This window comes from Vitis riparia, chromosome 12, assembly GCF_004353265.1.
Source record: "Vitis riparia cultivar Riparia Gloire de Montpellier isolate 1030 chromosome 12, EGFV_Vit.rip_1.0, whole genome shotgun sequence".
In the NCBI taxonomy this organism is placed as follows: domain Eukaryota; kingdom Viridiplantae; phylum Streptophyta; class Magnoliopsida; order Vitales; family Vitaceae; genus Vitis; species Vitis riparia.
In genome coordinates this window covers 3,928,437-3,995,223 of record NC_048442.1, presented here as the reverse complement: position 1 = coordinate 3,995,223, position 66,787 = coordinate 3,928,437, and the positions used below count along the sequence as shown (strand labels likewise).

General features: G+C 35.8%; 8 protein-coding genes across 12 annotated transcripts; 3 read left to right on the top strand and 5 right to left on the bottom strand.

Moving 5' to 3' along the window:
* Positions 1 to 7,585: 7,585 nt before the first annotated feature.
* LOC117926612 lies at positions 7,586 to 10,757 on the bottom strand. Of its 2 annotated transcripts, none has more exons than XM_034845768.1 (2): positions 10,585 to 10,757; positions 7,586 to 8,966 (listed from the first exon to the last, which is right to left on the bottom strand). In XM_034845768.1, the coding sequence occupies exon 2, from the start codon at positions 8,947 to 8,949 to the stop codon at positions 7,885 to 7,887; it is 1,065 nt and encodes a 354-aa protein (XP_034701659.1). In that variant the 5' UTR covers positions 8,950 to 8,966; positions 10,585 to 10,757; the 3' UTR covers positions 7,586 to 7,884. The 2 variants fall into 2 exon arrangements, 1 of the variants encoding a protein (XP_034701659.1); XR_004653196.1 differs by lacking the exon at positions 7,586 to 8,966 and adding an exon at positions 9,558 to 9,597.
* A 791-nt stretch (positions 10,758 to 11,548) lies between these two features.
* LOC117926857 (mitogen-activated protein kinase kinase kinase 17-like) lies at positions 11,549 to 12,022 on the bottom strand. Its single transcript, XM_034846149.1, has one exon. The coding sequence runs from the start codon at positions 12,020 to 12,022 to the stop codon at positions 11,549 to 11,551; it is 474 nt and encodes a 157-aa protein (XP_034702040.1).
* A 4,026-nt stretch (positions 12,023 to 16,048) lies between these two features.
* Positions 16,049 to 16,612, top strand: LOC117926856 (extensin-like). The gene has a single exon (XM_034846148.1). It carries the CDS (start codon positions 16,049 to 16,051, stop codon positions 16,610 to 16,612), a length of 564 nt encoding a protein of 187 aa, XP_034702039.1.
* Positions 16,613 to 18,606: 1,994 nt separating this feature from the next.
* On the bottom strand, positions 18,607 to 22,378 carry LOC117927200 (multiple organellar RNA editing factor 1, mitochondrial). Its single transcript, XM_034846639.1, has 5 exons — positions 21,927 to 22,378; positions 20,532 to 20,629; positions 20,381 to 20,446; positions 19,524 to 20,179; positions 18,607 to 18,989 (listed from the first exon to the last, which is right to left on the bottom strand). Exons 1-5 carry the CDS (start codon positions 22,283 to 22,285, stop codon positions 18,978 to 18,980), a joined length of 1,191 nt encoding a protein of 396 aa, XP_034702530.1. The 5' UTR covers positions 22,286 to 22,378; the 3' UTR covers positions 18,607 to 18,977.
* A 3,330-nt stretch (positions 22,379 to 25,708) lies between these two features.
* On the top strand, positions 25,709 to 30,525 carry LOC117926819 (pentatricopeptide repeat-containing protein At2g01510, mitochondrial-like). 4 transcript variants are annotated; one of them, XM_034846109.1, is made up of 4 exons: positions 25,709 to 28,017; positions 28,404 to 28,501; positions 29,426 to 29,924; positions 30,088 to 30,525. In XM_034846109.1, the coding sequence occupies exon 1, from the start codon at positions 25,804 to 25,806 to the stop codon at positions 27,925 to 27,927; it is 2,124 nt and encodes a 707-aa protein (XP_034702000.1). In that variant the 5' UTR covers positions 25,709 to 25,803; the 3' UTR covers positions 27,928 to 28,017; positions 28,404 to 28,501; positions 29,426 to 29,924; positions 30,088 to 30,525. The 4 variants fall into 4 exon arrangements, with proteins under 4 accessions (XP_034702000.1, XP_034702001.1, XP_034702002.1 ...); XM_034846110.1 differs by having other exon boundaries at positions 28,905 to 29,924; XM_034846111.1 differs by lacking the exon at positions 28,404 to 28,501.
* A 1,689-nt stretch (positions 30,526 to 32,214) lies between these two features.
* LOC117926821 (MLO-like protein 4) lies at positions 32,215 to 40,749 on the top strand. The gene is made up of 15 exons (XM_034846113.1): positions 32,215 to 32,414; positions 32,704 to 32,761; positions 32,873 to 33,099; positions 33,190 to 33,306; positions 33,664 to 33,724; positions 35,735 to 35,826; positions 37,191 to 37,265; positions 38,199 to 38,284; positions 38,619 to 38,668; positions 38,760 to 38,800; positions 38,891 to 39,061; positions 39,159 to 39,194; positions 39,605 to 39,672; positions 39,886 to 39,946; positions 40,226 to 40,749. The coding sequence occupies exons 1-15, from the start codon at positions 32,301 to 32,303 to the stop codon at positions 40,640 to 40,642; spliced, it is 1,674 nt and encodes a 557-aa protein (XP_034702004.1). The 5' UTR covers positions 32,215 to 32,300; the 3' UTR covers positions 40,643 to 40,749.
* A 364-nt stretch (positions 40,750 to 41,113) lies between these two features.
* LOC117926823 (ferredoxin-like) lies at positions 41,114 to 41,789 on the bottom strand. Its single transcript, XM_034846114.1, has one exon. It carries the CDS (start codon positions 41,715 to 41,717, stop codon positions 41,289 to 41,291), a length of 429 nt encoding a protein of 142 aa, XP_034702005.1. The 5' UTR covers positions 41,718 to 41,789; the 3' UTR covers positions 41,114 to 41,288.
* Positions 41,790 to 42,355: 566 nt separating this feature from the next.
* LOC117926820 (transmembrane 9 superfamily member 1) lies at positions 42,356 to 58,621 on the bottom strand. The gene is made up of 12 exons (XM_034846112.1): positions 58,453 to 58,621; positions 54,503 to 54,695; positions 54,292 to 54,396; positions 49,621 to 49,638; positions 49,430 to 49,524; positions 49,189 to 49,341; positions 48,758 to 48,892; positions 48,493 to 48,659; positions 45,109 to 45,203; positions 44,555 to 44,928; positions 43,627 to 43,900; positions 42,356 to 43,014 (listed from the first exon to the last, which is right to left on the bottom strand). The coding sequence occupies exons 1-12, from the start codon at positions 58,552 to 58,554 to the stop codon at positions 42,947 to 42,949; spliced, it is 1,779 nt and encodes a 592-aa protein (XP_034702003.1). The 5' UTR covers positions 58,555 to 58,621; the 3' UTR covers positions 42,356 to 42,946.
* Positions 58,622 to 66,787: the final 8,166 nt, after the last annotated feature.

Sequence of the window (66,787 nt, the reverse complement as noted above, 5' to 3'; positions counted from 1 at the left end):
CCCTTACCCAACAATTCATCTAACTGAGTTTTCAATTCTTTCAACTCAAGAGGGGCCATCCTATAAGGGGATACTGAAATAGGATCAGTTCCTGGGTATACTTCAATAGAGAAATCAAACTCTCTATGTGGTGGTAAACCTGGTAACTCATCTGGGAATACATCCTGAAACTTCCTCACCACTGGAATTTCTGTAATGTCCTTCTGGGCTTTCTCTTTACCACGAAGGCAAGCTAAGAAATTTATTGATCCCTTCCTCAACACATACTGATAACACGGATCGACTGCGAAAAAGGCAAACTAACACACTTCCCTCCAACAAAGCAAACCTCAAATCCCTCTGGCAGACAAAATATTATCCTGCGGCGATGACAATCAATAATCGCTCTATACACTGTCAACCAATCCATTCCCAAGATAACATCATACCCAGTCATATCCAAAATCCTCAAATCCACATTTAGTGCTCTATCTGCCAAGGTAATAACACACCCCTTGCATATTCTATCAACTCTAGAGTTCATACCCATAGGGGACTCAATAAGTAACAAATTCTCTACCCTTTCCGATTTCAACCCCAATGCATTAGCACAAGATGCAGAAATGAAAGAATGAGTTGCACCAGTATCAAACAAAACACGCACCCAAGTACTATATACCAAAATCATACCTTCCACCAAAAGGGCGTCCTCCTCTGGCTCTGTTGGGGTCAAGGCAAAAACTCTCCCAGCTGTCTGCCTTCCCCTACCTCTAGCATTCGACCCCTGAGAAGAGCGAGTCTGACTCGTGGTAGTTGTCCTGGTTCCCTGCGCTGCTGGGGGTAATTGTGGCATCTGATAGTAAGGCAACTGAAACTGAGGGGGCCGGAAAGGCACTACTGACTGTTGCTGAGAACTTCCCTGAGACTGAGGTCGAGCCTGCTGTGTGCCTCGCAATGGGCAAGCCCTCCATAAATGGTCTCCTGCTCCACAACCATAACATACTCTATCAGCAGCCGCCCTCTGAGTAATCTGCCCCCCTCCTGCATAGGACGAGGGACGCCTCTCAAACTGCTGAGTCCTCTGCCTCTGCTGTGGCCCCTGGGAACTTTCCCCATTCTCTGTTTCCCTTTTCTGTCCCCCTTTTGCTCTCGAATTTGGTTGGTTTCGTCAATGTCCTGCTCCACCAACAAAGCCCTCTTAACCAACTCAGAATAATCCCTTATTGCCAGTGGGACTAATCTGTTCCTAATAGCAGGCCTCAACCCCTGCTGGAACCTCCTAGCCTTTTCTCCTTCCTCACTGATCATCCCCAAAGCAAAACGAGACAACTCTGAGAAACGTGACTCATACTCCAGCACCGACATGGTTCCTTGGATGAGGTGCTCAAACTCCATCCTCTTGGCATGCTTAGCCACTTCCCCAAAATACTTGCCTAGGAAGATTCTCTCAAATTCTTCCCAGGTCATAACCTCAGTGTCATACACCCTTTTCATTGATTCCCACCAGAAATCAGCTTTGCCCACAAGCATATATGTTGCCAAACCTACCCTTCTTTCCTCAGGTATGTCCAGTCCCACCAGAATTCTTCTCATCCTCCTCAACCAATGCTCAGCTGCTTCAGCACTGGGCTCTCCATTAAAAGATGGAGGCTGCATCACCATGAACCTCTTCATTGCTTCCATTTGGTTCATTACTGGCCTCTCAGTGCGGCTCCTCCTATGTGAGTGGCCTGAATCCTCTGGCCCTGGGTACCTCCTGCTCTCCTGGAACCCTGGCCTCTCATCAATTCAACAGTTTCTCTCACTCTCTTCTTACTTCTCGGAGTTCTTCTCTTACTGTCTCCAACTCCTCATTCCTCTCTGATCTTCCTCCTCTGGTCCTTCCCGCCATTTCAAGTTTAACAAACCCTAATTCAATCACATTACTAAGGTGAGCAAAAATAAATTTCACATATACACACTTAGCAACTTCAACAATTATCAAAACTTTCACTGTCATACACTCACAATACATAATTCAATTAATCATCAACTTGTTAATTAACACATACAAAAATCATAACATTACAACACACATAAACACCCACAAACATTGACCCCAAGGTATTATTGCAACCTTGGCTCTGATACCACGCTGTCACGACCCAAATTCCGGGCAACCCAAAATTTGACCCGTGACCCCAGGTCAAAGGTTTGACCCTAAGGGTTTCTCCTATTCCACGTTGGCAGTCAACCAAAACACTCTGGATTTTTTTTTTTTTTTATACATCCCACTAGAATTCTCATAAACTATAATATCCCAAAACTACTCAAAACAACAAGATTAAATAAATATTCATTATAATCCAAAATAAAAGTTCCCAATTAACAAATTAATCAAAATAAAGCTTCATAACAAATCCATGAGTCATAATTACTAAAACAAATCCCAAAATCCAAAAAGAAACACAATAACAAAAAATGCCACGCTCCACTAGGCCGCTCCAGGAGCATCCTGAAGTCCTCCCTGCCCCACCTGTGGATCCTCATGAGAGATATCTGCATCTAAAAAGGTATAACAAGGAAGGGGTGAGCATTTCCACATTGCTCAGTAGGGTGCCTAACACCCAAGGGGTTAAGGGGATTACTAAGTTTCAAAGAATACGAAAAGGACACTTCAACACAAAAGGAACAATTCAACAGTATCAATCAATCACATAGTGTAATATATAATATTATACACAATCTCATAATATTCAACAATTACATGAATGCACATGAACGTGTGACACACAGTCATACAATGCACTATTGTTTTCGGGCTTTCACCGAAGGATACGCGTCCGCACCCAAATACACTCCCCATTCGGAGTCTTCCCGGGGTAACTTTTGGGTCTTTCACCCTAGGGATCTCTCTCCCTTCTTAATTCGCCCCACACGGGCTTCCACTTCTCATCTCTATTTCATTTTTTTTTCCATTTCATACACTTTTCACAATCTTCATAATTTTATTTATTTATTTCACATAACCATGATGCACATGAATGCCATAATTCCAATGTTCCTCAATAATTCAACAATCTCAACATTCCCAATAATCCAATAAAATAATTTCACACATTAAAGTTTCCGATAATATCTCAAACAAATATTCAAAAATTCTCATATCAAAAATCTTGAAATTTTACCACACTTACAAAATTTTTCAACCATTATAATAATTTCTAACATCCAAAATTAACTAACTTTTTACCCTAAAATTTTCGAAAATATTCTAACCAATGCCTAAAAATTCACAAATCATTATATTTGAAATCTAACCCAAATTTTGGAATTTTCCAACCCATCTAATAATTTTTAACATTTCAAAACAATTAATTATCAATCAAAATCAATTTCCCGAAATTCTAAAAATTCCAAACAAATTCCAAATATTCTAGAAAAATTCATACAACACCTATAATTCCTAATTAACTCATAATGACAATATTTACAATTTTTTTCTCAAGGGAAAACATAAAAATTTAAGTTTTAGGGTTAGGGTCCCCTACCACAAATCTGAGAATCTGGCCGTTAAAAACGAAATCAGCCACCGTAGGCTTGTTCCTCTAATCGAATAGAGTACTTCCTCCGAATTTGGGCCAAAACGGAGATCGTTTGGCCGTCCAAACGGCCGGTCAAAGATCCGGCGAGTGCCCTAATTCCACAGCCGCCGCTCCTTCTTCTCCCCGCGTTCTGCCGTTTTCAAAACTCCTTTCCCTTTTTTTTTTTCAGCCACTTCTTTTAAACAGCCCACTTCACATGGCTTTTAAAAGCCACCAGCCACTTAAGCCCACATCCAAGCCCAACTCAAAATCTAAGCCCAATCCATTATTATTATTATTATTTTCTTTACAACCCATTACTTACAACCAATATTCAAAGCCCATTGCATATATTTATTTTATTTCTTTTATTTTCTTTTCTTTTGTTTATTCTAATTGTTTTATTTTATTTCCAATTCATTTTTTTTTTAACACACAAATTTATTTATTACTACCAATCTAAAACTAGTTTTTCTCAATTTTATTATTCATCAATTTAATTTAATTGATTTATTTATTTTTCTTAATTAATTCTAATTAATCTTAATTTATTTATTTTTCATTTTCGTTTTCGTTTTTCGTTCCCGGAAATTTCCAATTTCTAAAATCCTAAGAAATTTTCTATCCTAAGGCTGACATGGCATAAAATTTTCAACTCGTTTAATTGACCGACACAATAAAACGAAATTCACCAATCCGAAATTGACACGTGTTCTCCAAACACTTTTCTTTTTGACTTTTCAACCATTACACAAATAAGACTTTTCAAACTAAAATGCTAACGTGGCATAAAATACCCGGTCATTACATCCTACCCCCCTAAAAGAAATTTCGTCCCGAAATTTAAACTAGCTTACCTTAAAATTCGTAGAAGAGTTGCGGATAGTGTCGTCTCATTTCTTCCTCAGGTTCCCAAGTGGCTTCTTCTATCCCATGGTGTTGCCACCACACTTTGACTGCAGGAATCACCTTGTTCCTGAACTTATGCTCTCCAACTTCCAGGATTCGTAAAGGTTCCTCCACATAAGAAGTATTTTCACTAATCTGAACATCTTGCAAGTCCACTACCCAAGTTGGATCTGGAGTACACTTCCTTAGCATTGACACATGGAAAACATCATGCACAAGGGACAACTGTTGAGGCAAAATTAACTTGTATGCCACTGGGCCAACTCTCTTATCAATCTGAAATGGTCCCACAAACCTAGGGGCTAACTTCCCCTTCTTCCAAATCGAAATATGCCTCTTCGAGGGGACACTTTTACAAACACCCAATCCCCTTCCTCAAACTCCAAGGGCCTTCTCCTTTTGTCTGCATAACTTTTCTGTCTATCTTGGCAGTCTTAAGTTTTTCCTTGATGAGTTGTATCTTCTCTGTAGTCTCTTGGACAATCTCAAGTCCCAACAAACGACTCTCACCCATCTCTATCCAACACAAGGGCGATCTACAAGGTCTCCCATAGAGTGCTTCATAAGGTGCCATGCCAATACTAGATTGGTAATATTGTTATAAGCAAACTCTGCCAAAGGTAAGTAATCTGCCCAATTTCCCCAAAATCCAAAACACAAGCCCTTAACATGTCTTCTAAGATCTGGATCACTCTCTCTGATTGACCATCTGTCTGAGGGTGAAAAGCGGTGCTAAAATTCAGTTGGGTGCCCAAAGCCCTTTGTAAACTCTGCCAAAATTGAGAAGTAAACTTAGGATCCATGTCAGACACTATAGATACAGGTATCCCATGCAATCTCACAATCTCCTGTATATACAACTTAGCCAAAGAGTTCATGGAATCAGTAGTTTTCATGGCTAGAAAATGGTGACTTAGTAAGACGATCCACAATCACCCAAACCCATTTTTCTTGCTTCTAGTTCTTGGCAACCCTATCACAAAGTCCATAGTGATATTATCCCACTTCCACTCAGGTATAGGTAAAGGTTGCAACAACCCTGCAGGTCCTCTGGTGTTCAGCCTTCACTTGCTGACAAATGACATCTCTCTTCATCCCACTCCACCAAAATGTCTCTTTAAGTCTTGATACATCTTGGTATTCCCAGGGTGATGGTATACTTCGCCCTATGAGCATCTGCTAGAAGTTCATTTCTCAACTCCACATCTTTTGGCACACACAATCTTCCTTTGAACCTCACACTCCCATCTTCATACATAGACCAATTTTCATCTATTTCACCTGCTACCAATGGGCTTTAACCTTTTCTAAAAACTCATCATGAACTTGGCCTCCACTATTCTCTGGATAACCATTGGTCTAGCTAATATACTGTACAAGCATGGACCATGCCCTTCCAAACCAGACATAATTCAAAATCCTCAATAACTGCATGCATCTCAAACTCTCTCAACTCCAAGCTAGACAACTGGCCAACACTCTTCCTACTCAAGGCATCTGCTACAACATTCGCCTTTCCTGGATGATAATGAAGAGCAAAATCATAATCTTCCAATGTCTCCATCCATCTCCTTTGCCTAGAGTTAGATCCTTTGAGTGAAAATATATTTCAAACTCTTGTGATCTGAGTACACCTCAAACTTCTCTCCATACAAATAGTGTCTCCAAGTCTTAAGGGCAAACACCACTGCTGCAAGCTCCAAATCATGTGTTGGATAATTCCGCTCATGTTGCTTTAACTGTCTTGAGGCATAAGCTACCACCTTGCCTTGCTGCATTAGCACACACCCTAGCCCCACTGTGGAAGCATCACAATAAATTGTAAACAACTCTCCACTAATAGGAGCAGTTAACACTGGAGCAGTGGTCAATTCCGCTTCAACTCCTGGAAAGCATTCTCACACTCCTCATTCCAATCAAACTTCACCCCTTTTCTAGTCAACCGAGTCATTGGTGCTGCAATTCTAGAGAAGTCTTCCACAAACCTCCTATAATATCCAGCCAACCCCAAGAAACTTCTAACCTCAAATACATTAGTAGGTCTTTGCCACTCCTGTACAGCTTCCACCTTTGAATGGTCTACTGCTATTCCTGCCTCAGAAACCACATGGCCTAAGAAGTTCACTTCAGTAAGCCAAAACTCACTTTTGTCCAACTTCCCATACAACTGATGCCTTTTCAAAGTTCCAAGAGTGGTCACCAAATGCTGCTTATGCTCCTCCAAACTCTTGGAGTAGATCAAGATGTCATCCACAAAGACAATCACAAACTGATCCAAGTAAGCACGAAATACCCTGTTCATTAAATCCATGAAAGCAGCGGGGGCATTAGTTAACCCAAAAGGCATGACTAAGAACTCATAATGCCCATATCTTGTTCTAAAAGCAGTTTTAGAAACATCTTCTTCCTAACCCTCAATTGATGATACCCAGTTCTCAAGTCAATCTTACTAAAATACTTTGCACCCTTCAACTGATCAAACAAGTCATCTATCCTTGGAAGAGGATACTTGTTCTTCACAGTAACTCTATTCAACTTCCTATAGTCAATACATAACCTTAGTGTGCCATCCTTCTTCTTCACAAACAACACTGGGGCTCCCCATGGCGATGTACTTGGACGAATAAAACCCTTACTCAACAATTCATCTAACTGAGTTTCAATTCTTTCAACTCAAGAGGGGCCATCCTATAAGGGGATACTGAAATAGGATCAGTTCCTGGGTATACTTCAATAGAGAAATCAAACTCTCTATGCGGTGGTAAACCTGGTAACTCATCTGGGAATACATCCTGAAACTTCCTCACCACTGGAATTTCTGTAATGTCCTTCTGGGCTTTCTCCTTACCACGAAGGCAAGCTAAGAAATTTATTGATCCCTTCCTCAACACATACTGATAACACGGATCAGACTGCGAAAAAGGCAAACTAACACACTTTCCTCCAACAAAGCAAACCTCAAATCCCTCTGGTAGACAAAATATTATCCTGCGGCGATGACAATCAATAACGCTCTATACACTGTCAACCAATCCATTCCCAAGATAACATCATGCCCAGTCATATCTAAAATCCTCAAATCCACATTTAGTGCTCTATCTGCCAAGGTAATAACGCACCCTTTGCATATTCTATCAACTCTAGAGTTCATACCCATAGGGGATTCAATAAGTAACAAATTATCTACCCTTTCCGATTTCAACCCCAATGCATTAGCACAAGATGCAGACATGAAAGAATGAGTTGCACCAGTATCAAACAAAACACGCACCCAAGTACTATATACCAAAATCATACCTTCCACCAAGAGGGCGTCCTCCTCTGGCTCTGTTGGGGTCAAGGCAAAAACTCTCCCAGCTGTCTGCCTTCCCCTACCTCTAGCATTCGACCCCTGAGAAGAGCGGGTCTGACTCGTGGTAGCTGTCTTGGTTCCCTATGCTGCTGGGGGTAATTGTGGCATCTGATAGTAAGACAATTGAAACTGAGGAGGCCGGAAAGGCACTACTGACTGTTGCTGAGAACTTCCCTGAGACTGAGGTCGAGCCTGCTGTGTGCCTCGCAATGGGCAAGCCCTCCATAAATGGTCTCCTGCTCCACAACCATAACATACTCTATCAGCCGCCCTCTGAGCAATCTGCCCCCCTCCTGCATAGGACGAGGGACGCCTCTCAAACTGCTGAGTCCTCTGCCTCTGCTGTGGCCCCTGGGAACTTTCCCCCATTCTCTGTTTCCCTTTTCTGTCCCCCTTTTGCTCTCGAATTTGGTTGGTTTCGTCAATGTCCTGCTCCACCAACAAAGCCCTCTTAACCAACTCAGAATAATCCCTTATAGCCAGTGGGACTAATCTGTTCCTAATAGTAGGCCTCAACCCCTGCTGGAACCTCCTAGCCTTTTCTCCTTCCTCACTGATCATTCCCAAAGCAAAACGAGACAACTCTGAGAAACGTGACTCATACTCCAGTACCGACATGGTTCCTTGGATGAGGTGCTCAAACTCCATCCTCTTGGCATGCTTAGCCACTTCCCCAAAATACTTGCCTAGGAAGATTCTCTCAAATTCTTCCCAGGTCATAACCTCAGTGTCATACACCCTTTTCATTGATTCCCACCAGAAATCAGCTTTGCCCACAAGCATATATGTTGCCAAACCTACCCTTCTTTCCTCAGGTATGTCCAGTCCCACCAGAATTCTTCTCATCCTCCTCAACCAATGCTCAGCTGCTTCAGCACTGGGCTCTCCATTAAAAGATGGAGGCTGCATCACCATGAACCTCTTCATTGCTTCCATTTGGTTCATTACTGGCCTCTCAGTGCGGCTCCTCCTATGTGAGTGGCCTGAATCCTCATGGCCCTGGGTACCTCCTGCTCTCCTGGAACCCTGGCCTCTCATCAATTCAACAGTTTCTCTCAACTCTCTTCTGACTTCTCGGAGTTCTTCTCTTACTGTCTCCAACTCCTCATTCCTCTCTGATCTTCCTCCTCTGGTCCTTCCCGCCATTTCAAGTTTAACAAACCCTAATTCAATCACATTACTAAGGTGAGCAAAAATAAATTTCACATATACACACTTAGCAACTTCAACAATTATCAAAACTTTCATTGTCATACACTCACAATACATAATTCAATTAATCATCAACTTGTTAATTAACACATACAAAAATCATAACATTACAACACACATAAACACCCACAAACATTGACCCCAAGGTATTATTGCAACCTTGGCTCTGATACCACGCTGTCACGACCCAAATTCCGGTGGCCCAAAATTTGACCCGTGACCCCAGGTCAAAGGTTTGACCCTAAGGGTTTCTCCTATTCCACGTTGGCAGTCAACCAAAACACTCTGGATTTTTTTTTTTTCATACATCCCACTAGAATTCTCATAGACTACAATATCCCAAAACTACTCAAACAACAAGATTAAATAAATGTTCATTATAGTCCAAAATAAAAGTTCACCATGAACAACTTAATCAAATAAAGCTTCATAACAAATCCATGAGTCATAAATACTAAAACAAATCCCAAAATCCAAAAAGAAACACAATAACAAAAAATGCCACGCTCCACTAGGCCGCTCCAGGAGCATCCTGAAGTCCTCCCTGCCCCACCTGTGGATCCTCATGAGAGATATCTGCATCTAAAAAGGTATAACAAGGAAGGGGTGAGCATTTCCACATTGCTCAGTAGGGTGCCTAACACCCAAGGGGTTAAGGGGATTACTAAGTTTCAAAGAATACGAAAAGGACACTTCAACACAAAAGGAACAATTCAACAGTATCAATCAATCACATAGTGTAATATATAATATTATACACAATCTCATAATATTCAACAATTACATGAATGCACATGAACGTGTGACACACAGTCATACAATGCACTATTGTTCTCGGGCTTTCACCGAAGGATACGCGTCCGCACCCAAATACACTCCCCATTCGGAGTCTTCTCGAGGTAAACTTTTGGGTCTTTCACCCTAGGGATCTCTCTCCCTTCTTAATTCGCCCCACACGGGCTTCCACTTCTCATCTCTATTTCATTTTTTTCCATTTCATACACTTTTCACAATCTTCATAATTTTATTTATTTATTTCACCTAACCATGATGCACATGAATGCCATAATTCCAATGTTCCTCAATAATTCAACAATCTCAACACTTCCCAATAATCCAATAAAATAATTTCACACATTAAAGTTTCCGATAATATCTCAAACAAATATTCAAAAATTTGCATATCAAAAATCTTGAAATTTTACCACACTTACAAAAATTTTCAACCATTATAATAATTTCTAACATCCGAAATTAACTAACTTTTTACCCTAAAATTTTCGAAAATATTCTAACCAATGCCTAAAAATTCACAAATCATTATATTTGAAATCTAACCCAAATTTTGGAATTTTCCAACCCATCTAATAATTTTTAACATTTCAAAACAATTAATTATCAATCAAAATCAATTTCCCGAAATTCTAAAAATTCCAAACAAACTCCAAATATTCTAGAAAAATTCATACAACACCTATAATTCCTAATTAACTCATAATGACAATATTTACAATTTTTTTTTCAAGGGAAAAACATAAAAATTTAAGTTTTAGGGTTAGGGTCCCCTACCACAAATCTGAGAATCTGGCCGTTAAAAACGAAATCAGCCACCGTAGGCTTGTTCCTCTAATCGAATAGAGTACTTCCTCCGAATTTGGGCCAAAACGGAGATCGTTTGGCCGTCCAAACGGCCGGTCAAAGATCCGGCGAGTGCCCTAATTCCACAGCCACTATTCCTTTCCTTCTCCCCGCGTTCTGGCCGTTTCAAAACTCCACCTTTTCCCTTTTTTTTTAAACAGCCCACTTGGCTTTTAAAAGCCACCAGCCCATTTCACATGGCTTTCAAAAGCCACCAGCCACTTAAGCCCACATCCAAGCCCAACTCAAAATCTAAGCCCAATCCATTATTATTATTATTATTATTTTCTTTTACAACCCATCATCTTACAACCAATATTCAAAGCCCATTGCATATAGAAAATTTTATTTCTTTTATTTTCTTTTCTTTTCTTTATTCTAATTGTTTTATTTTATTTCCAATCCATTTTTTTTTTAACACACAAATTTATTTATTACTACCAATCTAAAACTAGTTTTTCTCAATTTTATTATTCATCAATTTAATTTAATTGATTTATTTATTTTTCTTAATTAATTCTAATTAATCTTTATTTATTTATTTTTTTTCATTTTCGTTTTCGTTTTTCATTCCCGGAAATTTCCAATTTCTAAAATCCTAAGAAATTTTCTATCCTAAGGCTGACATGGCATAAAATTTTCAACTCGTCTATTTGACCGACACAATAAAACGAAATTCACCAATCCGAAATTGACACGTGTTCTCCAAACACTTTTCTTTTTGACTTTTCAACCATCACACAACATAAGACTTTTCAAACTAAAAATGCTAACGTGGCATAAAATACCCGGTCATTACATTACCCCACACCCGTTCTCCGGTCACCATCTCGATCATGGTGCACCCTAGTGACCATATATCCATGGGCGCCTCATATTCCTCCCAAGCTAACGCCTATGGCGACATGTAAGGTGGGGAGCCCCGGTGCTGCACCCAAATCTGTTCCTCGACATTAATCCTTCTAGCCAGTCCAAAATCAGCAAGCTTCACCACATTCCCACCATCTTCGCCGGGAAATACAAGTACATTATCCAGCTTCACATCGCAGTGAACCACTCCCCTCTCATGCATGTAGCGTAAACCTCTGATTATCATCCTCGCATAATGCCGAGCTTCAAACTCCCATAATTTGCCTCTGCGCTTCTTCATCAACCCCGTCAGACTTCCTCCGGGTGCGTATTCCAACACCAGATTATATAGCGAACTGCCATCATCTTCCATGCTTGAATAGCCACCCAAGCACTTAACGATATCAGGGCAAGCCCCCAGATACTGGAAAATCGCTTCCTCTCTTCTGAGGGAAGAAGACTGCGAAGAAACAGATGATTTCACATCTAGCTTCTGATCGCTGTCTCTGTAGACGGCCATCTGGATACCTACGTATGGTCTATAGGGAACAAGATATGAATTAATTTATAGAGGAGTTGTTGAATTTACGTGGAATTTTATTTCATCGCGGCCTTTTATTCAATTCAAAGATAAAATAGAAACTTTTGATAATAACATAAAAATATATAATAAAAAAAACAAAACAAAAAACTTGTAAGATTAAATAACTCAAAAATTAAAATTAAAATAATCACTCAAAAATAAAATATTCTTCTTAACCTTAAAAGTAAATCTAATTATAATATTTAGAAAGTTTCTATTCAAGTTTACTTTCCAACAAAATTTTGTAATCTTTTTACTTATTTTATTAGAATTTGTTTAAAAAATAATTGCACAAATATAAAAGAAAAATGATTGAAAAAAAAGTACTATAAATAAAAATTACTTTTAAAAAATATTTAGAAATATAGAAAACATATTATTTTGTTCTAGAAAACATCACGACATTTTTCAAAAACTTTGAAAATATTTTCTAATGGGTTCTAAATAATTTTCTAACTTAAAAATGCATTTTTTAAGTTAAAATAAATAAGGAAGATTGTTTTTCATATTTGATTTTTAAAATAGAATTTTTTTTTCTTTAAAATATTTGAAAACCAACCAGAACTACTTTTTGTCATAATTTTTAAAATAAAAATAAGAGTAGAAAATAAAATAAAAACAGTAAAAATTAATAAATTAAGAATATCCTCCGGGCAATGAAAATTAGAAACACAAATTATTGGAGTTTGCAACCAAAGTAGTGTTTACTTAAAAAAAAAAAAAAAAAAAAAAAAAAACCAAACTAATACATCTTTTAAATTATTTGTCAAACTAGTCTTTTGAATCCACATCAGCAATCCACATTAGCAGACTTTTACTCTGAAGAACCAATTTTTCATCCGAAATCATTCAACAAAGAAACCCTAACTATTATTTTTTTCTTCTCTACGGCTCCCACCATCTGCGGCTCTCACTAGCAGCTCCACTAGCAACGTCTTGCAGTGGCTAGGTAAGTTTTTGAAGCATTTTAATAGAGTGGTTCATGAGTTTTTTTCCCTCATTTTCCTTAGCTTTCTTACTAACCAAACAGAGGAAAATGAAAAATTAAAAACAACCTTTGAAAATTTTAAAAATGTCAAGTTGTTTTTTGTGGTTTCTACTTGTGAACAGAAGAAAAAAAAAACACAAAAAAATCATGGAGAAGAAAAAAAGAAAGATTGACAGAAAGAGATAAGAGCACTGAAGGAAATTGGTTTCTGTACTTTGGGGGTTTGGGTAGATTTCGAATTTGGGCGATGGTGGGTTAGGGTTCGAAGTGGACTGATCCAATTGGATGATTTGATGGAATAGTTCGGGTTCAAAGTGGATTGATCCAATTGGACGATTTGATAAAGCATTGAAAGAGGAAGAGAGGAGTGTGGAACGAGAGGGAGAGATTGTGAGAAGAGAAACGAATGAGAGATTTGAAGAGGAAGAAGAAGTGCAGGTCAATATGCAAAAATAACAAAAATTTTACCCAACTGCAAATTTTTTTGATTTTGCCCAGTTTTAAAAAAATAAAAATCTTCTAGCTCCGTCTAGTTGCTGAGAAAAAACAGGAAAAAGATAAGAATCTCATATTTTTCTCACTTGAATCTAATATTTTAAAATAAAGAAAAAGAAAAAGAAAAAATGCACCTGATCAACCCAAACACAAGCACTCAACCGACTGGAGACAACCTTCTCCATTCTCCAACTTAAAACATAACACTCAAGATTCCAAGATTTTCCACCCTTTTTTCCGCAACCAAACGCAGGGTCTCAAGAAAATTTTGAGTTCTGATGATAGAGAGAGGACAAGAAGGAGGGTAGATCCCGAAGGGCTGCCAGAAAGGATGGTTGTACATGGAGAGCACAAAAACCCTACCTGTGTTTAGCTCCTAATAGAGTAGATGCCTTTCTCAAGCAAAAACTATGTTTGGGAACTGGGAATCCGAAAGAAGAAGGACAACAGCTTCAACTTTGAGGGATATTTGATAATCATTTTTCAATTAATTTTTATAATTTTAAAATTTTGAAAATTGTATGCATTTTTTAATATAAAAATTATTTGTTTAATCATTTTTTATTTTCCTTTTTTTAATAAAAAATTAAAAATTAATCATAATCCACTTGTTTAAAAATCGAGTGGGAACAAAAAGAAATAAAAAATAGAAGAAAATTAAAATAAAATAAAAAAAACCACAAAGGAATATATATATTTTTTTCACTTATTATTATTATTATTATGAAAACTAAAAAATATCAAATTGTGTATAGTTATTAATTGTTTTCAAACACAAGTTTTTGATAGATAAAATATTAGAAATAAAATATATTTTTAATAAATATTTGAAAAACAAGAAAACATGTCCAAAATCATCCTATATGTATTTTTATTCTAAAAAAATATTACAAATAGAATCAAATTTAAAACTATTTTCAATTTATGGACATTCATGCGAGAGTGGGATATGGACCCTCGTATTCGACGATATGTGATGCGGTCTGGATTTTATGGTGTATATCGTGTCAGACACATTTCACTAGATTGGCCATTGATCACGAGTCTTGTTGGGTGATGGCGGCCCGAGACACACACATTTCATTTACCTATTGGAGATATGACTGTTACTTTATAGGATGTAGCCATGATTCTAGGATTACATATTCATGGGCCTCCTATCATTGGCACATATGACATAGATTGGTCACTACTATGTTCTGAGCTTTTAGGTGTCGTCCCACCTCCATCTCAAATTAGACGGTCATCTATATCGGCACGATGGTTGCGTGAGCAGTTCTCATATCCACCAACAGGGGTCGATGATGTTATTTTACAGCGTTATGCGCATGCTTTCATATTAACACTATTGGGTGGAGCATTGTTCGCAGATAAGACTGACACACATGTACAGTTATGTTACCTTCCATTATTGAGAGACTTCACTAAGATTTCTCACCATAGTTGGGGCAGTGCAGTGTTGGCATACCTATATAGAGAGCTATGTCGTGCGAGTTTGGATAGTGCCACAGAGATTACTGGACCTATCACACTATTACAGGTATTTTGACATAACCATTTATTCTAATTAATTGACTCACATTATTGTTGTAAGTTGTCTAATTTTGATAATGCTATCTGATTTTGTAGTTGTGGTCATGGGAGAGACTTCATGTGGGTCGACCTGATTTCGGTCATCCTCCAGTGCCTATAGTAGTCCCACATGTACATGATGATGTAGTATCATCTATTGCCAGATGAGGCACTCCCAATCGATCCATTGGGCCACAGGTGGAGAGTACCCCTGTCTTGGTCTCATAACCCATCACCACATGTGTTGACATTCTATCGAGATGAATTGGATGCCCAAACACAGGATTAGGTAAAGTGTAGATGCGTAAGATTACCTTTGCAACATTTTCCACCAATGTGACTAATTAATTTTTTTTTAAATTACAGGTATTATGGGAACCATATACAGTAGATTTGATTGCACATCTTCCGGCTATATGCCAGGCTGATGAAGAAATTTGGCAAACTATGTCTCCTCTAATTTGCTTTGATATTATCGAGTGGCATAGACCAGAGCGAGTTTTACGCCAGTTTCGTATGCAACAACGGATACATCCACCTTGTTTGATAGATATGGAGCTACATTTAGTGGATAGGCGAGGACGACATCAGTATGATTGGGTGACATTTCATGCTCAGTATATTTCTCTTTGGGCTACTCGTTCTGAGTGTATTGCGACAACACCACTTGCGATTACTACCATGGCTTTTTATGATCCATATATGCAGTGGTATGGACGTATCACGCGACGCCTGATTACACTTGTTTTGCATAGAGATCATATGAGGTTCCATAGTACAGCTTCTGCCACTGAGTTATTGGTGAGAGGATCTGAGATACAAAACCATTTTTTAATGAATGTTAAACTTAAATTATGTGCAAATGCCTCATGTTTCATTTTCTTATACAGATCACCGTCATATCGTAGATGCCTATTTCAAATGATTTTGAAGAAACTCATCAAATTGCTATTGATGTTTTACGTGCTATAGGAGAAGACCATCGCGTACACTCGACACATGAGCCATCCACATCTTCAAGGCCATCCATGAGACCACCATCATTTATTACACCTGTTAGGGTACCACCCATTAGAGGTCGGGGGAGAGGTGGTCGTCGAGCTGGTCACCGACATGTACCTTTGGCATCTACTTTGGTACAACCCTCACATCCACCAGTCACATCTACCTTTCCTCTATTTCAGCCATCTACATCATTAGAGTTGCCACTCTCTCCCCCTGATGTATCCATACCAGCCCATTCATCTCGACCCGAGACTACCATACCATCTACCATTACCCCTGTTACCATTACCCCTGTTCAGTCATCTATATCATTGGATGCACCCCCACCTATTACAGAGTCTATTGCACCCCCACCTATTACAGAGTCTATTGCACCCTCACCTGTTACAGAGTTTATTGCACCTCCACCTGTTACAGAGTCCATTGCACCTCTACCTTTTTTTCAGGGGACAACTCATGCCGCATAATTACATGTACAGGTACCTAGAGGACATCGAGTTCCACGTGTACGTCGAGTTCTACCTCCATCAGTTCCATCTAACTCGACAGCTCATGTAGATGACGTGTCACAGTCTATAGAGATGGAGACTTTTCAGATAGCACAGATGGATACAACAAATATGGCCATCTACCATAGATGTTCACAACGAAAGAGAAAGATTCCATCATGTGGGACACATTGAGATCTTTTTTCATGTTTGTAGAACTATAATACTTTGGTTTATACATTTAAGGTTATATAAAGTGTTAATTCAAATTAGTGATGTCATGTTATTCACTTGTTTCCTTAATAATTTAAACAAATAAAACTCAAATACATCCTAAAGTCTAAATGAAAGAAATTCTAACTAAACAAATTATTACAACCATTAACTATTTTTCTTTCATATAATTAAAAAATTATACATTTTAACCAAAACATAAGTTCAAATCATACTTAATAAGAAATAACCTAAAATCATAATCATTGGCATTAATTTTCATATGAAAATATAAAATTTTAAAATAATATAAACAATTTCTTTAATTATTTTAAAATTTAAAAATAATATGAATAAATAATTTTCTTTAGTTCATATGTGAAAATATTCATAAAACAAATAAATATTTTATTTACCATAAATATATAAATTTTTATGAGAATGCATGTAGACCAAATTATTTTCTCAAAATTTCAAGGAAAATATGAAAAAATAAAGATAATATATGTGAAAAGCAAAATTCCAAAATCTCATACTTTTTTTAGTTACACATGAGTTCCCCTTAAAAATATTTGTGAAAATTGTAAAACCATTGTTCTTGACTGTGGTTTTAAAGAAAATTGTAAAATCACAGTCCGTGACTGTGGTTTTAAAGAAAATTATAAAACCACCATCTATGACTGTGGTTTTTATAATATTTTTAAAATCACAATTATTAACTGTGGTATTATGGTTATTTTGATAAAAAAAAATATTTTAAAAATAATATTAAAATCACAACAGCATTAAAATAGACGTGGATTAAAAATAATTGTAAAACCACAGTTACTAACTGTGTTTTTAAGGGAAATTGTAAAACCACAATTTGTAACTGTGATTTTAAGAGAAATTGTAAAATCACAGTTTGTAACTGTGGTTTTAAGGATATTTTTGTAATTTTTAAAACCACAGTTACCAACAGTGATTTTTTACACTTAAAAAATAAAAATTCATGTGGATGCTTGCGTAGATAAAGAAGATTACTTTGACAAATATTTTGAAATTGGTACTATTCTTACCATTTTTTTTTTTACAAATGAATTATTTTGGTCTTAAACTCCAAATTATTGAATGTTAAGGCCGTTTGTTAGTGTTTTTAAAAATCATTTTCAAAATAGAGAAAAAAAAAAACGATCTTTTAAAAAAAATTTAAAACAAAAGTGTTTGATAAGATGTTTTAAAAAATGGTTTCTTAAAACAAAAAACAAAAAGCTTGTTTGAATGAAAAAATTTGTATTGTTTTTAAAAAACGTCTTACTTTTTTTTAATAAAAATTTATAATAATATGAAATCAAATTCAAGTTAAATCTTATTAAAAAATAAAAATTAAATCTACAATTATACATGATTTAAAGATAAACATTTTTTCTTAATTATGAAAAAAAATATTCCAATAAAACAAAATTTACTATAAGATAAAAATAATTTTAATATTCATTTTTAATACAATTCAAATAATTACTTTAATTAATTTTACTTTTTTTTTTAATTTCTTGTTTGACCATGATTTTTTATGCTTTTTTTAGAAATTATTTTTAGGTTAAAGAACCAAAAATTTAAAATAAGGATATTTTAATCAAACATTATATTATTATTATTATTATTCTTCGTATGTATTTAACATGATTATTAATTTAGTGCACTCGCCAAATCAGGACCAATAGATTGAATTATTTAAGCAGGGACATTAATTTATTATATAGAGGTTATTAATTTATCGATTATTCAAACAAGATTATTAATTTATCTACCATTTATTTATCCCAGAACAAAGAGCTACTGTGAATCAGAGGTTCACAGAGGGCAGAAGCAACACAACTGCTGTCCGCCAAAACTACCCTTAGGATTTGTCAAGAGGATAAAGATGGATCCATACATCAGTAGGTAGCAGCATAAATCTGAGTTCTACCTCTTACACACCCGGAAAAAAGCCAGCAGAAGTCCCAGTAGTAGTTATTGGAAGATAAGCACAGAAACAAATTGGACGACCACTATTTACCGTGACAGATCTTGACTAGTTTGAAGCAGACTAGAGAATGGATTTCCTCGTAGGCCGCTTTCCCCTCATCAGCTTACTAAAGATTGTTTTACCTCAATATCTACCCTGCAAAAATGCCATTCGAATGCATCAAGGAAATAGCAAGAGCTTGCAATAACATGGATGGCATGATGTAGAATTGACTTGCTTATGATCAGAGTTATCAATTCTTGAATGAGGTCTATTACCAACAATTCCAAATGAAATGGATATTCCGAATTTGGGGGCTGTCTTTCTACATATTCCAATATTTCTTTCTCTGATCAAGCCCTTCCGCAAATATTTGGGTAGTATGCAAAATTATCTGAAGCTAATTAATTGAAATGTGGGGAGTAAAACCCCAGAAGTGTGCATCAAGAATACAAACTAGAATTTCAAGAGCAATAAAAGGGGAGTTCAGGTTATCCAATCCCTCGGATTCTCAGTCAGAAAAGTTCTCAACCAGATTGATTCAGGCAATATGTTATTCAACCATGCGATTGTTTCATTACACTTCAAATTTCTATGTTAAGGGCTTTAGCATCAAGTTCAATCTTAAGCTGTAGTCTCAATTTTGTTTGTCGAAGGCTCTAATTAGTAATTAAAAGAGGAATGCCTTACTTGGTTCGTATTTCCTGTAGGTGGATAGTTCCTTTGCTCTTCTTGCATGTCGTTTCTCTGATCAACTTGTGAGAACCTCTGACCTTCTCCATGCCCTTGGTGAGCCTGCCCATACCCGGAAGGCCCAGAACCCATTCCCTGCCCATAAGATCCACCTGTTCCTTGGCCATAATTACCACTGTGTTGAGGATTATAATTCCTATTATCTCCTCTAACATCCCTCTGATCAGGAGGAGCATAATTCCTCTGTGCTCCTTGTGAGAAGTCTCTTCGTTCCTGGGGATGATAATTTCCTTGCTGACCTTGGTTGTAATTGCCCTGATATGGAGGCATTGTGTCTCTTCTCTCCCCCTGATAAGTGTCCCTTCCTCCATGGGCATAATCCCTGTTGCTCATCGGCATGGGACCTTGTCCTGCTGGCCCATAATTCTGTTGTGGTGGATAATTTTGTGGAGCCCCATAGTTCCCTCCATCTCCTTGCATAGATCCTCGGTTATCATATGGGGGATTCCCTTGTCGATTTGGCATCGGACCACCTTGCCGGTCATATCTTGGCCTTTCAGTATTTCGATTTCGGTCACCATATCTTCCACCTGTCCTCCCATACTGAACTGGGGGAGGTCTCGGTATGATTGTCCCATTAATGTATTTGTCTCCTGATAATATTACACCATAACAGAGTAAATAGTAAATGAACAACAAAATATGATAAGTCAAACTTATTACTAGCAAAGCTCAAAGTTAACTTAAATAACATAACAGGTCTAATCCTAGCTTATGGACAGCATTAAAAAAGAAGTAAAATAAACTAAAATCTACAAGAAGGAAGAAGCATTTAACGTAGATGAAAATCCCACCTCCATACTCCTTTGTTGCAGGATTAATATAAGAATCTGGCAATATGAATACAACTCCGGGCAAACCTGATCAAAGAAAACTTAGGAAAAAAATTAGCAAATAAAATAAGTATCTTTCTTTGCAATAACATTAAATACTAAAAACACTTACCTCTAAACTTTTCTGACTCTTCTTCTGTCATCACAGCTTGAAAGCCTGTATAAGTTGTTGTGCTACAAGCATACATTTTCAATTTTGCCTCTTCCACACTGAATCCATGAACATTTATCTATAATCAGCATCATTCTTTCCAACAACTAGGCTCTGAACATCAAGAGTATTCTAGATACCAGACAGACAATGCATCCAAAACTTACAATAAATATTCCATTTGTTAACAAAAAAGCAAATTTTATGGAACTATAATATGCATAATTAAGACCAGTAAAGATAATGCAACAGAAAATTGATGCAATCCACAAGAGATATACTTATCTTTTATGCAAATGATGCATCCTATGTGGCCCAATTGATTGGCCTTTCTAGGGCATGGTTTTTTTTCTTTTGGATGGTTGAACCCTTCGGACTCTCCATGGGACCCAAACCAGGTAGTCCAAGTCATTCAACGGATGGCAGAAATCAAACCTGAGACCATGCACCCCTACTACACACTTGAGACCATACACCTCTACAACACATCAAAGCATTCGACCCAACTAACTGTTTTTTAGGAGCAGTTTTATATCATAATCTGCGAAACTGAGCCTAACTGGTTTCTAGGGGCGGTTTTATGTCATAATCTGCTAAACTGAGCCTAACTGGTTCCTAGGAGTGGTTTTATGTCATAATCTGCTAAACTGAGCCTAATACGATTATTTGTTGAGGTGGATATTCACTGCAACAAAACAAATTATAAGTTTACTGTTCTTCCCCAAATTTTCTCAGGAAACACACAGAGAATAAAGGAAAATCAAATCCTATCACCGACAAGCAGCTTAATGAAGCTATTCTTTCATTTATTAGAAAGGAAACATAACATATACTCAAGATTTTATTTTATTCCCTTTCTTGTTAAATGAGTTGAGGCCAGGGCAATGAAAACAAGAGACAAAAGCAGAGCCTAAAGGTAGTGCAAATTTTCTCAGGAAACACAACAGCCATTCCATAGACTGTTCCTCACTTAATAAGTCAGCGTTACAAACAAATTTGACAACAAAAAATACATAGGCAGAAAACAGAACATTAATCCACAGGAAGGTGAAAGGAGGCTAAGCCCATATACCCCAGTCAATTTCTTTCATAGAACGAAGAGCTTTCACATGTACATGTGTGCTATTATTCATGTTTCAACTCAGTACGCGTACTATTAGACTTGCTTCCCTCAAAAATTAATCCACGGAGATATGCTCCATTTCTTCCCTTTCAGCTTTCCCAGCAGCCAAACAGAGTAATAAGAAAACAACAAAAATTACTCCGCAATCAAACAGGGGGCAAACCTTTCCTTCCCCATTTCTCACCAACAAAACAAAGCAACAACAAATCAGATCAAATCAAACCAAACCATACCTAATATTCAAGCCCTTAGCTAGGGTTTGCACATAGGTCTCCACCATCTCCTCCGGAGTGGGCTTGGGATCCTTGGGGAAGTCCATGGTGATGAGCCAGTGATTGTAATCGCACCCCTCGAACAGAATCGTGTCGGGCCCAATCTCCTCGTTCTGATTGTTGAACGACCTCGATGAGGAGAGCCAGATCGGAGATGACCTGAATGGCCGCGACTGGAGGTTGGTCGCCGGCAATAGGCGGATGACGCCGCACGACTCCACAGCTGGCGGAGCGCAGACTTGCGGGAGAGGTGTGCGGTGGCCCAGAAGAGGGGTTAGGGTTCTGAGAGCTTGGCGGAGTCGAAGTGAATAGAGAGCCATTGTTGTCGAGAGAGAAACTAGGGTTTTAGAGATTTCAAGAGAAAGACACTAGGGTTTTAGAGATTTTTAGAGAGAGAAACTGGGGTTTTAGGAACTCTGAAACTCTGGATTAATATGTATACTGTACCGAGGGATTCCTTGCATGCATATAAGTGTAGCGACTGGAGTTTCCTCTGATGGAAAAATAGCCGTCTGATCTTGGGAATTTCATCACTTAGATCACATTCTCGCTTGTGAACGGTGGATGATGGATCATTCATTAATTAATAAAGAGATCAAACAAAATGTTTTTGAGCTAAGCTTAGCGCATTGGAGTACATGCCTCATATACAATAAGCGCCAAAAGGTTAAACAAAAATGTAGAGAAACAAAAATAAATAAATAAAAACTCTGAGCGCACAAGAATGCATAGGTCAGATATAATAAGCATCAAAATGCTAAACAAAAATGTGAGAAAACAAATTAAAAAAAAAACTCACTCCCTCAATAAAGACTCAACCAAAATCAACACAAAGCATGAAGCTTCCATCCATATACACCTTAATCAACGAAATAGATTATTAAGTAAATAGCATTTGAGTCTTTGATTCGACATTTCCTCACTTCCAAGATATTTTCGATTTCTTTCCTTACATATATATATTTGTAAATTGTATTGTGGGATTCTTTGCATGTACATAAGTGTAGCAATTGGAGTTCCCTTTGATGAAAAACAGTCATTTGATCTTGGGAATTTCATTAGTAAAGAGATCAAACAAAATGTTTTTAAGTTAAGCTTAAGGTACAAGAGTATATAGGTCATATCATATGCAATAAGCACCAAAAAAGCTAAAAGGAAATGTGGGGAAGCAAAAAAGCTCTTAGTACACAAGAGCACATAGGTCTTATACAATAAGCGCAATAAGACTAACCAAAAACACGAGGAAAAATAAAAATAAAAATACTCTCCCTCAATAAAGACTCAACCAATCAATAAAATCAGCCCAAGGGATACTGCCTCCATCTATATATACCTTAACAAATGAAATAGATTATTAAGGAAATTGCATTCAAATATTTGTTCTAACATTTCCTCACTTTCAAAATATCTTCAATTTGTTTCCTTTCATATAATAAAAAATAAAAACATATATAATTGGCTCTCCAAGCCTTAATGCATCATCTATCTATGAAAGAGTCATACCACCCTAGTAGAATGTCCCTAATTGTTGTAGTGATAACCCACTAAATATCAAAAATAAAAAACGCTCATGTGAAACCAAGGTTTGGTTAATCTTAATTTTGATGATAACAAAACAAAGTTTAGAACTAATGATTATATTTCAAATATGATTAGGTAAGACGATTTCCAAAGTGGCAATCATAAAGACAAATCAAGCCAAGGAGAAATTATGAAAAAGAAGACCACCTCAAAGAGAAGTGTTTTCAAGACCCAAGTTTCATAAGATCTCTTTGTAAGGTTGTTGGTGCACTAGAATTTTCATGCATTACATTCTTTACTTATGCACCAAAATCATCCAAGAGTTATTTTGTTTTTAAATATTTTAAGAATGTGATGATTTCATGTTTTCAACTAAAACCTTGTGTTATATGTCTTTCAAACTTGTTTTAAAAGGTTTTAAGTTGAAAAAGTTGGTTGTTGAGCCAAAAAACGGCTCAACCGGTTGAACCAGATGAGGAACCGGTCGAGGTCCAGGTTGACCCACAACTCAACCGGTCTAGGCCCGGGTAGACCCCCAACTCAATCGGTCGAGGGTGCAAAAAACTTTCTCTTTCTTCTAGAAGGGTTGTTCAACCGGTCAAGGTTGAACCTCAATTGATTAAGGTCCGATCGAGGTTCCGTTGAGGCCCAACGGTCACCTGCCAAGCATTAAATGCTAACGGCTATTCAACCAGTCGACCCCTAGCTCTATCGGTCAAACCCCCAACGGCTAGTTTGACTTTTTTCTTCTATAAAAAGGCTCCAATCTTCATTGTTTCAATAGCTTAACCTTTCCAAACCTTTCTTGATTATATTTGAGCCTTGAAAGAGTGTTTTTGAGTGCACCATTGTTCTACAACTTGCATATCCTTAGTGCACCTTTCAATCCTAGTTTTCTTGTATCATTTGAGCTTAAAGTTCTTGTGCTAAGATTTTTGTGAGATCTTTTATTTGTAAATCTTTGAGATGAAGTTTCTCAAGTGTGGGTATCACTTGAGGGGTTGTTCAAGAGTGGGATATCTCTTGAGAAGTGTAAAGGGTGCTTGGAGCCAAAAGTCCAAGAGGGTGAATTGGAACCATAATCCAATTATATAGCTTGAAGGCTTGGTTTGGAAACTTTGAATCAGTAGAACCTCAAGCTCGGGATTGAAGCTAGAGGAGAGTGGATGTAGGCCGAGTTGCGTCGAACCACTATAAACTCTTGTGTTTACATTCTCTCTTCCCTACTCTTTAATTTATATGCAATTGTTTATATATTGCTTATTATATACTTGCATATAATTGTCTCTTGCATTCACTTATTTAAATTTACAAAAAGAGACCATCACCCTATTCACCCCCCCTATAGGTTCATTACCATAGGTTGGATTAACCTAATATTTCTAACAACCCACTACCACAATATGTTTGCCTTATTACAATGAAAGAGAATGTGGTCAATGGATTCTCACCCCTCTATTGACTAACGTCCACCCTTTTTTCTAGAATTGATCTAAAATCAGCACCTTACTCCAACATGTCCCCAAGTGAAAAAAAAAAACTCATCTTAGTAAATCTCTAATAGGAAAAGGATGACACAATTGATTCTAGAAGGGAACAAAGCCCTATTATATAGAACTTCCTTTTGTTATCCCTCTTTCAAACTACTCTATCTTCCTCGTCTTTATTCATTAATTAACCTTGGAGTTTATAATTCAAATTCCTAACAAAATTGAAACTCAAATTTCCTCCTCTCTTTGCTCCCAAAAATCAACTATCGACAATTTTCTTGAATCTGAGAAGACAAACAAGGATAGGAAGTTTCACATATAAAGATTCATCATTACACTAACAATCTTTATAAAACTTTACTCTGTTATCATTGCCTACTGCAAAATAAACTTTTCAATTGTAGAAATCTCGCTAGTTTATGGATAACTATAATAATATCTATTAATAAAATATCGAAGGCTTAATCTAATTTTTAGGGTTTTATTTTTATCTAATGCATATTGATTATATTTTTTTATATTTTAAATTAGGATTACAATTTAGAGGACTTGAGTTAGGCTTATGAACCAAGCCCTACTTAAATTAATTAACACTTAGCTTAAACTCAAACCTAATATAATCTCTTTCTTTTAAAACTTAAATCATGTTTATATTAAATTTGGTTGATCGGGTTAGACTCAAATTAAGCATGTTGTAGATGCTATTTGACTTTCAAATGGGATCGGATCTTGTTCCGAATCCAACAATTGAACCGGTCCGCAATTCAACTGGTCGGACCGGATGATTGGATCCAGTTTCTGAAACTGCACACCGAACCTATAGAGTAATGGAGGGACTGAAGAGCAGAGCTCTCCACCACCTCTCGCACACCCACAAGGTTCTCGCCCTCTCCTCCTTACACCATTTCTACGACCACCTCCTCCAATGCTGCACCAGTCTCACCACCCTCAAACTCATCCACTCTTCCCTCTCCACTCGTGGCTTCCTCCTCCACACCCCTCATTTTCTTGCTCGCCTCATCATCCTATACTCCAAACTCGGCGACCTCCATAGCGCTCGCACCCTTTTCGACCACCGTCATCACCACCACCATGGCCACACCCAGGCACCCAATTCCTTCCTCTGTAACACCATGCTTCGCGCTTATGCGAATGCCGGCCGATCTTACGAAGCTATAGACTTGTATATTTATATGCAGAGAATGGGGGTTGGAGTTAATAATTTTACGTACCCGTTTGTGCTGAAAGTCTGTGCTTCTGAACTGGGTGCTGTTTTTGGAGAAGTGGTCCATGGGCAGGTTGTGAGAACTGGGTTTGGGTCGGATCTCTTTGTGGAGGCGGCTTTGGTGGACATGTATGCGAAATGTGGGGAGATTGGGGACGCCCACGAAGTGTTCGATCGAATGTTGATAAGGGATGTTGTGTGCTGGACAGCGATGATCACGCTGTATGAGCAGGCTGATCGGCCCCTGAAGGCCCTAATGTTGTTTCGGAAGATGCAGGAGGAAGGGTTTTTAGGAGATGAGATTACGGCTATTTCTGTTGCGTCTGCTGTTGGGCAACTGGGAGATGGCAGGATGGCGATATCAGTTCATGGCTTTGCAGTGCTTAATGGGTTCATTGGAGATGTTAGTGTTGGGAATTCAATAGTAGGGATGTATGCGAAATGTGGGAATGTGGAAAGGGCGAGATTGGTCTTTGACAGGATGGAAGAAAGAAATGGCATTTCGTGGAATTCTATGCTTTCGGGGTATACACAAAATGGACGACCAACTGATGCTCTGTCACTTTTTAATCAAATGCAAGCTTCTGAATGTGATCCTAATCCAGTGACAGCCTTGATTATGGTTTCGGCATGTTCTTATCTCGGTTCTAAGCATCTTGGAAGGAAGCTTCACAATTTTGTAATAAGTAGCAAAATGGATATCGATACTACTCTTAGGAATGCGATAATGGACATGTATATGAAATGTGGAGATTTAGACACTGCTGTTGAAATGTTCAACAATTGTGAGCCGGGCGAACGAGACGTTAGTTCTTGGAATGTTTTGATATCAGGATATGGAGTGCATGGGCATGGGAAGGAAGCTCTTGAGCTCTTCTCAAGAATGCAAGTGGAGGGTGTTGAACCAAATGATATCACTTTCACATCCATTCTTTCCGCTTGTAGTCATGCAGGTCTTATTGATGAAGGTAGGAAGTGTTTTGCCGATATGACCAAGCTGTCTGTCAGACCTGAGATGAAACATTATGCTTGCATGGTTGATATGCTTGGTCGAGCTGGGTTCTTGAATGAAGCTTTTAGATTGATCAAAAAGATTCCATCACGACCAAGTGATGAGGTATGGGGTGCATTACTTTTGGCTTGCAGAATCCATGGGAATACTGAGTTGGGGGAAATTGCAGCCAATAATCTCTTTCAGCTTGAGCCAGAACATACTGGTTACTATGTGCTAATGTCAAATATCTATGCCGCATCAAACAAATGGAAGGAAGTTGAGATGGTGAGACAAAATATGAAAAGTAGGGGATTGAAGAAGCCTGCAGCCTTCAGTGTGATTGAGTTTGGAACAGAAGTTCATGGGTTCCACACAGCAGACCAGTCAAGTCCATACTACAGAGAGGTTTACAGAAAGGTAGAGAGCTTGGCAATTGAGATGAAGATGGTAGGCTATGTGCCAGACCTGTCTTGTGTTCTCCATGATGTGGAACAGGAAGACAAGGAGCACTTACTCAACTATCACAGTGAGAAGTTGGCTGTGGCATTTGGGATAATGAAAATGAACCAAGGAATGCCAATTCAGGTCACCAAGAACCTAAGGGTTTGTAGTGATTGTCACTGGGCCTTCAAGTTTATTTCGTCTATTTATGGCCGGAAGATTATTGTAAGAGATGGCAATCGATTCCATCACTTTCAAGGTGGTAGATGCTCATGCGGGGACTATTGGTAAGCCGCCCAATGCCCAAGATTTTTGGATCAGAGATTTACAGGAGATCTCTCTCTCTCTTTTGGGAGGTTATCTTTACACCTGATGCTTCATGTAAGTATGAATATATATAACTTACAGTTGATTGAAACCCTCATAGATTCTTAGTCAATAGGGTGAATTCTTTTATACACAACACACAGACATAATCCTGTCATAAAATTACTAAAGATTTTCCTTCTACAAGTATTGCACAATACTTTGTTATGTTGAAGGTTGCGTGTTTATCACAAAATGTATTGCCAGTCCACATGTTCGTAAAGGCTTCAAATGCAAAACTAGGCAATACATGTTTGAAACTGTGCTACAGTTTTGAGTGGGCAATAGATGTTTGTAAACTCTGTTGCTGTTTTCCTTTGTGAATTATTTGTATTGCTTAGAACTCTCCACTACATGTATTATGCATTGACAAACACTTCAATCAACTCACATATCTCCAGGCACCCATTTTCAATTACTTCATCCTCCAGAGATTCCTGAGTTTACACATTCAAACTCTTGCTGAATGACATAGCAACTCGAAATGGTATTCTTAGAGGTGCGTCTCGTCTTGAGATATGGTCACTGCAACTGTTGCTTTCATAGGGGATAATGTTATATCAAGAAATAATCCAGACAAACTGATTTGGGATTGTACTTCTTGCCTTAACTCTGGAACCAAAAATGGTTGAATTTATCACATTAATTTTCAAATATCTCTGCATTGTTAGTCTATATTTCCGTACACATCATTCCTAGGTACAACAGAAAGTGAGGATGAAAGATAGTTAGGAGAATGGAGGGACGGTAAAAGAAAACACCCATGGAACAATCAGTTTTCACATTAATTAACCTCATTGTCTTCCTTGTATCTAACTTAATGCAGGGAATCCTACTTCAAATGTCTGTACCACCTCAGGGCCACTTCTTGCAGTTAACCTCCACATGCATTGATTTTTCAGATGCATCAGCCACTGGCGGATTTAGCTTAGGCCCAGGAGGGGCACAGCCCACCCCCCCTGGAAAATAAAATTAAATAGTGGGATAGATCCTTTCACCTCATGTACAAAGGAAAAGCAAGGTTTTCATTGAACTATATACAACAGCCTCCCCACTTCTTGACCCCCCTCAAATACTTCTTTTATTTATGCCCCCCCTAGACTCCATTTCTGGCTCCGCCACTGGCATCAGCTATTACAAAGATGTAGGGTCATGACACTGATATGCCATCTGAAAGTTGGTGTTTGTGTCACCATCAAAGCAGCTAGGTTACTTTGTAGCTCAACCTGAACATGTTTATTCTGAATCATCAATTGCTTGAGACTCTGTTATCTGCACAACAGGAAATTCAGTATAGCTTTCCTTTCAAATAACACTGGCTTCAACAGTGTGATATGGATAAAAGGCTAGTGTTCTTTTTCAATCCTACACTTAAGCTATGGTCAATTAATTGAGGAGATATATTCTTATGCATGATTATCAGGTGACATAGGTTGACCTTAAAGGACAAATTATCTTCACATCTGAAAGGAGGGCCACCATCCAACAACCATTGAGTAATGGAGAGGTAATTCAGAGAATGCAGCACTAGTTTAATTTCAGGTGATTTTGCAGCTGGGCTTAGCAGTCAGAGTGACTCCAATGATCAGCATTTTGAAGGACATCATGAACAATATGAAGGTGATGGAGGAAGAGAAAAATGTTGATTTGGAGGGAGAATGGAACGTATCAAAAGAAGAGACGGAGGAGGTGTGTAAAAACTTGATGGCTGGAAGGAGTACTTCCTCTGGATGAGGAGGGAGGACTTCTGTTGGCTGATGAGGAACATTACTTCTTCATCTGGTTTAAAGGGGCCAAAAAAATGAGATGGCTTAAAGTGATAGACCTGCACAAGTACTGCATTGGTGTACATAAAAAGGGGATGTGCTCTTGGTCTCATTGCTCTCATTGCTACCAAACTGCATGATTATTGGCACTGAAAGGTATAGATTTTTACAGCAACAGTAAGACCTTTTACATGTATTTATGTTGAAATGATTAGTTTGTTCAGTTGTATACATCATTTGTTCATGACTTCTCGTTATTGTTTTGGGAAAACAACTCGGCCTGTCATTGAATAATTTGTATCCTTTTCTTCATTTTCAGCCTCAACGATCCAATGTTTCATTGTGATCACTCTGGCACGTGCATGGTCTGTGGATAAAATAATTCATGACAGTGTAAGAATTCTGGGAACGGCAAAAATAAACAAATAGAAGGTGAAGAGGCAGACAAACCCCATAAGCCTTCCATACAAGAATACCCTGCTCAGGCTTCTGAAAGTTGGGCTTTATTGGCTGGCTTCCAACAGAGACTTCACCTGACTGCTGCTGCCACACAGATAGGAAGGCTGGAATGAGCTCCCAGCAGGCTTCTTCATCACATTCATCAATCACAATGCTGCTTCTTGCCATGGGCAAACTGTTGTTGCCTTCAACTCTTATCAGGAAAAGTTTAGCCTATATATCAGATATCATATTTATGCTGACAATCATGATTACAATATTGTGTTGGACAAACTCAATCTGAACTTGTATGGAATCAGAGAATCAGCTCATTCTGTATAAATTGAAAGCAGAAACCATGAAATCAAAAGAAGTAACTGGGGTTTTTGATATCATCTTCTTCTGGTGAGCTCATCATCACAGGCACACAAGCATCCTCTAGACAGGAGTCACTGCTGAACATGGAGCCCTAACCATGACTGAGAGCAAAAGACCTAAAAGGAAATAAAATTGAAGTAAAACTGAACCCTGTAAAATATACTTAATGAGACTAGATCACAATGTAAAAAAGGGCAAATTCCTAAGAAAATGTCATAGGATAGACAGCATTTCAATGCAGTAAACATCACCTCTGTGCCGGCAAAACTTGAATTCCAGATCTTTGCCAGTTAATGCCATGTAAATTACTTATTTAAGCTAAAAACTCAAATAATTAGACAACCTACCAATAAAATATGTGTGAATTTTTGGTATGGAAAATCATTTTTCTTGAATTTTTTCACCAACCACGTGTATGTGAAGTAAAAAAAAAATCTCATTTGATAATAAAAAAATATGAAAAAATTAAAAAGAAAAATCAATTCTTCTAGTAACATTAACACCTTTTGGTAACTATTTTCAAAAAAAATTCCAAAAAAAATTTATAGAATTTGTAAACCTTAATTATTTTTAATATTTTTAAACATATTTTAAAAATAATTTTAATATTTAATGTTTTATTTTTAATCATTCTAAAAAAATGAAAATAACTTAAAATAACTAAAAAATATTTTCTAAAAACACTATTTTTTATTCTTAAAAATTGAAAACAAAAAAGAGGCCCATGTTTGATAAATGTTTTAAAAAATAATTTCGAATAACAGTTTTTATAATAATTTTTGAAAATTGTTCTTTAATGTGTTGTAAAATAAAACTTTGTTTTTAACCTATTTTTAATATTTTTAAATATGTTTTAAAAATAATTTTTTTATATGATACTTTATTTTTAATAATTCTATATATTCGTACAATTATTTTTTAAAACATGTTTAGAAAATAGGTGAAAATAACAAAAACGTAATATTTTTCTTTGTTTTGGAAACAGAAAACTTTCTTATTCACAAACCTGTGGATTTTGATGCAAAGTATTAGGAAAAACAGAGAAAAAAAAAACCTTAAAGATGATTTAAATTTCATACATTTTGATACTATCATCTTCATCTTTGACATAAAAATGTATAAAATAATAAATAATAAATAATAACCATGATTTGAACGATGAAAAAGACTGTTTCGGTTGGCATGTATTTTCAGCAAGGACATGGGAACTCACTTTTCCCAATCATTTTCCTCGTTGAAAACAACTGTTATGGGATGGGAAAGTTGTGGTTGGCAGCTGGGGCTTTCACAAAGATGGCCGTTGAATATCGATATTTCAAAATATGAGTGAAGAAAATGATGAAAATCTAGTGGGATAGGGATACCTACTCCTGATATGCATCCCATGTGGGATCGTAGACAGTGAGATCTGCAGCAATATCAATGCATTTGAGGTGATGTGTAGGCTTCCAGCTCTCCAATTGCAGACAAAAAACTCAAACAATACAATAAAGAGTTGATGTTGAAGTTTCTATGATGGATCCATGCATATGCAACACGCATGTGCACACATTAAAATAATTGAAATAATGTTTCACTTTAATACTGTCCCAGTTCCATATTTCTCGGATGTTCCCCTTCCCTCCATTTTCATTCACTCTTCTCTGAGTTTTCCCAAGAGTGTGTTGAGTTTATGTGGGAAAGTTGGTGGGTTGTTGCTGAGAAATCGAGGGGTTGATGGAGGTAGGAAGGTCTCTGGCGGAGACTCCAACCTGGGCAGTTGCATCGGTTGTCACTGTTATGGTTTTTGTTTGCTTTCTGGTCGAAAGATCCATTTACAGATTCGGGAAGGTGAGAAGAAGAAGATGAAGCAGTTGTTTAGTCAAGTGTTCTGTTTGGCCGCTGAGAAAAAAATGTGGGAAAAATGAAAGAAGTTGAAAATAGTGGGACTCCGGATGTTCAGTTCAATGAGTTTGTTGTTTTCTTGAGTTCCAAAAAATTGGAATTTTGTGATCCAAAATTCTCTTTTCTTTTCTATTCCTTTCCCACATTTTTTGTTGGCAAATAATGAAGCACAGCCCACACTTTCCTTTCAATCTTTGAATAGGGTCTGATCTTTTCAATGTGGTTTGTTGTTCAGTGGCTGAAGAAGACTAGGAGGAAGGCTCTGTTTTCTTCTCTAGAGAAGATTAAGGAAGGTCAGTGTGTGAGCCAGCAATACACTGTAGAGTGAGAGTTGAAGCATTTTGACAGCCCTATTGATATGGGTTTTTCCCTTTGATTTGTGCTTATTTCATTTATGTATGCAGAGCTGATGCTTCTTGGGCTTATATCTCTGATGTTGGGACAATGGGCAAGGTGGATTTCCGAGATTTGTGTAGATTCATCTCTTTTCAACAGCAAATTCTATCTTTGTTCCGAGCAAGATTTTAACATCAATGAGAATGTATGGTTTATGAATTCATTCTCATTTTCAAATGACACTAACATTCCCCCAAATGGAGCCAATGCCGTTCCATCTCATGAATGTGGTGAGGTAAATCCTTCTATTCCTGTTACATTATGTTGGGGTTTTGATTTGGTGAAGGAACTAGTAGTACTAAAAGTCGTAGATAATGGATTGCAGGGCCGCGTACCGTTTGTTTCCCAAGAAGGTCTAGAGCAGCTTCACCGGTTTCTGTTTGTTCTTGGCATTACGCATGTCGTGTATAGTTGTATGGCGGTTGGTCTTTCCATGAGCAAGGTGTAGTCTCCATTTCCTTGACTCATCTTCAGGTTTACATTTGGAGCTTCTACTAGCTTTGAAACTCCATAGTTCTGTAAAATTCAAGTTGGACCTATTACTAGAAGTAAAAAAAAAAAAGGAAAAACTGATTCAAATGATATAACCTAACTAGCACACAATGGATCCTTAATCTAACTATCTGGGGCTGGCTACTTGAATGCTTTCTGTGTCTGTGTCGTTCTGTCCAAGCCCTTAACTTTTTAACTAATTTCAATTTAATTTAGAACAAAATGGTACAATTTTTATCTTCCATTAAGAGTAATAGTCCTAGATTGGTCTGAAGGTTTGTTTGTTTCTCATTGCATGTCTTTGCAGATTTACAGTTGGAGAAAGTGGGAAAATCAGGCAACCCTAGTTGCTGATGGGAGCTTGCAAGGTACATAGTGAAAATACAGTGATTAATATACTCTTTGACTGTTTGATGATTGTGGTGGTCTCGCTTTATATTGCTAAGAACTTAAAAGGGAGTCATGTTCCAGATAGAGTTGAATTGTGAAAGATGGATTCGCATCATCAAACCAAAGTAGTCGGGTTTAAGGCTCTATTGAGTTGGTATTATATCAAGGGATGAACAATAGTTTAACCAATCAAATTTTCCGTTAAATTGCATCATATTGATGCAATAGCTTATTGACCTGATGTGCCATGCAGCAGCATGTGCTCATCCATTTTGTCATCCGTGTGGGACACCCACATGGAATCGACCTTATCAGTGGTCATCGTAGGATAATTTGGCTGTTTTTCACTATTTGGCAAAGAAAAAAAGGTTGGGCTACTGGAAGTGCTGGAATTTGGCATTTGTTGGGATTGGCAGAGCTCAGCATTACGCAGTCTGAAAGCACACCTAGCTGAAAGTTTATCAACTAAAAAAAAAATTCTAAAAGAAAAACTCTACTGGTCATTCTATAAGAATGAAATGGCAAAATACATATCTGTACCAAATAAGAGCTTGCCAAGAAGTAATGGGATAGGGTGGTTTGCCACACTACACTTGAAAACCTTGCCATGGACATCTGTCAAAGAGAAAACTGATTGATTATATTGGCATCTAAATGAAGAATGCTATAAGATCCTTGTGAGGAAAGAAGATAAACATCCAAACCGCACAAATTTAAACAATTCCTTATATGACCTTTAGGGGAAAAGGGTAAATATTTGGAAATACATCTAAACTTTTGGTTACTTAAAGAACCTGATCAAGTGCCAAAATGCTTCAACTAAGGTGATTTTTGGTATGGGGAATGATAAATTCTGCCAAAAAAAGGATCATCTACAAATACTGTGCAGCTCTCTCTGGCAAAAATGTATAAACTTGCCTGAGCATCGAGCACAAGCAATCTTTTTGTTATATCATCCAGGGTTGTATTCAGGTTGGATTTGTTTACCTGATCTATAGAGAGAATCATCCAACCAATTATATGAATCCTATCCATAATTTGCAGTGTCGTTCCAAACATTTATTATGCTTATGCACTTCGGCTTGATTTGACCCAAGTTATACCCCCACTGAGCTTTTCTAAACTCTGGCTCCCCATGACTTGTGTGTACTGTCCTTTGAAGAGTCGTATTGCTATGCGACTTGGCCACTTAAGCTCTGGTGTCCGGGAAGGATATGAGGTGTCTATATAGGGGAAAGAGAGAAAATAGGATTTTCCTTGTAATATAGCTTATAACTAATCAATTATGATCAGAATTAGGACTATGTCAAACAAGGCTTAAGAGATAACAATACATTCTGGGATATGATTACATGATATCTGAGCCTGAGAGCATTTTCAAGTAATCTAAACTTTTAAGATTCCTGAAAAAAGAAGAGGAAAAATATACTAAAAACCTCATTGAATAATAAAATTTCAATCCATATGATTGACCCTTGAAACAACAGACCAAATTGTAGTTAATCAAATCTACAGTAAAGCTGCACAACCACCAGCTGCTCTCAATCCATGATCCAGCATTTGAAAAACTCTGATCCTGCTAATCCCCACTACCAATGCAAAAATACTGAGAAGATACTGCATGGTTTAAGAATTTGTTGTTTGGTTTACTGGTTGTTAGCACTCGGATAACAAGTGAAAAAAGACGAGCCATATAGCATATGTATGAATATGAGATGAATAACCCTTTAGAGGCATTTCCTGCCTCTTGAAGCGGAGAGGTTAGCTAATAAAGGCCATCAGGTTTGAGCAGCCGTCCTCTTTTATGCTACCCTTTGTTTCTTTAAACTGTCAATCATTTATAATGCCTTTCTTTTTATGGACATATTCTCATATCGATATTGGTTTAGGATTTATGTTTGTAGCATAATTGGTTTTCAATAACTTTCTCTACTTCTCTCTAATTTGTTCATGATATTAGCTTCTCCAATACCGGTTTTATTTTGTAGCAAAGGTAAACAAAGAGATGAGGAGACAATCCACCTTTGTTTTCCATCACACATCACACCCATGGAGCAGGAGCCGCGTTCTCATTTGGATGGTGATTTTTCATGCCTCAGTGCATTTTTTTTCTTCTTACCAGATTTCACAACTATTTCTTAGTTACTTCAGTATCGAAATTTCATTCTAAAGCATTGTGAAGGAGTGAGGCTGTGATAAAAAATTCCATTTGATTTTGTCTCCTAAAATCTTACAAAAGTACATTGGTATACTCTCAAAATTGAAAGAGGCTAAGGCAATCACTAAATGGCAGTTTCTGCACCTGTTGGAGAGTTAACAAAAGCACTGGCCCTTAACGATGGGGAGTAGATGTCCTTGTGGATCATGAATCTGATAATAAATCATATCAGGTTTCCGAGGTTCACCTTAGGAAATGTAGGAGAAGAGTTCTTCTCAACTCCTTTGAAATATTGTGTGTGTCTTATTACAGCCAAGGAGATCTACCTTTCATGAAATGAATCACTTGAATCTGCAAGAGAAGTCCTAGAAGCACAATTTATCATTTACAAAACTGAAACTCTGCAAAATCCAAGAAATCTTGTGGCCAAGAATTGGAAGGTTAATGTGACCATCTTGCAGAAACCAGATTGCAGGAGACTGATAAATAAGAATTTGGAAAATTTAGTACAAATTTGACTGGTCCTTCTGTCAACAGCAGATCTTGCAATGTATTGTTTTCATTGTCATTTTTTCTTAACATTCTTAGGAGGTTCTCATGGGAGTTTCTAGCAAAAGGAATTTCATTGGTCATTAAAGGCCTGGCCAATCACCAAATGCTTTAGAACTCATTTGCACTGAATTTTTGCATTGGGGAGCTGCCATTTTCCCATGAAGGAAAGCCCTTCTTTCACTGTTTAAAAAAAAAAATCATTTATCTTCTTACCATCTCATTTGTTTTTCCAATAAGAGTAACCCAGTTAAACTAGTGTCACAGATCTCTGTGATGATCATTGCCTCAAAGATCATCACAGCAGCACAAAGTTGATCCAGGCCATCTTGAGTGGGACTAAATTAATATGGTTTCTTTCTTCAAAACTGTACTGTTGGTGGATTCATTTGTGATGATAGATTATCTCTGGTGTCTGATAGTTGCTACAGTCCAAAAAAAGTAATTTCCCATACAGGCCTTATGTTTTTCTTGGCCTTGTTTTGTTTCTCATCGTTTTGAATCAAGCATTGTATGAGGCACTGGATTGAAGGTAATTTTTTCTACATTATAATGGTGAACTGAATGTGACTTCTCTATTCATGTCCTCTTTGGTGTTCTTTATCTTGTCCATTCTTGCTTTTAAGGTGCCATAGATGGATTATTGCAAATCACTCTGTTTGCCTTATCTGTGACTTACTTGATTCTGGGTTTAAATGTCAATGAGATAAAGCTGATTATATGGTCTACTGTTGCAGCTTTGTTTTCTAAGACAATTCAAGAGTTCTATACAGAAATCTGATTACTTAGCACTGCGTTTGGGTTTCATCACTGTAGGTATCTGATTCCTCTTGATTTGTTTTTGAAATGCACTTTTTTCTTATCCATTTTTTGGCCAATGTGGCCATATTTATGGCTCTCATATTCATGGATTTCAGTGTGTACTTCCTCTGACCTCTCCTTGATAATCTATGGTAGGAATGTTCCACTTATTTGTGCTACAGCTAGGACTGATATAGTGCAACCTGGTGCTTAAGAACTTGGATAGGAATTGATCTTACATTGGCAAATAATAACATACTCAAATAAGAGAATAAGAAGTTGAGACATTCTAAAGGCATCCTACATAACAAGTTCAGGCAGGGGCCTTGGGTGTACAGAATGAATATCTAGTGTCTGATAGCAACCTCCAAAGAAAAAACATATGGAAAATTAAAATTGTGGGCAATTGGGGCTGCAGGGTATTGATGATATGATATTGTCTGAAAGGAGAGAAACTATTGCATACAAGGAGATTCTGTGGGATAGCTGAGAAGTAAGCCTAGAAGGGATATAATCATCCTAGGAGGTGGGAATTTAATGGGCTACGGAACATTTTGATAGGAGATGGATAGATGAGTTATATAGTGCTCTAATTTACTTAAGTGGATTCTGATGTACCAGAAGAAAAGAGATGGAAGAATGGAAGGATAAGAATAATCCAACATGGTGACTAGAACTATTTTTCTAGTGTTCTTAGCATAGTATACTTCAATTCTTCATGTTTATTTCTTGCTTTTTGTCACATTTGACATTCACAGACCATCTGGGATTTCATGTTGGACAACTTACATGTGATATTAGTAGTTGACATCATTTTGAGTACTGTAACATTCTTTCATTACTATGTCCTCTCTTGTTCATTGAATTCTCATGTATCCAGTCGGTTCGGTGCTATGCTAATTTTAATGCTGAATTTATGTCTTGTTTTTTTATATTGTTTCCAGAATCACAAACTCCCGCTTTCTTATAATTTTCATAAGTATATGGTTCGGAGCATGGAAGATGAATTTCATGGAATTGTGGGGATTAGGTATGCACTCATCTGACTTGGGACTTATCAATCTGAACAGGCAATATGTTCTTATGTGACTTCCACTATATTGATAACTTTATATAACCTTTATATCACTCATGGATGGATTCTATGGAAATTACACACTCTCATGAAACTCTGGATCCTACCTAACTCTGCCCCAGCAGAGCAAATGTATTCCCAGTTTCCGATACTACTGATATCATTGCCTGAAAAAACTTTCGTTTTTCTTCTTGATGTTTTTCTTTGAAGGTTTTCTAAATATACATGTATCTCAAGAGTAGAGAAAAACAAAAATGAGTTAGGACTGAGTTTGCTTTTGATTTTGCAGCTGGCCACTTTGGGGGTATGCCATAATCTGCATTTTCATAAATATTCATGGTAACTTGCTTGTTTAGAATGCAAAAGCATACATTTCTGAAAACATTTTTGAAGTTACTTCTGGAGTGTTCACGTTGTCTAAATGTTGCAGGACTGAATATTTACTTCTGGCTTTCTTTCATTCCTGCCATTGTAAGTATGTGCAGTCTGGTTCTCATCATATTAAAAATGAAATTTTCTTGACAAATAATTGATAATGTTTAATTGTTCGACACATCAAAGCTGATGGTGCTGGTTGGAACAAAGCTCCAGCATGTTGTCTCCTTGCTAGCTCTTGAAATTGGAGAACAACAAGGCCCACAGGTTGGAACTCAAGTAAAGCCACGGGATGAGCTGTTTTGGTTTGGAAAACCAGAAATATTGTTACGGTTGATACAATTTATCATATTTCAGGTGATGATGATGATATTCACAACTTGTGTTTTATATATGACCTTGGTTATTTCTCTATCTTGGATTATAACCCTCATTGTGTTTCTTGTGTATGCAGAATGCCTTTGAGATGGCAACATTCATCTGGTCTTGGGTAAGATGATAAACCTACCCCAATCCTCCTGTATCTTGCTGTGCCATTTTGATAATAACATAGAAGAAAGAGGCTAATCGGCTTGACTTTCAGCATATTGGGTGTACTTCCTTCTTCATTCTCCCTCATGCAGCCCTTAACTTGTAGGGAATGGGCCAATGGTTTTTGCTGATCCCTGGAATGAAAGAAATATAGTAAAAAAAAATTTCATATTCTTCAAGGCAACAACTCCAGGGTGCAGCTTCCTTACATGCCAAGGCTTTAGAAAATTTAAAGGAACTGTGTTTTTCTTGATGATCAAATAATGATTTATCCATTTATAAGTTTATGGTTAGTTCAGAACTTGTGTTATTTTCTCTTTGATCATTGGAAGTACGATGTAAACGAAGTTTTTGTTTCTGCATGTTTAGTGGGGATTTAAGCAGCAATCGTGCTTCATGAAGAACCATGTAATGATAATCATCCGATTGTCTTCTGGGTATGTTTCTTTCTTCGACGCCTATTCCCATTGCAACTATGATCATGTCTAACCATGCCCCCACCCCTCCAAAATGCCTATGAAAAGGTGTCTATTTGCTAGTTTTCAATATCTATGCTAGATGAATTCATCCAACCATAAGACGTGAATGCAGTAAATTCATGACTCCAATAATGAAAACAAGCATCTTGACTTCTTATTGGTATGTTGCAGGGTTCTTGTTCAGTTCTGGTGTAGCTATTGCACTGTGCCTCTGAACGTAATTATCACACTGGTATGTTGAAAATAAGATAATAATTCAGTCGAGACAAATGAAGGGAAAAATTTTGTTTCTCGGACATAAGAATGAAGGGAAAATGTTTGTTTCCTGTCTATAAAGAAAGCGATATCAGTAGTTGGTATGTGTCATGATATCAGACTTGTAAGACTCTAGAGTTGGAAAGGAACTGTCAACCGAGTTTGTGAACCTAAGAACATGTGTGATGGTGTGCTAATAGAATTTGGAAAATCAGGTATGGTTTGCTAACAATCCCTTTTCCTTCAATGGTTTCAGATGGGATCTCGATGCAAGAAAGCCTTAGTTGCTGAAAGTGTAAGAGAATCACTACACAGCTGGTGTAAGAGAGTCAAAGAGAAGTCTAGGCGCGACTCTATGAACTCCAGAGCTACACGGTCAGTCTGCTCACTTGAATCAACCATTGATGAGAGGGATGAGATCATCACAGTTGGATCAGGCACTCTAGGATCTGGTACGCTGTCTCGCTGTTCATCCTTAGGCTCACTGAATGAGGAAATCATAGTACCAACCCAACAGCTAGAGGGCGATTTTGAGAGCTCGGCCGCACCCCAGTATGATAATTCATTCAGGCATAGCTCATCACAATCAACCATCAATGTAGCAACCGATGATGTTGCAGATGAGGAGGAAGAAAAAGTGCAGACTCTTTTGGATTTGTTACAAAAGACATGAAGTGTTTTTGTCTTGTCCAAAGTTTATATTCAATTGTTGTCAGCCTTGAGGATTCAGTATGAGCTCAAACTATATCTATAATGCAAAAGAATGAAAGTTCTTTTTCATCTGGTGTTGGCAGTGGGAATCTGTTATGTTTTGCAAGGCTAAATGCTCCAATTCGTTTTCAGCCCAATGACCCATTTGTATTCTGCAGTTTCTGTATTGCAAATTTGGCGATTGTGAGCCCCAACCGATGAGAACAGCTTCCCCAATTCAGGGAACATGAAAGAAGTGCCTATTTGTGATTCCTGGTTAAGACTTTGGGGTGGAAAACAGAACTTTCAATTAGGACCGTATCGTCCTGTTTAGTCACATTCATCACACCCCAGCAGGGGGAGCATGAATTTTTCTGAGTCTCGAAAGGAGAGCTAGTGGATGTAAACATGAAGTGCATCCATGAATCAATGACTACAAAGAGAGAGGAGGAGGTTTGGCAGCCAAACCCGATATAATCTCATTTATGACTAAAATGAGCCAAAAAGAAACATTACAATTACAAAGTTCAGAAATACAACAATCATAAGCTCTGAAATTAAGCTAATCCAGGCAACAAAACAGAGGAGGAGACAGAAAGAGAGGGAGGGAGAACATATGTGAACTGCTCTTAAGCAGTGAGCTCCTCCTCCTTGTGGGTCTCAATCACAAGATCGGACTGAGGATAAGCAACACAAGTCAGAACCCATCCTTCCTCCATCTGCTCATCCTCAAGGAAGCTCCCGTCAGACTGATCCACAGTGCCTTCCACCACCCTCCCGGCGCAGGAGGAGCAAGACCCAGCACGGCACGAGTAGGGCAGATCAATACCAATCTCCTCCGCGTGGTCCAGAACGTAAACATCATCTGGGCACTCAAACTCCTTCTCCCCCTCTGGTGTGATCAGCTTCACCTTGTAAGCAGCCATGGCTGTTACCCTCCCTCGCCCGGCTTTCAACCCAAACAGAGCCTGACCCACATTCGGCAGAGCACGGAGGCTCGTCACCGGCTGCCTCCGGATGAAGGAGGTGCTCACCATGGCGCCTGAAAGTGTTGCCATTTCTCTCTTAGATGTGATAATGCAACAGCGTTGTCTCTGTGCTTGTGTGTGGAGGAGAGACTAGCGAAGAATATACCAAGGGAAGTAGAAATAGAGAAAGTTGCATAGAATCCTATCTGCCACGTGGCAAAACGGTGTGGTGCACTTTATCTCTTTATCACAATCACCAGTTTATTGGGTGATTGTGGTGGCCACAATCCTTCACTCAAATGTGGCCTCCTATTTTCTGAATGTCCGGTTTTTCTTGGGTGCGTCATTCGTATATTTCCATTCACAATTAAAGTGAATGTTACAAAATGAAAAATGCCTAATGGTTCCCATCAGCCTCAACGTTTGCTGCTTTCCACACAAAATACATATGGACGTGGTTTTGTCCTAAACCGCACCACAAAGTCCAATTATGGTGGAGCAACAACGCCCAAAACAACTAAACAGGCGACTTTATTCATTATCCACCAGTTTCTTCCTTGTTACAATTTGTGACCTCACAAAGTTTTATAGGAAGAATCATAAGATGCCTGAAACATTAGCTCAACCAGAAAATGGGAGAGAGTTCTAGAATGAGAGAATTGATTGCTTTGTTGCAAACACCATGATTATTATGAAAAGGATTGCAGGGGCGTTGAAATGAAATCAAGTTTTGCAAACTCAAATACTGGAGATATAGATAGAAGTAATCGTTGTATGCACATAGTTCACAAGCACAAAATTCACTTCCTCCGAACCCCTTCCCCCCATATACGTAGTCCCAAAGATGTGTAAATGACAAAACAGGAGGGGAATTAGGCAATAATTCTTACATGATTTGTAGAGGGAGGAAAGAGGATGTCTAAATGACAGGTGAGTTTTTTTATCATCATGCTAAGCTTTCCAAATTATGGAAACAATCTCTGGATTCTAAATTAAGTAAAGATGGGCTTTCACTTACATCCATTTTGAGGGGGTGGGGGGAAGAGAAGAAAGAAAAATTCTCAGAGCTTCCCAAGCCTGAGGAAGAAAAATACAACATCCATTTTGAGGGGGTGGGGGGGAAGAGAAGGAAAAAAAAAATTCTCAGAGCTTCCCAAGCCTGAGAAAGAAAAATACAGCACCATCCTAAACCCTGTGATTTTGTTTTTTTTTTTACCGTAGTGTTGATGACCAGAGGCTTCCTCTTAAATTTTTATTTCTGAATCAACAATCTAAAAGCTCAGGGAAGCACTATCAGCCCTATTTGTCCTCCAGGTGACCTAGTCACACTTGATGTTTCTGTAGATCCTCCTGACGAACAAAGTAGAGCCCAGATATCCAACAGCTCCTGAATATTTGAAGATAAATACATCAATGCAACAGTGAGTAATAACATAAATGCATGGTATAAAAAAGGCAAAAATAAGAATAAAGATATTTTTATTCTTCCCCAGGCTTTGTTCAGGAAGCTAATAATTTATACCATTAGCTAGATACCACGGGCAAACTCCACCAGCATGTGCATATGGCAAACGGTTTTAAGAAACCCCTCCAGGCTGTGGATTAATGGAGGTTTGAATCCCCAACTTGGACTATAATTTAAGGCAATAAGCACATGCTGTTTTTCTAAACTAGATATTTAGGATGCACCAAGGTTTTAAATTTAAATAAAATTGCAATAAAATTTCAAACATGTCAATATCCAGCAATTTGAAATTTTTAACCAAGTTCAAAAAGTGCCCTTACAGTTCCTCCAATATTTTGAATAATTTCAAGAGACAAAGATGTGGGGGGAGGGAATAAACAGTGAGTCCCTGATTTGGATTCAGTCAGGACACTTTTGAAAGGAAAAAGGGTGGGCTTTTTTAGAAAATGAAATTTCATATAAAAATCAATGAATATGTGAAAAATAAGGTACACAAATTATAAAAAAGGGAATCAGAACACCGTAAAAACTCACCACAGAGGATTCCTAAACCAAGGCAAAACATCAGGGTGTATCCGAAGTAGAAGCTGGTTTGGAAGAAGCCTGACATCTTAGTCTTCACGTAGTAGTAATATATAGAATACAAGTATACATAGACAGCCGTTGAAGCAGCTGAGAAGAACGAAGTCCACTGCCAGTGATAGTTCTCAGCATTTAGCAAGAAGTATGTTCCCACTATTGTCACACAAACAGTGACAATTATGAGAATCAGGAAAACCAGTAGCATAAAGCCATAGACATAATACACCTGCCCAGCACAAACAGCAAAAAATGTTTATCATCCACTGGAAACAATTTGAACTCCTGTCAAACAATAGTCCGAATTTCTCAAAAATAGAGAGAGAGAGAGAAAGAGAGAGAGAGAGGTTCCCAAGAAGATGATATCCTTCTATCGTCCATTGCACTGTTTTTAAAAGAACCATCATACTACACATTTTAATTGCACTTTCATTATGTTACTAGCTTCAATCTTTTTACCCTTTATAGGCAGTGCCAGACAAACTAGCACTTGTATGGGATACATTCATCACATACAAGTTTCAGGCACCAATACATTCATAACAGTTCCAATCATCTTAAGAACTCCATGTTGGAAATTGACACACCTGTATTCATGTCCCCATTACACAGCAACTCAAAATATAATGAAATTAGTCTATTTTATTTTTTCCCCCTCTTTGGGTGACAATGGTACTGCTTTAATATGGTGGTTCTATTCTACAGGGTAGTAACTCAATTCCCATAAGATGTCAGTGCCATCCAGAATACATTCTTAATCAAATAGAGACCCTTGGAATCATGCAAGACACTGCAATGTTTTCATTTACAAATAAAAAAATGGCCTTGCTCACACCAGTATCTTTTTAGCAAGCCACTCAAACCAAAGAGTCATTATATTTACCTTGTAATTCCAGAAGGATGTGAAGACAAAGTACATCTCAATAAATATGCTGCCAAAGGGTAGCAGACCTCCCATCATTGAGACGACAGATGGTGTGAGATACCATTTCTTCTCAGGGATTGGACGAGGAATAGTTTTCACACGACAAGGATTATTGGGAGCACCACTCCAGTTTCTACCAACAACCGTGCCAAGTAGTGCCAGAGGGAAAGAGAAGAAAGCCCAAATGAAGAAAACAACTACCATAGTTCCAAAGGGAATAGCTGCTAAAGACCCATAGAATATAGCAATTGTATTCAACAAGAACCCAATCCCAAAGCACATAAATGGAAAAAGTGATGCAGTGAGAATCATCGACTTAATCCAGGTTTTACCTGACAAGATGACAGAGAAGTGATATTATTTAGCACCAGAAGCAATCACAAAGACAGTTGAGTAGAACATATCAAGAAATACTTGTTAAATATAACCCAAAAAAAGCACAAAAGATATGGAAGGAAGCCCAGAAAAACAAGAAACTTAGCCATCGACCAGTTGATGGATGAAGTACATACCACCATTGCGTGAGTACATCCCACCACTCACATAACCCGAAATGAATGATGTCAGAGCATAACATACTATAAAAGTTGTGACAATTGCTCCTCTCCTGAGCCACATAAACAGAGCACAGTTTGGTGATGAGATGAAGTAGCAAGCAAAATATCAAGAAAACAAACGCAAACGACAAACTAATACAACTGGAAAACAGACCAAAGCAAGAATGGATCCTAAGATCACAATACAAAGTTGTACTTCAGTACACCTATAGATGAAGGCAATTAGTAAGATATATATTTTTTTTTTGATAAGTAAAGTATTTTCATTAAAGGCCAAAAGGCAAAGGAAAGAGAATACACGGAGTATACCAAGATACAAAGAAGCAAAACACCAAAGGGCAAACAAACCTCACCCTTAAGTGGATATTAGTACACCTATACATCTAGGCCATTAGTTAGATATAAGAGGAAAAAACCATACCTAAAATAATATTTCTATAGAAGAATATATAAGAGAAAAGAATCATGTCTGATGCAAACAATATGGTGCAGGATGTTTTGCAATAGATTATTTTAAGGTTGATTAGAAATTTGATAAAAGAGGACTTACGAGCATAATTAGGGTTTCCATTTATTTTGATGGTCTAATATGTGAATTTTGTTTAAACAAGAAGACATTGTATAATTGCAAAAGAAACAAAGAGAAGGGGAAGAAAAAAAGAAGAGAAAGAAGGTAAGGCACATTACAGATTTCTTTTATCTCTACAACACAGTGTGACCTCCTAGAATTTTGATTTCCACAAAGACCAATATGACAGTATAATTGATAACCCATATATAGGAAAATTTTATTTGTCCACCTCTATCCCATGAGCAATATTGTTACATGGATAGGTAGGGTTTGTTACCTCCAAATCCTCCTTCCAATTCCACTCTAGATTCTAGAAGATGGAATTTGTCCACTTTATCATGCTAAATTAATATGGAAAGTCTTAATTGATATCCAGAAATAAATTCAAAGCATTTGCATATTTATATAGGACCTCTTATAAAGTGCTTAACAGAGACACATGTTGTGTGCTTGAATAAATGTGTGATATGTTGGAAAGAGTTTGCTTCATGGCATCCCTTTGAATTTTGGTTGATGAGGAATTCTCTAGCAATCCATGCAATTTGATTACCAATGGTCTGGGCTGGCCATATGCAGCATCTGCTAGAAGAAGTGGGTAATACAAATGCTATTTTCCAATGAATTCCTTTCCCCTCAAGGAGCCTTAAGTTGAACTTTGATGGACAATTTCAGGGAAATCTGGGTCAAACAAGCATTGTGCTGATAGGGATGACAATGGAGACATTCTTTAAGTTTACTCTTGGCCAGAAGGAATTATTGGGCACTGATATAGAGATTCTAGATTTTAGTGGAGGGTTAGGAAGAGGCATCATCCATGACAATCACAAATCTCCTTTCAAGCAAATTCTTTCATTGTTATTTACTGGGTTTCCACAAAGAATAGAAGCTCATGGCATTTTTTTTTAATGGGTAATTAAAGATAGTATAAATAAAATAAGTCAAAAAGAACGCACCAAAGTACACAAGATATATACAAAGGTTGCCAAAAGGTGTAAAAAGAAAAAGGAAAATGGACAACAAAAAACCACTCCCCCCCCCTCAATAAGAACCCAACCAGTCAACAAAGTCAAATAAGGACATTGGGCCTTCAACTATATACCACTTAGTCCAAGATAACAAGTTACAAAGAAGCAAGCTTTTCAGTCTTTGATCGGAAAGGTCCTTGTCTTCAAACAATATTCTATTTCTCTCCTTCCAAATTGTTCAAAAGAGATACAGAGGAGCTGCTCCCCCTACCTTTTTTCATTCCCTTTTGACAAAGGAGCCACACCATACTAACAAGGCCCCTCTTACGAAGGAAGGTAACACCTAAGATATACCGAAAAGAGAGAACAATAACTGCCACAAAACCCTCATCTTACCACAATGAAAATAGGATGTGGTCAATTGAGTTGTCCTGGATATGATAAAGGAAACATCTATTAGCCACCGTCCACCCTCTCCTTTGAAGCTAATCTAATGACAAAACTTTTCCCAAAGTCACCTCCAAAGCAGAGGGAAAAAAAATCACCTTAAGTGAAACCCATGAATTCCAAATAAATAACAAACTTAAACAGGTCATTTGAGTATGAGTGACCTCACAAGACATGAAAGTATCATTGACAAACGAAAAATAAGAAACCTCCACTCCCTCTCCATCTCTATCCCTCACCTTGAAACTTGACAAATAACCACCCTCACCAGCCCTCCAAAAAAGGCAACTAAGCGCCTCCATTACTAGCACAAACAAATATGACAAGAGTGGACCCCTCTACCTCAAGCCCTTGGAGCTTTGAAAAAAGCCAAAAGGAGTGTCATTCACAAGAACCAAGAAACTTGTTGATATGCACCATCTCGCCCAACTAATCTACTTTTGCCCAAAGCCCATCTTGTCCAAAACTGAAAGCATGAAGTCTTAATTTAAATTGATCATAAGCCTTCTTAATGTTAAGCTCACATAGCACCCCGCAATTGTTGCTTTTCAACAGAGAGTCAATTGTTTCATTGCCTATAAGCACAGCATCTAGAATTTGCCTTCCCTCCACAAAGGCATTCTAGAGCTTGGAGACCACCTTACTCACCATATTTTTAAGCCTACTAGCAAACACTTTAGCCAATAACTTATAAATGCTACCCACCAAACTTATAGGCCTAAAATCATTAAGATCTTCTGCCTGTTATCTCATTTGACGGTATTAATAGAAGGCACCGTATTATCCATTGGTTGATTGATTTTTTATGCAAAGGATTTCTCACTATTCATTATGAATCTTCATACATTGTCCATCCCTTATTTTGTTAATGATATTTGTTTGCCATTCAGAAGAATAAAAGAACTAATAAACCTTTAAACTAATAACTCATGGCTATCCCGACATGAAGAAAACCAGCTACAACACAGCTTCATACAGTATCACTATCATACTCGCTACAGGACCACCAAAATACTTGCTACAAAATGACTACAGAAAATACATGCAATAATGCAACTTTCTTACCAGGTAATCAGCAATTTTGGTTACTGCAATCTTTAATCTAATGTTGACTACCTTTTACTACTGAGTTAACTAAGTAGAAAACCCTTGGTACAATAATTCACACAATGAATACCCCAAACAAGCCCAAATTTACCTTCTTTATAATCATGTTCAGCACCATAACATGCTCATGATTCATATACATAATATGCCCTTCCATCCCAATAATTATAATGAAGCAACAATCATTCAAAGACAACAGCTCCAAAATAGAGATCATTCGATACATTTCATAGTTAGTTCTGAACATACCCGATATACAACATTGCAACAATTGCCAATAAGATGACAAGGAGAACAAGCAACGCTAGCTGAGCACCTGTGCCAACAACAGCTGAAAGTAGAACTAAATTGGGAGGAGGCCGGAAAACATCCCCATGAACAAGCTTCCAGCCAGACTCTTCACTCACATCTCTTTCCTGAGAATTACATGTTAAAATGGTTACAATTAAAAGAAATGGAAATCCCACAAACCAATTAAAGGAAAAAGAATATAAACAAAAGTTGAGAGTGTCACCAGAGTCTCCAGATCATCATCTTCCCGAGCATATTTAGCATAGTCATTTCTAAGGGTTCGCATTAAGATCATTGACACCAAACCAGTGAGGAAGATAACCATCATGAAAGAATTAAAAATGGAGAACCAATGAATCTGCACATTGCAGAATGCATTCACAACTCAATATGTGGAAGTTTATTAAATGAACTAAATAAGATTATCGAATTCATATAAAATATAAGACAATCCTTAAAACTCAACTAAATTGGCATTAGTCCAAAGGAATCTAAATTTTTGCAGTTAGAAACTCTAAAGACAGATAGAGAATTATAATAAAACTTTCAGCAGGTAAACACATGGGGCAATTAAGAGGGAAGTGCATTGAAGAAAGTTGCAACTAATAGCCCTATTCATTTTTCTAATTTGGTGAGTACCAATAAGAAATTCACCTGGTGTTCAAAGAAAGGGTAATCCAGATAAACATCAAAACGACGAGCAAAAGTGACATTAGTAGGAATCCATTTAACAGAATATGTCATGTCTAATGTTCTTCCTGCTTCCATCGGTTTTGGGTTCTCTTGAGAAAGATTAACATGAATAATCTGCAAGAATAGAAACTTAGAGCATTGTCAGACGTGATCCCAAGAAGACCCATCATATGATTTATATGAAAGTTAACAAACCACAAACCTGATTTTTGTTGTATGTAATGTTGATATTCTTATGTGTGGAAAGCAAGTGCTTGTTATCACTGTTTTTATCAGGATGCAGCTCACCAACATAACCTAATACATTCAACAATAGAGTAAATCAAGTAATAACACATCAAATTAAATATCTAAAATACTATACGCACAGGACAGAGTTACATAAATACATACCCCACAAAGGCAGATCATCTGGACTTGCATGCAGCGCACAAGCCAACAGAGTAATTGAGATCATGAAAAAGGCAACAAAAAATAAGGATGTATGCCAACAAATTATAATAGTTGTGGATAAAAGAAATTTCAAAGAAAGCACAAAAGGATAAAAAGGAACCTTGAAACTCATCAAAATGTCACATAGAAACAAAATGATCATCAAATGAACATGTTACACATCAACACCTATCTGGTAATATACAAACATTTGACTTCATAGTATGGGCATAAAGCAAACTTAGGGGAAATCGCTTCCTATTTTAGCTATTAGTTGATCTAAAGGCTTTTATGGTTATTGATTGCACAAGACTAGAAAGGACAAAACAGAATCCTGCACTAATTTCTATGTTATTTTTCAACTTCACTTCTCTAAATAGTAAAAAATCAACATGTTCTATTTTGGAGCTAGATTGAACTAAAATGAAGTGATGACATTCAGCATATAATCTTTCACCATTTTGAATCTCTATCATAGCTTTAATATGTTTCTTTTTAGAAACAATAAAGAAGCCAGAAGAAATATTACAAGGAGATATTTTTCAAACAAACTTCCCTTCATATTATTTTTATTTTTCTATTAATACTATTTTCAGTGTGCTTATTTAAAAAAATTCAAACAAACCACTTTAAAAAAAGCATAGAAAAGCAAAAAAAGTTGGAACCCCAAAAGATGTGTACGAAGAACACAACAAAAGAACATGCAAGAGGGAAAAAATACTCCAGTAGTGAGTCTCAAACAAAAAAGGTCTGCCAGGTACCTCCTCACTTAGACAGGTCATCTGGTAACTACTGATTTTTTTAGTTATTTTTTTCCCTTATCAGTTTACCACTTTATTTTTGGATGCTAGGAAGAATTGAACCCACAGAAATTCTTAACTCCATGGTCATCAAAAGCCATCAGCAGGCCAAGAAAGGTGTCTGTTATTTAAGTTAAACAACCAGAATTTTGTTTTATCTTTTCGGCAATTTTTATTTTCAATTGAAAACAAGGATTCATGTTTAAAGCAGTCTGAAAAAGGTTTCTAGATCAGCTACTCAATACAGTTCTCCCCCTTTCTTGAAAACTACTTTCCAGTAATCCACTTCCTGTCACTAAGGACACTTGTTAAATTTGTTCTTTGACTTTGTACAATGTAAAAGTTTTTCTTACACTCAAGACACAAGATAATGCAATCTTGATTAAATCTTTCATAAAATGGCTAATGCTCATAGGAGAAGGAATTCCCTGGTCAGGATCAAAATAAATGGTAATAGGGTCTTTGAGGAGACAGAGATTAAAGCTGGGGTGGTACAAGCCTTTCAATCTCTGTTGGCTGAAAATGGGGACTGGAGACCTAGTTGTATGGGGCTGACCTTTGATGTTTTAGGAGGCGATCAGGCAGCTTTGCTGGAGGTTCCATTCTCTAAGGTAGAGGTGTTCAAAGCTCTCTCAAATCTACATGGAGATAAAGCTTCAAAACCGGATGGTTTTTCCTTCGCGTTTTAGCAATTCAATTGTGATTTTGTGGAGGATGAGGTAATGGGTTTCTTTAGGGACTTTCATGAGCATGGCAGATTTATGAAGAGTTTGAATGCTTCATTCTTGGTGACAATTCCGAAGAAAGAGGAAGCTAAAGAACTTCGGTATTTTAGGCCTATACGTTTGGTGGATAGTCTTTACAAGTTGTTAGCTAATGTGCTAGCAAACAAAATAAAGAAGGTTATGGGAAAGGTGGTGTCTTGTTCCCAAAATGCTTTTATGGAGGGCAGACAAATTTTGGAGGCATCTTTGATTGTCAATGAAGCTATTAAATCGTTGCTAAAAAGCAATGATTGTGGTTTAATATGCAAGCTTGACAGGTTTAATCTCCAAGTTTGATATCGAGACGGCTTATGACCATGTCAATTGAAATTTCTTACTTCTGGTTCTTAACAAGATGGGTTTTGGAGAAAAGCAGCTCAAGCGGATCAATGGGTGTATTTCTATTGTAAGTGTTTTGGTCCTTATTAACAATTCTTCATCAAGATTCTTTCGAAGCTCTCGAAGTTTGAGGCAAGGGGGACCCTCTCTCTTCCAACTTATTTGTGATTGTCATGGAGGCTCTCAATTGTTTGCTTAATAGACTAAGGTCGATGGTTTCTTGGCTAGTTAGCGGGTGAGAGGTAGAGATGGGGAAGGGGAAGTCTCTCATTTGTTGTTTGTTGATAATATTTTAGTTTTCTATAAACCTTCTCAAGATCAGTTGACCAACTTGAATTGGTTGCTCATGTGGTCTGAGGCCATTTCTGGGTTGAAAGTAAATTTGGAAAAGAGCGAACTAATTCCAATGGGGAGTGTGGTGAATGTAGAAGAGTTGGCTCAAGAGTTTGGGTACAAGGTCGATGCCCTCCCTTCTTCATACTTGGGCCTTTCGTTAGGTGCACCTTTTAAGTTTGTCTCAGTTTAGGAAGGTGTAAAGGAGAGGTTTCACAGAAGAATAGGGTTATGGAAAAGGTAGTAAGTACATTTCCAAAGGTGGGAATCTTACCTTAATCCGTAGCACGCTTTCTAGCATGTCTATCTATTTTAGGTCCCTTTTTTTGCATCCCAAGGACAATCATATTGAGGCTAGAGCAAATCCAAAGGGACTTTCTTTGGAGAGGATGGGCTTTAGAGTGAAAACACCATTTTGGTAAGGTGGGCTATCATATGCTCAGACAAAAGAAAAGGAGGTTTTTTGAAATGAAGTTGGCATTTTTTTTTTATAGGCAAACACACAAAAAGCATATATTAGAATAGGGCACCTTGAGGCTGACCCAAAAGCATACAGGGAGTATACAAGAGGCGCCAAAGGGCACAAAAAAGAAGAGGAAATACAAAACCAGCCCTCAACTAGAACCTAGCCAATCAAAAAAACTGAGTAAAGGAAGAGGACCATCATTTACAACCGACTTAGTCCACAACCAAAGGTTACATACAAAAGAATTTTTCAATCTATGAATCGAAAGCTCCTCATTATCAAAAGCAATCCTGTTTCTTTCCTTCCAAACCGCCCAAAAAATACATAAAGGGGCTGCCTTCCACACCTTTCTACACTTCTTGGCCAAGTTAAAGCCACACCAACCACTAAGGGTATCTCTAACCAAAAAAGGAAGGACCCAAGTAACACCAAAAAAGCAAACAATAACTCCCATAACACTCTTGCCCTGGAGCACTAAATAAGAAATGAAGTTGGCATTATACGGAGGAAAGGGAGCTTTTTGGAATAAAGTAATTAACAGAAAATATGGGGAAGAAGATGGCGCATGGCGATCCCACAAAGTGAAAGATGGGCATGAGGTAGGATTATGGAAAGCAATTAGGAAAGATTGGGACATTTTGAGTAGGAAAGTTGCTTCTTCAATAGGTAATGGGAGGAGGGTGAGATTTTAGACAAACAAGTGGTGCGGAGACGAACCGCTAAGGATCTCTTTCCCCTCTTTATTTGCTCTAGCCACTCCTAAGGAGGCTTGGGTGGACGATATCTGGATCTTTTCAACTGATTGGGTTTGTTGGAGACCCCATTTTTCTAGGCAGCTCAATGATTAGGAGGTGGATATAGTGGAATTGTTCCTCTTGAGGTTGCAAGGGTGGAGGGTGTGCAAGGATGAGGAGGATAAGTTGTTATGGACAAGGTTAAAGAATGGAAAATTTTCTGTTAAAGCCCTTTACAAGGATTTGGAGTCTAGAAGACAAATTGCTTTCCTGACAAGTGTTATTTGGAACTTTTAGGTGTCGCCCAAAGTGGGCTTCTTTGCTTGGTAAGCCACTTGGAACAAAATTTTAAATTTGGATCACATCCAGAGGCGAGTGTGGTATGTGGCAAATAGATTTTTCTTTGTCCCAAAGAAGAAGAATCGATTGATCATATTATCATCCACTTTGACAAGACAAGGGTTGTATGGCATCTTATGTTTTCTCTTTTTGGTGTGTCTTAGGTGCTCTCCTCTATGAGAAAGACGCTCTTAAGTTGGCACAGGTCTTTCTTGGATAGAAAAAGGAAAAAGGTGTAGTAAGTTGCTCCTCTATGCCTCTTTTGGACAATTTGGAAAAAATGGAACAATAGGGCATTCAATAACAAAGAACATTTTGACCAAGGGACTAAACTTATTTTTAATTGTAATCTTTTAGCATGGTCCAAATTATTTATAACTCTAGGCCCTTTTTCTATTATAGATTTTGCAGATCGAATAGGATCTTGTTAAGGGGTGTCATTTTTTGTTGTTCGTCTTTATTTTTTGGTGGCACTTTAGGCACTCGTTGTATACCCTCAATGTACTTTTGGGGCGCTTTTTTGGCATTTTTTAATAAACGTTTACTTTACCTATCAAGAGGAAAAAAAGAAAAAAGAAACATTGCCAAATACAATGCTAGTTACACATATTGTAATGATCCAAAGAGGAGATTATGCAATATCAAAGAGTTGCATTTCTGTCCCTTCCTCTCTCAATGATATTTAACTTAAAACTCATTAGACCATTTATAATACAAAATATGATTCAAGCTTCCATGTGTTCTCAGCGCCATCTTTTCATGGCATTTATATGTGTATTGAACGAATATTTTAATATTGACAGCCAATACCTAAGTTTCATCATGCATCATATAGAAGAATATAACGCAGAACATACCCACGAAGAATTCCAACCAATAATTATTCTCAATAGCATCCTTGAACTGTTTGACCTTTGCTTCATCAAGTTCAAGTTGACATATCACACCCTTGTCCACATTTTCTGCCAACCAAAATCAAATGATGCAGATATTACATTTTAACCATCCTTCAATCATTAAAAAAAAAAAAAAATTGATATTAAGAGTAAGAGGTAATCATACACATACTTTGAAACTTTATATCAATCTGGCTTTCAATAAGCTCATTTCCGCCCAGGAGCTCACCAAGGCCAATCCATTTGTGAACAGCTTTGCCAGGAGGACGACAAAATGGAAGACTATAATAATTGTACGTTTCTTGTGGATTATTGTAAGGTCCAACCTTATTTACCCAAAGGGTAACCGGTTCATTCTGCTGATACTGCAAGACAAAATTAAAAAACTGTCAACAAAGTGCATCTGGAACAAAAGCAAGAGCTGTAATTTGAGCTACTTACAGAAAGTAAGTACAGAAGTAGCATAAAATACATATTGTTCAACAATATAGTTTGTGATGCAGATTGACAAAAAGGGGGGGGAGGATTGGGACATTCATAATAGGATTGAATCATTTAGAAATGGGACAATTAAAGTAACTAAAGTAATGAAAAATACAAGTAGAAGTTTCAATTCAACTCAACTTGCACCACCTTATCACTAAGATGCCTAATTCTAAGAAATTCCTATCCTGAAATATAAGTGAAGCATGGAGATTGATCAGAATTATAAACAGAAAGCAAGTAAGTCCACTATCAGACACTACACATGGGGAAGGTGATAGCTGATGGGAAAAAATTGGTGCCATCTGATGTAGCATGACAACATAAAAATGGAAGCCTGACATGGTGGATAGAAGGCCAAATAATAAATAAAAAATTAAATCAGCATAAGAAAAGATGGGAGGTGAAGAAACCTTTTTCCACAGAGTATGAAATTCAAGTTAACAAATGATGGAAGTGACTTAGGTTCAAAACCCTAAGATAACTAAACTAAGATAAATAAAATTGATATACACAAGCATATAATATAACTTCAGATTAACAAAATTTATATAGAATATTAGGATTTTGTGTCCTCAAAATTTGTATATAGGCAATTGTGTCCCAAATTGAGTTTAATATGAACATGTGAATGCATTCGAAGCATCCAAAACTTATCAAGAACTTGATGTGGCAGTAGTTCAAGCATTAAGAGCTGCAATTGTGAAAACCCATCATCTAGCACATAATAGGGATGATAAATGACCTAGACATCAATGTTTTCATTCAAGCTTACCTCTTCAAGAATCAAGTCAATGAGAGAAGAGAAACGGTCATTGATCAATCCAAGGAGTGACTTAATCAAGAGGATTATTTGCATTCTGATGGATTGAGGCAACTTCTCAATTGATTTATGAGGACAGCCAATTATGTGCAGTATGGTACATATACAGTCAATGAGACCATTTTCTGGGGCTTTGAATCCCTGGACTTATGTTAAGGAGGTTTTTCACTCTTCGAATGTACAGAATAATAAAAGCAGCATTGGCAGGAGCTTTACTAAATTTTTTTTCATGGCATCATTGACCTTGGAAGAGACAAGTTATTTGTGTAAGCTTTTCATTTTATGTTTGGATGTATAGGAATCAACTTTCGACTCCAACGCATGAGGTCTTTCACCAAAAAACACCGTGGACAGTAACAACTTCATTGCACAACTTCAACACCACTTGAAATAAAAAGGAGGCAACCCATTGATTTCATCACCAATTACACATACCAAAACTTCTTGGATATCTCAATTTCTCACAATCAAGATTTTCAATATCGAAACATTCGTTCAACACCAGTTTCCACCTGAGAAAGCCATCTTTATAACTGTAGAAGGTGAAGGACAACATTTTTTTCCTTTCGGGGAAGTTTTACTCACAAACACTTGTCAACAACTTGAAAAGAAAACTGAAAGTAACATCACCTTGCAATCACCATTCTATCTTCCACCCCTCTACTTAGGCTATATGAGTATGGCTTCTGAAAGAAAGTCTCCTAATCAGAACAGTTTCTGATAAAAACCACATCTTACAATCAACCACATCCCAAGGTTATTAAAGGCTATGTTGTGTGCATGAACACATGGGGGTATGATCGTTGACAGCTTAATTAGGCTGGTTGGATTTGGTAATGCTATCAAGGGATTCCCCTGCTCTCTTATGAGTAAAATGTATTTAAGAGATTAAAGGTTGAGAGAGATTTTTCGATTATTATTGCATAGGATGGGTGTGTGGAAGGCTATCAAAATGGGGGTCGGAGGACCTTAAAAGTATAACAAGTTTCAGGGTGGAAAATGGGCTGAGGTTGAAGTTTTGGACAGATGGATGGTGTTGTGATGAACCCCTAGGGAAGGCTTTTCCCACATTCTCAATAGCCAGAGCCAAAGATGCACAGATAGTCAAGGCATGAGAACAGGAAGGGAAGGAGGGTAGTTGGAACCAAGTTCACAAGACAGCTTCATAACTAGGAGTGAAAACGATGTGTAGTGATGTAGAGGATAAGATGGTTTAACTAAACTTGAAATGTGGCAAAATTCTTAGTTAAATCTTTCTATTCCTCCTCCCATAATGATAGAATGGAGTTGTTCCCCACACATACAGTTTGTAATCCTTGGCCCAATGAAAGCTAGGTTTTTTGTTTGGGAAGCTATATGTGGAAGAATATTAAATTTGGATCCACTCAAAGGAAGCATTGGAGAATTCTAAATGGATGCAATTTGCACAAAAAAGAAGAAAAAGCAATTGATCACACCCTCCCACACCACTCAAAGGGGGTCATGCTATGGTAACGAACTTAGCCATTATCTAGGATAGAGTGGGTGACACACTCTACAGTGAGAGCTGCCCTTTTGAGCTAACAAGGATCTTTTGTCCAAGAGAAGAGGAAGAAATCTTGAAAAACTGCTCCTCTATGCTTATTTCAAACTTTTTGTAAGGAGAGGTTTAGTTAGCATTTGATAACCACTGAAAAGGGGGATCAAACAATTAAACAATCTTTACGTATAATTTTTGTAGTGGGCTAGAGTGTACATAGGAGATTGTTTTTTCCTTCTGACTGGTTTTATCTCAGTTAAGCTCTAAGTAAGCCAAGGGAATTATTTTTAGTGTATTCCTATGCTTTTGTTGACCTTTTGGCACCTTTGTATTCACCATGTGTGCTTTTGTGCACCCTTTTGTTAGGCATTGTAAATATATATGATCTTTGTCAATTAAAAAAAAGAGGATCATCCATTTTATTACAAGATTGTATTTCTTTCTGTGGGATGGAAGTATAAGTGTTTTATAACCATATGGCAAAAAAGAAGCCAGTTTTACTTTCAAAACAGTTATGGCATGTAATTCACTTCATCTCCATTTTTTATTATTCACCGCTGAGTTTTTTATTTCAATCTTTACACTACACCAAAAGGGCTGCCTCCTTCAACTTAAAATTTAAGTTATCCAACATTTCTTTAGATTAACATTGCATTTATAGCCTCATTGAACTAGTTTTTAGGGTTTCTAACACACTTGAACCTCAGAATCTTCAAATCTGTGCACAGAAACAAAAAAAAAATGCAACCAAAGTTAACTCATTTGCTTTATAACTGACCTAAAGGGCTAAAAAAAATTCCGTTATACAAGTTGCTGCCACACCCATTGCCAGAATCACTTCCTTCACTCTATCTCCATCACGTCATTTATAAACATAACACATAAATACCGTAAAGAAATAACAAAAAAAAGGTAAAAATTATAAATTTCATCAGCACAGGAAAGATCCAAGACAACGAGAACCAGAAAACCTACTTGAGATCTAAGCCCTACGCATCAAACCACAACATCACACGCCTTAAAAAGATTTTTAAAAATAAAAAATTCAGAAATTAATAAAAAAGAACCACAATGAGCAGCTGAATTTTCAACAAGAAAAACACACTATGCCCACAAAACCCAGCCATCTGATCACAGGCTAAAAACACGAAACAAAACCAAAATGATCAAGAAACAGCAATTAACCTCCAGATCTGAACCAAATCCAAGAAATCAACAAGATCTACTAGTTAAAACCCCGGAGTCACGACCCGGCATAGAACACGAGAAAATGGGAATGAGAGGGGGAGAGGTTGACCTTGTGATCGTAGTCGGAGGCGGAGGCAGGCGAGAGGAGGAGAAGGAGGGCGAGGTACAGAGCAAGGAGGGAAAGGGCGGCGGATCCGACGGCGGAGGCCATGGCAATCGGCGGAGAGAGAGTGAAATCAACGGAGCGAGAAGAGAGAGAGAGAGAGTCGGTATTCTAGATTTGCGACTCCCTTCACTCAGAGGTCGCCTCCAGTATATTCCCCCTGCGGTAAACACCCATGACCTCTCGACCAATGGGAGGTACTTGTTTACACATTAATTTACATTTTCACCCCTCAAAACACCTTTTATTTAATTACAATAATTTCAATTTTTTAAAAACCATAATAAATGAAGTCAAAATGCCATTTTCATAATATTATTATATTTTTAATATTTTGAATTTATATTTAGATATTTTAGTTTTAAAAATATTTTATTTCCTGTGATCTTACTAAATAAATAATTATTTCAATATGATATATTTGTATTTTGTTAGGTGAATAATAAACTAGACATCAATAACTTGTTTGATAATTATTTTTAAAAACAGTTTTAAATAATAATTTTTAAGAATAATTTTATGATATTTTATAAAATAAAAACATATTTAGAAACCTAAAATATTTTTAACTTATTTTTTAATATTTTAAAAATAATTTTTATATTTATAATTTATTTTTAATCATTATACATATTTATATAATTATTTTCTAAAGTTATCATAAAAAAAAAAAAAAAAAACAACAACAAAGTGAAAATAATAGAAAATACTTAAAAGATGTTTTTTAAAAACATCATATCTAATAACAGAAAACAATTTTTTCAGTTGTCAAATATGTTTTTTTTTTGTATAATAGAAAATTATTTTTGCAAATGATTATCCAACATGTCCTGTGAAAACAAATTTTTAAAACTATTTTTGAAAAATGTTCTTTAATGTTTTGTAAAATAAAAGTTTATTTGAAAACTTAAAATATTTTTAACATATTTTTAATATTTTTAAATATATTTGTGTGATTATTTTTTTAAACACCTTTTAGAAAATAAGTGAAAATAGAAAAAAAAAACAACTAAAAGATGTTTTCACAAAGCACTTTATTTTTTATTTTTTATAACAAAAAAAAAGGTTTTTTTTTTGTTGTGAAATGTGTTTTTTCAGTTTTTTATTTTGAAAAATAAAAAATTATTGTTGAAAACAGTTGTCAAACATGTTCCAAATATTTCAAATATTTTATACATTTTTTTTAGATTTTATCCAAACCTAAAAGAAATGTTTTAATTAAATATAATATGAAATGGAAATTTCTAAAATAAATATTGATAGTTATTACTTTCTTGAATCATACCTAAAACTAAATTATATATTTTTATTTCATTCTTTTGTCAACAAGATTTCCATAAAAGAACATTTTAAAAATATATATTTTTAGCTTAATTTTATTTCTTATTTACATTCACAATTTTCTGAATTAATTTTAATATATTAAAAAGGAAATTAAATATATAAATATTAATGAAATTAAATAATATCAAAGGAATGATATTTTATTTTTTTCTAAAAGAAATTTTTAATTAAATATAATATGAAATGAAATTTTCTAAAATAAATATTGATAATTTATATTTTCTAGAATCATATCTAAAACAAATTATGTATTTTTACTTCATTCTTTTTTCAACAAAATTTCCATAAAAGAACATTTTAAAAAAAATTAGCTTAATTTTATTTCTTATTTACATTCATAATTTTTTGAATTAATTTTAATATATTAAAACAGAAATTAAATATATAAATATTAATGAAATTAAATACTATCAAAGCAATGATACTATTTTTTCTAATTACTATATAAATATTTCAATTTTGTAAAAGATTAATAATAAATATTTTTAGAAATTAGTGTCCACTGTTGCTTAATATTACAGATAAGTAGGAGTGAATATAGAAACTGTGGGCTTAGACCTCGGGCTGGCTTACAGGTTCATGGGCCTATATTTTGGGTGTGAGCCCGGTTTAGTATGGATTGAGGATTGACTAACTACTCCAAATTAACTTGATTGACTTTTATTATAGTATATTTGATAATGATTTTAGAAAGAGTTTCTAAGGGTCCGTTTGACGGTGACGTTAGAAAATGTTTTCAACCTTTTTAGCACTTGAATGATAAAAAATTTTAAGTGTTAGAAAAATTAAAAACGTTTTTTAGAATTACTGTTAAATAGGTTTTAAACTTTTTAATACTTTAATTTACATTTTCACCTTGTTTACACCTTAATCTACATTTTTACCCCTCAAAACACCTTTTATTTAATTACAATAATTTCAATTTTTAAAAAACCATAATAAATGAAGTAAAAATGCCATTTTCATGATATTATTATATTTTTAATATTTTGAATTTATATTTAGATATTTTAGTTTTAAAAATATTTTATTTCCTGTGGATCTTACTAAATAAATAATTATTTCAATATATGTATATGATATATTTGTATTTTGTTAGGTGGATAATTAATTAGACATCAATAACTTGTTTGGTAATTATTTTCAAAAATAGTTCTAAAAAATTATTTTTGAGAATAATTTTTAACAACTGTTTTTATGATATTTTATTAAACAAAAATATATTTGAAAATTTAAAATATTTTTAACTTGTTTTTAATATTTTTAAATATATATTTAAAAATAAAATTTATATTTATTATTCATTTTTAATCATTATACATGTTTGTATAATTATTTTTTTAAACTATCATTATAAAATAAAGTGAAAATAATAGAAAATAACTAAAAATTGTTTTTTAAAACACCATATTTAAGAACAGTAAATACTTTTTTATTGTCAAATATGGTTTTTTTTTGTTATATATAAAAGAAAATTGTTTTTAAAAATGATTATTAAACATGGCCTGTGACAACACTTCAACACTTTTTTAAAACTATTTTTAAAAAATGTTTTCTAATGTTTTGTAAAATAAAAGTTTGTTTGAAAACCTAAAATATTTTTAACCTATTTTTAATATTTTTAAATATATTTGTGTGATTATTTTTTAAACTCCTCTTAGAAAATAAGTGAAAATAGGAAGAAAAAAACAACAACTAAAAGATGTTTTCAGAAAACACTTTATTTTTTATTTTTTATAGAAAAAATAAAAAATAGTTTTTTTTTGTTATGTTTTTTCAGTTTTTTGTTCTGAAAAATAAAAAATTATTGTTGAAAACAGTTGTCAAACATGTTCCAAATCTTTGAAGAATATTTAAAATATTTTATACATTTTTTTTTAGATTTTATTCAAACCTAAAAGAAATGTTTTAATTAAATATAATATGAAATGAAAATTTCTAAAATAAATATTGATAGTTTATATTTTCTTGAATCATACCTAAAACTAAATTATATATTTTTATTTCATTCTTTTGTCAACAAAATTTCCATAAAAGAACATTTAAAAAAAAAATATTTTTAGCTTAATTTTATTTCTTATTTACATTCGCAATTTTTTGAATTAATTTTAAAACATTAAAAAGGAAAATAAATATATAAATATTAATGAAATTAAATAATATCAAAGGAATGATATTATTTTTTTCTAAAAGAAATGTTTTAATTAAATATAATATGAAATGAAATTTTTTAAAATAAATATTGATAATTTAAATTTTCTAGAATCATACCTAAAACAAATCATATATTTTATTTCATTCTTTTTTCAACAAAATTTCCATAAAAGAACATTTAAAAAAAATATTTTTTTACATTCAAAATTTTTGAATTAATTTTAATATATTAACAAAGAAATTAAATAATATCAAAGCAATTATACTATATTTTATAATTAATGTATAAATATTTCAATTTTGTAAAAGATTAATAATAAAATATTTTTAGAAATTAGTGTCCACTGTTGCTTAATATTACAGATAAGTAGGAGTGAATATAGAAACTGTGGGCTTAGACCTCTGGCTGGCTTACAGGTTCATGGGCCTATATTTTGGGTGTAAGCCCGGTTTTGTATGGATTGACTAACTACTCCAAATTAACTTGATTGATTTTTATTAGAGTAGATAATGATTTTAGAAAGAATTTCTAATGTCTGTTTGACAGGAATTTTAGAAAATGTTTTTAATCTTTTTAATACTAAGAAAATTTAAGTAATAAAAAAATTAAAAGCATTTTTTAGAATCATTGCCAAATAGGTTTTAAACTTTTTAACACTTGAAAATTTTTGTTATTCAAGTGTTACAAAAGTTAGAAACAATTCCTAAAATTATTATTAAACACGTTCTAATAGGACGTTTGGTAGTGCTTTTAATGAAAGTGTTTTTTTACTAAAAACACTTTTTTTAAAGTGTTTAAAAAATGTTTAAGAAATTAAAAAGTATTTTTTAAAAGAAACATTCATTTTCCGTTTGACAGTGATTTTAGGAAACATTTTTAGCTTAAAAATATATATATTTTTTAAATGAGGTGTTTGACAAATTTTATGAAACACTTTGAAAAACCCAAAAATCACTTATAATGTTTTCTGTAAAAACAATTTATATGTGATTCTTCAAAAAATAATTTTAGAAAAACATTTTCACAAAAAAACATTTCAGAGTAAAAACACTATTAAATCCAATTTCAATTATTTTTTTATAAATTTTCAGAAGTATTTTTTAAAACATTATCAAATACCTTATTTAAAAATAATAGAGATTTTAAACTCCAATTGTTCTAATTTCAAACGTATATTAATGTGAAAATTATTAGATCTTATGCACTTTGTGTTGAATGGGCTTTTTATATCCAATATGCCCTTCCCTCAGGCCAGTTTCCACATCTCAAAAGGCAAGGAAAAAAAAAAAAAAAAAAAACTATCTCTTACTTGACACCCTACCAGAACAGAAAAGCAAACAAAACAAAAACTGTTTATTTGCTTCATCTCCCATGAACACTGAACCTTGAAACTAAACCTTAATCTTCCTTGTTTGCCTCTCATTTTGGAAAACCAAAACACCCTAACCTTTTTTATCTTCCTCTCATCTAGGAAAACCAAAAAACCCTAACCTTTTCCTCTCATTACAAAACCTCTCTACCTCATTTTCCTTTGATTCTGAAAACCTAAAAAGCCCTAACCTATTGCTCTGATTTAGAAAAATGAAAATCCAATGTTGGTGACGACTCCTACCTCAGCCTATGAAAACCCAAAACCTAAGGTAAACACTCTTTCTCTTTCTCTTGGGTTCTCTGTTTCTTTAGAAAATAATAGTCAAAATTTTCTTAAATTAAAGGATTTTGTTTTTCCTATTTTGTGGTTTTTTTTTTCCATTACTATGGTTGAGATATTTTTCTATTAAAGGATTTTGTTTGATCAAATTTTGTAATATTGTGTAGTTTGGAAAAGATAGCATGATCTACATTGAGTTTAACGGTTGTTTTGGGGGGTTTAGGGTTGGTTGGTGGTCTTCTACTATTTTAACGTTCAATATCAACAATTTCAATGGACAACATAGCAAGCTATCAATTATATTCCTTCGAGAGATTTTTTTAACTGCTTATTGTTATACTTGTATGATTTTTGCATGAGTATGACATTTTGGATCTATCCAATTTATTCATATAATTTTCAGGTAGTTGAGTTTTATTCTTAATTGATTGTTAGAATTTTGTTGTTTTCCAATTGATAGTGATTAAATTTTTCATGAATTGCACATGGCTACTTATAATTTTTGGAACTAAGAAGGTCTTGATATATTTTGATGAAATTTAAACAGCTAACATGTCAGTTTCAAACATCCTGAAAATCAATGAGCCAAAGCTCATTGGTAAACAAAGAGATTTCAATCCAATTGTATAACATATTTTTGAATGAAAACTAATTTTAATTTTCAATGGAAGTTAACTTCAAATTTTTCAATGACTTCTCTAGTATTTTCATAGAGGTTTTATTTATTTTTGTTTATTTTTAATTTTTTTAACACTATATTCATGATTGAAATGGTTCCCAAAGTTAATTATTTTTATTTTTATTTTTTTGCAAAACCATTGGCATTTTTACTCTATTTCTATGTTTGGAAGCTAATAAGATAAACTGACAAGAAGATGACTCTAATTTTATTAACTCATCAATGCTCAGCTATGGTGTAGATTTTGGCAAGAATGAAGTAGAGGTAATAAAGCATGAAACAAATATATTTTTTTTCATTTTCAAAGATGCCAACCTTCAAATATTGACAATTTTTAGAAAACTGAGATTTTTTTTAGATTGTTTTATTTTTTTTTTCTTTTTCGTTTTCAAAATGCCTATCTTTCTTCTAAGGACAAACTCCTCTGCAATATAATAGGTTTCACAGAGGAGCAAGAAGCTAGGTGGTGAAGTCCTAGAATTCAATGAAGAAGAATGTTGGAGAGTTGGGTCTTAAATTCTTCTTGAAGTAAATCAAATTGTCCTTATTCTTCTCTACATGTTGATAATTACCTTATTTCTTAGGAAAGGGGTTCACCTTTGCCTTTTTGAGGCCTGTACCTTAGGTACTACCTTAGTTAAAGTTGGGTTCTATCTTTCCCAATCCTCGGATCTTCCTTTGTGACCCTTAAACCATGTCATTATGTGGTTCATCTTTGGTTTTTTGGGACTGTACCTTAGGTACTACCTTAATAGCCCTTAGGTACTATCTTAGTATACCTTAGGTACTACTTTAAGGGACCTTAGGTACTACCTTAGTTAAAGTTGGGGTCTACCTTTCCCAATCCTCGAACTTTCCTTTGTGACCCTTAGACCATGTTATTATGTGATTCTCTTGTGTGGGGAAGGGGTTCACCTTTGCTTTTTTTAGGCTTGTTCCTTAGGTACTACCTTAATAGCCCTTAGGTACCACCTTAATATACCTTAGGTACTACCTTAGTTAAAGTTGGGTTCTACCTTTCCCAAGCCTCGGACCTTCCTTTGTGACCCTTAAACCATACCATTATTTGATTTCTTGTGTGGTCAAGGGGTTCACCTTTGGTTTTTTGAGGTCTGTACCTTAGGTGCTACCTGAATAGCCCTTAGGGACCACCTTAATATACCTTAGGTACTACCTTAAGGGACTTTAGGTACTACTTTAGTTAAAGTTGGGTTCTACCTTTCCCAAGCCTCGGACCTTCATTTGTAACCCTTAGACCATGTCATTATGTGATTCTCTTGTGTAGGGAAGGGGTTCACTTGTGCTTTTTTGAGGCCTGTATCTTAGGTACTACCTTAATAACCCTTAGGTATCACCTTAATATACCTTAGGTATTACCTTAAGGGGCCTTAAGTACTACCTTAGTTAAAGTTGGGTTTTACCTTTCCCAAGCCTCAGACTTTTCTTTGTGACCCTTAGACCATGCCATTATGTGATTCTCTTGTGTGGTCAAGTAGTTTACCTTTAGTTTTTTGGGACTGTACCTTAGGCTCTACCTTAATAGCCCTTAGATACTACCTTAATAGCTCATAGGTACCACCTTAATATACCTTAGGTACTACCTTAAGGGACCTTAAGTACTATCTTAGTTAAAGTTGGGGTATACCTTTCCCAATCCTCGGACCTTTCTTTGTGACCCTTAGACCATGCCATTATATGATTCTCTTGTGTGGGCAAGTGGTTCACCTTTGTTTTTTTGTAGACTGTACCTTAGGTATTATCTTAATAGCCTTCAAGTACTATCTTAATCTACTTTGGGTACTATCTTAAGGGACCTTAGGTACTACCTCAGTTAAAGTTAGGTTCTACCTATCCCAAGCCTTAGGCCTTCATCTGTGACTCTTAAACTCAAATAGTGATCAAATTAATATAAGAAATCTATGAAATTTTTTTTTAATAACTTTATTGTTTATTTTATATATAAAATCATATCTATTTTTTAAAATTTTGTTTACTAAAAATATAAGCTTCAAATTAAATAAAATTTAATGCGGTTGATTTATTAACAAGTCAAAGTAATAGTAAAAAATAATTTTAAAATCAAATAGTTAACCAATTAATACCATAAATTTTTGGATAAAAATTGATCTATTCTATTATTTATTTATGAACATAGTTATATTATTATAACTTCTTTAACTAGAAAAATAGACTTGAAATCAAACAATATTTTTTGTTGAATTTATTTATTTTAAATAATACTGTTAATCATTCTTATTTTTAAAATATTATTATTAATTTTTAATAATAAAAAATCAATTATTATTTTACAAAGATGTCAATATCCATATTTCTATAATGAAGAGGAAAATAGTATAATAAATTCATTTTAAATAATATTATTAATAATTATTATTTTTATAACATTGTTATTTTTTTTAATAAAAAAATCAATTATATCCATATTTACATA

Bases quoted from the DNA above. Each gene is read 5' to 3' on its own strand.
- LOC117926612 (XM_034845768.1), bottom strand. From the start codon at position 8,949: ATGGCGGGAAGGACCAGAGGAGGAAGATCAGAGAGGAATGAGGAGTTG.
- LOC117926857 (XM_034846149.1), bottom strand. From the start codon at position 12,022: ATGGCCGTCTACAGAGACAGCGATCAGAAGCTAGATGTGAAATCATCT.
- LOC117926856 (XM_034846148.1), top strand. From the start codon at position 16,049: ATGCCTATTTCAAATGATTTTGAAGAAACTCATCAAATTGCTATTGAT.
- LOC117927200 (XM_034846639.1), bottom strand. From the start codon at position 22,285: ATGGCTCTCTATTCACTTCGACTCCGCCAAGCTCTCAGAACCCTAACC. The intron at 20,630-21,926 runs GTATGGTTTGGT...TCATGGATTCAG, and splicing joins GCTAAGGGCTTGAATATTAG to TGTGGAAGAGGCAAAATTGA. The intron at 20,180-20,380 runs GTGGGATTTTCA...TAATATTATCAG, and splicing joins TGCAACAAAGGAGTATGGAG to GAGACAAATACATTAATGGG.
- LOC117926819 (XM_034846111.1), top strand. From the start codon at position 25,804: ATGGAGGGACTGAAGAGCAGAGCTCTCCACCACCTCTCGCACACCCAC.
- LOC117926821 (XM_034846113.1), top strand. From the start codon at position 32,301: ATGGAGGTAGGAAGGTCTCTGGCGGAGACTCCAACCTGGGCAGTTGCA. The intron at 32,762-32,872 runs GTCAGTGTGTGA...TTATGTATGCAG, and splicing joins TCTAGAGAAGATTAAGGAAG to AGCTGATGCTTCTTGGGCTT. The intron at 38,669-38,759 runs GTAACTTGCTTG...TAAATGTTGCAG, and splicing joins CATTTTCATAAATATTCATG to GACTGAATATTTACTTCTGG.
- LOC117926823 (XM_034846114.1), bottom strand. From the start codon at position 41,717: ATGGCAACACTTTCAGGCGCCATGGTGAGCACCTCCTTCATCCGGAGG.
- LOC117926820 (XM_034846112.1), bottom strand. From the start codon at position 58,554: ATGGCCTCCGCCGTCGGATCCGCCGCCCTTTCCCTCCTTGCTCTGTAC. The intron at 49,342-49,429 runs GTTTGTGGTTTG...CTATTCTTGCAG, and splicing joins TTACATACAACAAAAATCAG to ATTATTCATGTTAATCTTTC. The intron at 45,204-48,492 runs GTATGTTCAGAA...TATGTGGCTCAG, and splicing joins GTTGCAATGTTGTATATCGG to GAGAGGAGCAATTGTCACAA.